Consider the following 52,027-nt stretch of genomic DNA (forward strand, 5'->3'; position numbering starts at 1 on the left):
GGATTAAATAAACCCTTCTTGCATAGACTAAGGTGATAGAACAATAGAAATTTAAAACCCAGGAGAAAAAGGAAGGGGGGAGAGCTTAGGGATAGAACTCAACACTTTTGACCATGCATCATACATTGCCTATAATAGGCAAATAATATGTGACCGTTGGGCTGCCATAATGGTGATTAAGTATGGTTTTAATGACAATTAAAAAGGTAGTTTTTAAATAATTAATTAAGGTGACTTAAAACATTTTAACGCCATTGAATATGTTTTATGAAGGAATAAAACTAACTAATTAAGACACATAAATGCTTTAATGGTCATATCTAACAGTCAGTTCTAATGACTCCTTTTCTCATTCATTTTATTAGCTCAAGCTCACATCTTAGTAGACACTAAGGTTTTCTCAAAATTGAGTAATATGAGATTTCTTTTGACACACTCACACACTAAAACTCTAACATTCAGGACTCGTTTGGTTCAAATGCATTGTAGCTTTGTAATAGTAACCTTTACCCCATTACCATATACGGCTTGTTTGGTTGAACTTATACATGGTAAAACAGATTGCAATAATAACATCTATTCCACATTTTTTGGTATTATCCATTCATATTTTTGAGAATAGAACTTATACCTTATTCTTCACCTTGTCATATAATTATATATTTATGCAACGTATGCATATTTATTTTCTAGTTATACCTTATGCTTCACCTTGTCATATAATCACATATTTATATAATAATATGTGCATATGGACATGCCTAAATCTTTAATTTTGGATTGATCTCTATCTTCCTTCTTCTCATCTCCCAGTCTTATGTCATTTAAGTACTCTTGCGTGATATCTGTAGTGTCTGATTTTGGGTACTGATATTTACTGACTTAATAATGTTGAGTTTCATGCCTTGGATTCTCTTTAAATTGGGGCCTGTATTGAAAGTTTTATTAACTATCTTCAACTATTTAGGGTGTAATCTATTTCTTAATGGTTAATGTCTTGTTCCTTGCGCATTGTAGATTAAATTGTTGATACTATTTCATGTTTCTCAAAGGCTTATTGAAGGATCATCCACTCCTTTTGATTTAATTATTTTAGCAAGATGATATTCTGCAATATTCCATCTTATTTTTCCATTTGGTTATAAATGTTTTAATATAGCAAAATTTTTATTGAGGTGGAACCTTGTTGCACCTAATGAAAAATGATGTTTGGACCTTAAAAGTGATAATGGTTACTATGTATTGAAGAATAGCGTAGGAGGGAGATGTCGAGAGACTGTTTAAACTTGTATATTATTGATAGAGAGTCCATGTTTTGTACAGGACACTACGCTCTTCTCAGGATCACAAGAGAGATCAATTACAATAATTAGAAATTAATGTAGTGAGAGAGAATTAGATCTACTTGTGATTTGTGGCTAGAGATCTATCAACTGAATAAGGTAAAATAAAAGATATGATAATGACGAGCAAGAGGAGATTTGGGCTACGATTTCTAACACTCCCCCTCAAGCTGGAGTATAGATATCTAACATTTCTAACTTACCTTAGAGCCCTTCGAACCGTACTCTAGCAAGAGGTTTGGTCATGATGTCCAAAATCTAGTTTGATGAGCGGATGTAGGATAGTTCCATTAAGCCTTCTTCCACTTTCTCTTTGAATAAATGCCTGTCAATTTCTATGTGCTTAGTCCTATCATGATAGACAGGATTTTCAGTCATTTCAATACTAGATTTATTGTCACACCACAAGTGCATAGGTCTTTCATAAGGAATTTTAAGCTCTTTCAAGGGTCTGATAATCCAAATTCCTTCACAGACACCTAGTGCTACTGCTCTTGGCTCTACTTCAGCACTGCTTCGAGACACAACAGCTTTTTTTTTCCTTCTCCATGTAACCAAATTTCCCCAAACATAGGAGTAATATCCGGTGGTAGATTTCCTATTCTCTATAGACCTGCCATGATCTGCATCAGTATAAATCTCTATACCTCTTGTTCTATTTTTGGCAAAGAAAATGCCTTCTCGGGGTCGAGTTTTAAGTATCTTAGGATTCAAAGTATTACTTCCAGATGTTCTTCCTGAAGGTGGTGCATGAATTGACTAACAATCCCGACTGTATAGCTGATGTCTCGTCGAGGTAGGTCAAGTATATCAATTTTCCCACAAGCCTTTTGTATCTTTCTGAGTTCATAAGAGTTCCTTCTGGTTTAATTTCCAAATTACATGTTGTTTCCATAGGTGCCTCATCTGGATTGGCTCCAAGGAGTCTAGTTTCTTGTAAGAGATTTAGAGTGTACTTTTGTTGTGACATATTAATTCCATTTTTTGTTTTTGCCACCTCCATCCTGAGGAAATATCTTATTTGCCTGAGGTCTTTGACTTGAAACTTCCTAGCTAGTGCCTTTTTTTAGTTGGGTTATGGAGGTCTCATCATTTCTGATGATCACAATGTCGTCAACATATACAATGAGGATAGTGACCTTGTTGTTGTTATGTCATGTGAACACTGTATGGTTAGCTTGACCTTGTGAGTAGCCATTTTTCTTTAGGGCTTTGGCAAATATATCGAACCACGCTTTGGGTGATTGTTTGAGTCCATACAGGGACTTCTTTAGTTTGCAAACCTTAGTGGTATTATCTGGCTTTCGTACTCTATTCGGAATTTTCATGTACACTTCTTCTTTTAAGTTATCGTTTAAGAATGTATCTTTCACATCCAAATGGTGTAAGGGTCAATCTAGATTAGTTGCAATTGAAAGTATGACATTAATAGTGTTGAACTTGGCCACTGTTGCAAAAGTTTCCTAATAGTCTATGCCATTGGTTTGGGTGTATCCTTTTGTGACTAGGCTTGCCTTGTATTTGTTTAGACTCCTATCTGGATTGAATTTAGGTTTGAAGACTCATCTGTATCCAACCACCTTCTTTCCTTGGGTTAGAGATATGATGTTCTAGGTTTTATTGTCTTTTAAGGCCTTTAGCTCCTCTTCTATGGCTTTCTTCCAGTTTGGATCCATCACAACTTGTTGGAAGGTCTTTGGTGTCTTTATCTGTGAACTGTTAACCACAAAGCTTTGCATTCTAGAAGAAAGGTTAGCATAAGAAACATATTTTTGTATAGGGTATTGGGTGCAGGACCTTACCCCTTTTTTGAGAGTAATAGGCCAGCCTCATTGTTCAAGGTCTGTCATCGAGTTGGAATCATGGTTATGCCTTGGAGTGAGTGAGACTCTATTTTCAGCACTTTCTTCCATATTTTGTTCATGGTTTTGTCAGTTCTCAATGTCGTTTTCCCTTAAGGAGTGTGTTCTATGCTGGTTGTGTCAGGTTCACTTGTTTCAGGTCTATTAGATGAGTTTTCAGGTGCATTTTCTTGTGTTTCAAGTGTTTTGGTTCTGCTAGGAGTGTCTTTAGATCTAGTAGGTGTAATTTCAGGATTTTGAGATCCAGTATTGGTGTTTTCAGGTGTATTTGCAGCCATGGCAGGTTTATCTTCAGGTCTGATTGGTAGGTTTTCCAGTGTGCATTCTTGTATATTGTTGTTTGAGGCTGAATTAGTCATTCTTCAGCACCATAGTCTTCCCCCTGAATGTGTAATTAGGATAATAGATGTCTTCTTCATAGAAGACATCTTTGGAGATGTGGAGCTTTTTAGTGATAGGACAGTAGCACTTATACCCTTTTTGGGTGGAAGAGCATCCTAAAAAAAAATGCATTTTTCAGCTCTTGGACTTAGGGTGTGTTTGGGTGACACCCCAAACCATGGTTTGGGGAATAATCTACCCAAACACCCCCTCCAAAAACCAAAACCATGGTTTTGAAAAAAGCAAAAATTTTTTGCTTTTGGAGAAAAAAGGGAGAGTGTGAGGGCCTATATGATATGTATCTTGTTATTTTTTTTATAAACATATTTTTTATAAATATATTTAATCTTATATTTTATAAATATATATACACATTAATTATTTATTAATTATATTATCTTATGCATTATTAATTATGTTGGTAAAAAACATATTATTAACAATTTTATTCCTTCAAATTAAAATATATCATAAAATCTATTTTTTCTGTAATTATCATATTAACTTATGTCTTTTTTTTAGTAATTTGTATATATAAAAAGTGCTTCTGATAACAACTATCCAAACACTCTCACTTCTCAGAATCACTTTTTTACAAAATCTATTCTTCACAGAATCTATTTTCTCCAAAATCTATTCTCTAGAATCACTTTTTCAAACCACGGTTTGGTTTCATCCAAACACACCCTTAGGGGGTGTTTGGCAAATGGGGCAAAAGTGCTTTTGGGCCCCAAACCTCGGTTTAGAGAAGCTGATTGCCAAACACCCCTTTTTTTTTTTTTAAAACCAAGGTTTCTGCCAAAACCTTGGTTTTGGCCAGCAAAACCAAGGTTTCTGGTGAAGCAAAAAATTGTAGCTTCTCAGAATGCAAACACTCATCGAAGACTGCCCTGGCGACTGCGCACTCTCTCTTCTCACTTCGCCATTTCGCAAGTCGCGACTGCCTCTGCTGCAATGCTCGTGGCTACATCTCCTCGCCGTCGCCGTCTTTCTCCTCTGTCCGTATCTTGCTAATATGAAAGCTTGAAGGGTACTGCCGCCTCTTCGTTCGCCGATAACGTCTCCGCCACCGGTTCCGCCATCCATCGTCAGGAATGGATAATAGCCACACCTAGACCTATCATACCTGTGGCAACGTGGGTCTAGCTGATGGTTCCGATGGCTTCTTCTACTGCCTTCGATGTGGGTCTCAGGCTGACGACATAGTTGACACCGGTGTGGCCGATGAGGACTTCGTCAACAAGGGAGAAGACGCCAGCGGCAGCATCTACTTAGCCAGTCACCGCCGCCAGCATTCGCATGCGATCATGAAGTCTCTGGGGTTGGAAGACGAAGCTCCTCAATGTCAAGGAAATCGTTCTGAGGGTGGTTTTAAGGTAGAAAGAGATTCAGATTATGGTTTCCAATTTAATGAGGCTGGTTTCTCGGTTCCAGGCGATTTTGGGGGTTCAAATACCGTGAGGGTTCTGAGTTTTGATGATTATTACACTGAGATAAGGATGCGTTATGTGATGGGGTTGCAGATTATGGTCTAGCTTCAATGTGAAGCATTGGTAAAGGAGTTCAAGGTGAACCCTTTGATATATTATGAAATATATCTTATATGTAATTATCATTTAAATTTATGTCCTTTTTAGTAATTTTTACATATAAAAAAGCACTTCTGACAACAACTATCCAAACACTCTCACTTTATCATAATCACTTTTTCAGAAAAGCTATTCTTTCAAAATCTATTCTCTCCAGAATCTATTCTCTAGAAGCTATTCTCTAAACCATGGTTTGAGGTTATCCAAACACCCCCTTAGTTTCCCCTCATTGTTGTTGTAGCCAAATACGACACAACCAAAGACCTTTTATGGCAGGTTGTTAGGGTATGTGAGGATAAGTTTCACAAAGTTTCTGTATAGGGGAGGTATATTTAAGAGTTTTAGAAGGCATCCGATTTATGAGGTAAGTTGCTTTCAGGGTAGCATCCCCTCGGAAAATATTCAGAACATTTTTGTCCAATATTATGGCTCTAGTTACCTCTAAGAGATGTCGGTTTTTCCTTTCAACCACCCCATTTTGTTGAGGAGTGTATACACAGGAAGTTTGTTGATGAATTCACTACTGCTCAAGCAATTTTGTGAAAGAATCGCTCATATATTCTCAGGCATTATACTTCTAAGCATTTTAATAGTTGTTTGGAACTGATTCTTAACAAGTGTATGGAATTTTTTAAAGGTCTGATTTTTCTTTTAGTAAATAAACCCATGTTACCCTTGTATGGTCATCAATAAAAGTGACAAATCATCTGGCATTTGAAAGAGCCTTAGTTTTAGCCAGTCCCATATATCACTATAAATTAGAGTAAATGGTAAAGTTGATTTGTAAGTTTGTTTGGGATAAATGGCCTTTGTTTTGCAAATTGGCAAGTGTCACAATGAAAAAGAGTAGAATTTTTATTAACTAGATTTGGAAACAAATGTTTCATATAATTGAAAGTAGCATGCCCTAATCTTTGGTGCCATAACATAATATCTTTATTTACAGAAGTCAATCTAACCATAGCTTGTCTCGCTAAGTTTTTTGTTCCCTTGAAATAGTAGTCCATCCACTCCTTAGCTATGCCAATCTTCCTCCTTGAGGTCAGATCCTAAATCACACGCTTATCATCATTAAAAGAGACTTGGCATTTATATCCTTTAGTTAGTTTGCTAACAGAAACTAAACTATAAGTGAGTTCAGGTTCATAAAGCACATTATGAATCACTAATTGATTAGATAGCTCAACAGACCCAATTCCACACACAGGAGCATAAATTCCATTTGCTACCTTGACCTTAAGATCTTCATGACAGTACTTAAGGGTTTTAAACAAACTTTTGTTACTAGACATATGATCAGTAGCACTGGAGTCAATAATCCAGACATCATCACTAGTTTCAATAGCATTAAGGGCAATTATGGAGTTACTTGATTTTATGAAATTTATGTTAGGTGTATTGGTCTATTTCTTGAGTATTCGATTTAGGAGTTTTAGCTCCTCTTTGTTGAGGGTGTCTCCATCCTCTTCCCAGCTTTTTGCATGGTAACTTGTCCTAGCTGTTTGCTGTTTACCTTTTTGGTTTGGTGGTTTACCATACAATTTTCAGCAGATATCTTTAGTGTGCCCTCTTTTATTGTAGCGGTCACACCACATTCCATTCTTCTTGTTGGTTTGTATGGAAGAGTTGGGTCCTTTCATGGCAAGTGCAGAAGCTTTATTGTGGATGGACACGCCTTTGGTGAGTTGTTCTAGCTTTCTTCGCACTTCACCATGTTGAATATCTCAAAGAGAGATGGCAAAGGTTTAATACCTATTATTCTGCCTTTGACTTCTTCAAACTCATCACTCAGTCCTAGGAGGAATACATATCTCCTCTCTCTTTCGACTAGTTGCTTGTAGTATTGTGTGTCTGCTACACACTTCCAGGAATGGACTTCAAAGAGGTCCAATTGCTGCCAAATACGGATTAGTGAACTATAAAATTGAATGATAGTCATTTTACCTTGTTTGAGATCACTAAGTTGTTTCTTTAGTTGAAACAGGGCTACAATATTGTCCATAAAAGAGTAAGTTTGTTCGGCAGCATCCCAGATCTCTTTTGCTATCCTTGCGAGGAGATATCCCTCAGTAATTTCAAGAGTCACTGAGTCACATAGCCATAACATCACCTAGTTTTCTGCAAACCAAGTTTCGAAGGTAGGATCCTTGCAAGTGGTTGAACCACCTTATCATTAATATATTTCTCTTTTCGCCTCCCTCTGAGATACATGAGTACGCTCTGTCGCCACTATAGGTAGTTGCTACCGTTCATTTTGTGTACCATAACCATACTCTGGTTTTTGGTTACGGAAGCAAAGTCTGCAAGTGCCATGGTGGACAACGTGAGTGGACTGGTTGTTGAGGCTAAGGTTTTCAAGTTGCTCGACTAGGCCTGACTTGATGAGTCATCCATCAAGGCCATCAGTCTAGTACCTATATTCCCTTGGTTTCGTTCTAGTGAACCAAATAGAGGTGGAAACTTGCTATAGTCCATTTTATTAGCACTCTGATACCATATTGAAGAATAGAGTAGGAGGGAGATGTTGAGAGACTGTATAAACTTGTATATTATTGATAGGGAGTCGAGGTTTTATACAGAACACTAGGCTCTTCTCAGGATCACAAGAGAGATCAATTACAATAATCAGAAATTAATGTAGTGAGAGAAAATCAGATCTGCCTGTGATTTGTGGCTAGAGATCTGTGAACTAAATAAGGTAAACTAAAAGACATGATAATAACGTGCAAGAGTAGCTTTGGGCTATGATTTCTATCACTATGAGTCTTTTATTAAATTGTTCTGTGCTTGCTTCATAGAGTGACTGATTCTTTAATAAGTTTTTATAAATATTGATTACTTTATTTTATATTTTCTTCATGGGTATATCGTCTTAATGGGTATTTTGACTCTTTCTTTTGCTATCAGCATCACTGCATCTGTTACAAGCAGTACGGAAGCAATAAAATCCAAAACAGTTGTCGTGATGGAAAATGAGAAGATTTGGTTGCAATTGAATCAATTTCCTCGAAAGGTTTTCATTTTGTGTTACTCACTGATGTTAAACTTTACTCCTTATCATGTTATAAGTAGGCTTTGGTCATTTGTTCCTTATAATTCTTTTGAAGGTCCCTATTATGATTGTAATGAAAGCTATGGAGATGGAGAGTGATCAGGAGGTTGTACAAATGCTCGGAAGAGATCCCCGTTATAGTTCACTACTTTTACCGTCTATTGAGGTAATGGTACAAGATTATGATTCCATAAAAAAAGCATACTTGTGCACTTAGTGAAGGGGAAAAAAAAAACTCAGGTGTTGCATGCTACTTTACTCATCTATAAATGTGTGTTTCGATAGTCTTTATTTGCTTAGACCTGTTATATTATTTTATTGGCTCCATTATTGAGCTCTGGAATATTTTCCACCATTATTAGGAATGTGCAAAAAATGGTGTATATACTAAAGAGCAAGCGCTGGAGATTTTCTCAATATAAGATGTCTTGGAGCTGACCATATTTTTGTTTTGTTGAAAAAAGTTTTGGTGAGTTCAGTGTCAAGAACTCAACAGGACTAAGTAGACCATATACTCTAAACCATTATTTTGTTAAATTATCTTCCCATTATTTGGACCTGAAGAACCTTGGCCCTATGTGAGCAATGAAACCAATATTGGTATTTTGGTTCATCATCACTTGAAGCTTTATGGAGTACAAATGTTTTGATCATTGTATTATTATAGTGATGGAGAATTCTTCAGCATTATTTTTTTAAAAAATTCCATTGTATTTGCTTTATAGTGACGAATGAAAGTGTATATGAGTGATCAATTGGCATTAGGCTGTCTTCGGGATCAGTTGACATTGATTTAACATAAAACAAATCTGTACCCCTCAATATTTGATTATAAGAAGAGAGTACCATTGTTTTAGCTTTTGAATTCAACGTAATACTCATAAAAATCTTGTATTTTGAATCTTACAGGTATTAAATAACAGTAACTACGTAATCAAGTAGTTGATAACCTCGATATTGATAAGTAAATAATATTTTATTTTATTTTGTTTTTTTTGGTTTTAATGATGATTGAAAAAGGTGTTAGATTTATGTTATTTTTGTTGTAAGATATTTATGATAAGAAGCTTCAACATAAGGGTGAATTTTGTAGGAAAAGCATCTAATAAGAAGTTATGTTTTGGTGTAAGATGATCTCGATCAAGACGAGTGTCAATTGGCACCTCCTTATGTGCATGCATGTAACAAATTCTAGTTTGGCCTTAGAATTAAGTCGTTCATTTTGTCAGTTAAATGTTTTTTTTTTTTTGGGAAGACAACCCAAAATAACCACTGAGTGTAGCAAGCTAAGGGAAGCATTAAATGCAACCACATTTTATTTTATAACAATTGAAGGGATAAAGTAATGGCATTGAAGAGACATGGATTTCTATTCCTCCTTTCATATATTACTACCTTCGGTTCTTAACATAAGAGCTAGATAACTAATTTGCAAATATTAAAAAAATTAGTTAAGTTAATTATTTATAATAAATTGGTGTTGTCTTTCTTAAAATATCCTTGTTAATTGTATGCATTAGAATGAAAATCCTTAACATGTGTAATCACTATGGGGAAAAATGAATAAATATGGGAGACAAAGTGGATTGAGTTTTTTTATTTGGGACCAAATTGAATCTCCAACTGACTCTTATATTTAGGATTAGAGATAGTATCTTCTTTTCCTTTTTTATACACCTGTGTTGCCAAGAAATTGTTAGATGCACACTTGTCAGGTGGTGTACTTAAAATTCTAGTGTAATAAGAGTTGCCAATTTTTATCTGTATAACTCTTCTAGTGTTTTTATTTTTGATTAAGGTGCAATTGTGTCCTATAAGTTTTCACTCAGGAGCGTTGGGCATCCAAAACTTTTTTGGATGCAAATTTACCTCAAAAGTTTAGAGTCGTAACAATATTGCACCCTACCATAAAAAAACTAATATTGACTGTTAAAATAGTGACTTTGACCATTAGCATTTTAAACCTTAAGGGGCAATGTTGCTATGATTTTAAACTTACGAGGATAAATTTGCACTCAAAAATAGTTTAGGGTGCCCAGTGTTCCTGAGTGAAAACTTCCAAGACAAATTTTCACCTTAACCCTTTTTATTTTTATACATATATGATTAACATGTTTTTGTTATTAACCTGATGTTTGTATTTCTTTGTTCAGGTCAAGAAGTCCATGTTTGCAAGTGATTCATTTGAAAGGGTTAGTGAATCTCTGTGTGTGTGTGGGGGTCTCAACACGGCCACACAAACAGATAATAGAATTGTTTAATTGATGTATTTATGCAATTGATAATATCGTATGATAAATTTGACACTTTTTTTGTGATGTCAATTCGGAACATTTTATATAGGAAGGCAGAGCTTACTCTGTCCTGAGAGATGTATTTCTTGCAAATGTGCCGGTAAGTTGATTTCAGTCAATTGAGGGTTCTTATACTTGGTGATTATTGTTGAGACTGATCTAAGCTGCTTCTGTTTTTCCCCCATCAGGCGCATCAAAATAATTTTATGCCAAAATGTGTATATGTTGCTGTTATGATCAGACGCATGATGGATGCCATTCTAAATAAGGATACCACGGATGACAAGGTAATATCTTTCTTAATATGTGAGACTGTATAAAGGCAATACAGAAAAGGTTCTGTTTTACATGATACAAGAGTAGGGAGAGCCTAGTCGTGCTTCATGAATGAAATGTGCTTTAATGAAGAAGGCAGACTTTTTTAAGGGTTACAATAAAAATTATTTATGTGCCTTTACTTGATTGCTTAGTATTGCGTTGAAATGGTCATAGACATGGTATATGAGCCCCTATTACCCATCTGTCAGGAGTTTGATGCTTGCCACTCTCCCATGCTCCATAATTAATTTGATATTTTTGCACTGGGTATGGCCAACCTGTTTCGTGTCCATCTTTCAAGCCTAAATGGCTTTTGCCAAGGAGGTTTAAATATTACAAGGTCCATAGGGTTGGACCTTGTCCACAACGAGAAAATGACTTTCGTGTATTGGAGATTATGATAAATTTATTTATTGGCATTCAACAAACAGTTGAAGTAGTCATTGACAGACAATATCGAAAATATTCTGGAATATTTCTATTAATATGAGCATTGAGCTTATGAAATCAAGTAAATAAGAAGATTATCAGGGAATAAGTGCCCAGTGGCTAAAAATTTAACTTGGGGAAAAGAAACAGGAGGGATGATGATATGTAGGTCTGTAATTATTATCAGGATTATGCCAGATTTGGTATTCTTTGCATCTTGTTGATACTCATATTTATAATATTTTTTCCCCCAAAACATACTCTAACAACTGAAGCCAATGCAACCTCACTTTCCATTTAAACTAATGCATTCAGCTTGCATGATCAAATGAATCACACAATTTATTAGTCATTTCAAGAGCATCCCAAAAATATAATGTCCCCTTTCGCTGTGTGTGTGGGGGCAAGTTCTATGTGCTATATCTATTAACTGTGTCGTTTAATTTATTCTAAAGGATTATGTGGGGAACAAGCGGCTGGAGTTATCAGGCCAATTAGTATCTCTTCTTTTTGAGGTAGCATCTAATTTTATTTTTGCACCTGTTTGTTTGGAGATACTTTGCACGATTGTCATTGCACTAATTGTTATGCTTTTGATTGTTTTTAGGATCTCTTTAAGACGATGATAAGTGAAGTTAAGATGAGCGTTGATAAATTCTTGGAGAAGAATAACAAGACAAACCGCTTTGACTTTTCTCATGTGAGCCCTCTTTAATATCTATGATTGAGCATTATCAAATGCAAAATGTAATCTATGCAATGCTAATCGAATTCATTTCTCAAGGGGTTCATCTTTTGGTTGCCTAAATGTATTTACTGTTGCATATAAGATCTAATAATAATGAAATAAAATTATATTTTTAAGAAAAGATTCAAAACTAGATGAATGAATTGGAAATAAAAATGTCACCGCAACTGTTATTCATTTGTGATTTTTATTGAAGTTTATCATGTGATATATATCACAACTATTAGAATCTTAAAATCTTTATTCAGGAATTGTTTTACACCTTGTCTGTTCACCTTGATCTCATGGTTGTCTTGATTTCTGCCTGCATTTCGCCCCTCATATGTGTATTATAGTATGTTACTAGAGACTTTATCACAACTGGGCTGGAAAGGACTCTCTCGACTGGTAATTTTGACATCAAAAGGTTCAAGATGCACAGAAAAGGGATGACCTAGGTTTATTACGTTCTTAACAATTTTACTTTCCATCATCTTCATATATATATATATATATATTATTGGAAATAAGATCACAGAAGGGGTTTATGTCTTGGCGAGAGCTTGGGTGCTGGGGATAGGGTCGCTTTATCATTTCTTGGCTCTAGGCCCTTAATTCAATTACACATTCTGACTGATGAGATTTCTCTATTTATAGGTGCTAGCTAGGTTATCATTTATAGGGACCATGGGGCATGTGACAAGGATCTCTCCGCAGTTTGAGAAATCCAGGAAAGTAAGTGGACCTAGAGCTTTACAGCCTAGCCCGGTAAGCCACATTTTTTCGGGTATTATGTGCCATTGGACAAACTTCTGACCTTTAAAATATCTTTTCTACCTTCTGATTCACGCCCTCCATTTTTGTTCTATTCCTTTCAATACAGTGGGGAATGCTTTGTCCCTATGATACTCCAGAAGGCGAGGCCTGTAGATTGGTGGAAAACCTGGCTTTGATGACTCATGTTACTACTGATGAAGAGGAGGGCCCCCCAATTTCTCTGGTATGTTTTTTCTAATGTAATTCCTGATCTTTTTACTACCTCCAGTCTTAATTATAAGACATTGTTTGTAGACTATAAACGAGATCTTATAATTAGGACTAGAGGTAATGTTATTTTTACATATAAATTCTTATATTTTTAATTTGTAGTCTTTATTATTTTTGTGAAGAAATTTTAATATTGTAATTGTGTCATCTAGAGTGTGGGATATGTATGCCCTTCTATTTGTTTGGTTGTTTGAAATTTGTTTCTATGTCAAGGTGCCTCCTTAGGTGTGCATGCAAGAGTATAGGCAGCTGGCACATTGTTTCTTAATTTGTGTGCTATAATTTCTGGAGCTTAATTATATCTGTGGCAGTGCTATTCTTTGGGTGTTGAAGACTTGGAACTACTCTCCGGGGAAGAGTTTCACACGCCAAATTCATTTCTTATTATTTTTAATGGGCTGATACTTGGCAAGCATCGGAGGCCACAGGTATCATAATTTCTGTGGAAGTTCTCTCCTTAGATAAAGCAGAAAAGGCACATGTGTTTGCACTAGTATTCATGTGAAGTTATTATTGACATAATCATCATCATCATTATTTTTCCCCTCTCTTTTCAAGCGTTTTGCTACTGCAATGAGAAAGTTGAGGAGGACTGGAAAAATTGGCGAGTTTGTAAGTGTTTTTGTCAATGAAAAGCAGGTAAATACTTCTAATTATAGTTTTTTTATATGTTTCTCTTCTGTTTCTGCCATTTTCTGGTGTCTTGGTTCATTTTCTTTTGTCTGTAAATTCTACTTTGATTTAACTGTTTCTGTTATCTTAGGGGCATCTAAGTGGGTAAAGAATCTTGAGTTGGTAGTGTTTACTCATTATGGGAGTATTTCAAATGAGTCTCACATTCTGAACTTAATTTCCAATCAGGCCCAAGACAATCTGAAATTTTATTTCACTCTTCTTGACCCAAAATGAAATTAAGGTTGAAGTAAAAATGACCATGTTGGTCCTAAAAATTTTAACAACCTCATAGGCAAGTTTGCAATTGAAAAATATGCATTTTAAATAGGTAAGTTTGCAAGTGAAAAATATGCATTTTAACAAGAAAGAAAAAAGGTAAATAAAAACTGTACATATGAAAATTTACAACTCCCAATTTTCATTACAAAATGTGACCATGAAAGATTTGAAAGATTCACAATTCTTATACGCAAGTTTGCAAGTCAAAATATGCAAATTTTCATATAAACACTTATAAATTTTGCATATTCACATCTTGTAATGAGAAATGAGCTGTAGATTTTCATATGCACAGTTGTTATTTAGCTATTTTTTATTGGTGAAATGTGTACTTCCACTTGCAAAACTTACTTATGATTACTTGTGAATTTTTCATGTTCATCTTATTATTGTGAAAATTGGGAGTTGGAAAATTCCATATTTGCAGTTGTTATTTAGATGCTTTTTGTTGTTAAAATGCATTTTGGTTCAACGTGACTGAAATGAAGTTTCATATTGTTTTGGGCCTGATTGGAAATTAAATTGAGACTTTGGAACTTGTGTGAAATTCTCCCTTTAAATATCTTATAAAGCATCCTATACTACTCAATGTAGGAAGGACCATTCCACTTGATACTATAAGACTTACTGTTGTCCTTTTTTTTTTTTTTGGGGCTCTCTAATACGAGACTCCATCAAACTCTAACACTTATCTTTGCACAAGTGATCTGCTTCTTAAGAGGTACTTTGGTTTAAATATCTTAATTTCGTTTGAGAATATACCTTTTAGCTTCACAATATCATCCATCCATCCATCCATCTATCTTTCTATTTAATAAAGTGGTAACGTTGATGTGGATAAACACGCCTTAGTTCACATGTGTTATTCGATGAAACAAGTGAATACTTACAGGGAAGGAACACCGATTACTAATGATACAAAAACAAATCACAACACGTAAAAAGTCGAAGAGGAGAATAAAACATGCTAAATCACACACGCGTGTACAGAGGTAGAGTGTGTGCACGTACGTGTATGCAAGATTTATTATGTTTGTGGGCCTAAATAATCTCCATTAGTTGACACTGTTAAAAACTCATTTTAGCTTATTGCTGGTTCTCATTGCTTCATTATTACCCTACACATCTCTCTTGCTTTATATGCAGTTTTGTTTCATTTCCCAATTTTCTTCAGTGACACTGTTTTGTACAAGATACTTTACTAGTTGATATAAGTGAAAAACTGATATGATTGTAATTTATCTTTTTAGCGGTATGTTTACTTGGCTTCAGATGGCGGTAGAGTTTGTCGTCCACTTTTCATTGCTGACAAGGGCATATCCAGAGTCAAAGAGCATCATATGAAGGAGTTAATGGTTAGTTTGGTTAAAGCATTTATTGTGGGAAGAAAGGAAGCTGCTCATATGAATTCAAATTTCATGCTTTTTCCGAACGGAGTGTGCACATTTGATGATTTTTAACGTGATGGCTTGATTGAGTATCTTGATGTTAATGAGGAAAACAATGCCCTGGTTTGTTTTTCTCTCACTACTTGTTGCTTCTTTTAGTCATAAACTCTTGTTACTATTTACTAATGAAAGTGAATCTTGCCGCCTCCTTTCTAAAGATTGCTTTATACGAAGGAGATGCTACAGCAGAAACTACTCATATTGAAATTGAGCCTTTTACCATCTTAGGGGTTATTGCAGGGCTTATTCCCTATCCTCATCATAATCAGTCACCCCGAAACACTTATCAGGTTTCCTCATCTTTCGTTGCTCTTGTTTCCTCTTTCTCTCTTATAAACTCATTATATGCTTGTTGTCTCATATCATGAAATTCATTCTTTGTGGATAACTGTAGTGTGCAATGGGAAAACAAGCTATGGGGAATATAGCTTACAATCAGGTAAAATTGTTTTTCTTGCTTCCATGGAACAATTGTAAAAATTTGGAGCTTTTTTTCAAAACATAATTTAACTAGTTTTCAATGGATTTGTTTTTTATGCAAGTAAATATGTATGTTTGCGCAAGTGTGCAGGTCCATGTCCACATGGATCAAGATTTGAAATCCTCATGATTTTGTGAATTGATCTGAAACAGACAATATACTCTTTTCTTTGATACGAATCTGATGCTTTTACAGGTAAGGGGGATCCTTATTCATATTGTCATGCCATGGGAGAATTTGCAACAGTACTCCCAAAACTAAGGAGAGCGTATTATCCCCGGGATTTAACTTATTTGCCAATAGATTCAATAAATAAAATAAATAGTAAAACACACTTCTAATGGATTCGAGTAATCAAATTGTCAGAACAGTAAAGGGGTATTCATAGTAAACAATATGTCATGGGCAGTTTTGTCGATTTTTGTTAAAAATATGCCTACATTTGTGGTTATAGATAGTGTCTAATGGCGCTTGTTTTGATGTCATAGGAATTATTCCCAAAAATGAGTATCTTACATTGCCCCTTCTATGAGTAATCTTGGCTTGTAAGTTGGACAAGACGTTGTTCTTTGCTACTTTGATTAAAATGCAGTCATGGGAATGGAGGCTGTGAGGATTTCACTCTAGATCACTTGATTGTAGAGATATAGGTAATGTCAAAAGCTAGTCATCCAAAATACATATGCTATTATGTGCTGGCCCAGTCATGAGTTTTATTTCCATTAAATGTATGGTGGTCATTGATTTTTGGCCATGCATTTACTTACACATGTTAAGGGCGTGACTTTTTTTTTGGGGGGGGGTGTAGAAAGTTAAATGGACTAAATTAGTAGCAAATGAAGGATAAAAGATCCCCTTAGCAAGCTAAAAGGGATCAAATATGAAGGACGCAATGTTAGACATCGTAGCCAATTACTCCTGACTGTTGAGAGTATTTTCCTAATTCAATGCTCCTGATTCCTAGGCACAGACCATGGGATCCTGATTTTATTCTGCATTAATGTTCCTTTATCATATTCGATTCTTCCAAGCCCTGCGCTCTATATAAACACTGGGTTACCAATCAAAATATACATCAAGCACTATGCACTATATTTCTACTGTCTCTACCTTCTGTTCTGCACTATTTGATGCGCAATAGCATAGTTTTTGTTTTATTTGCATATTATGTTATGTTGTAGGATAGTTGTTGGAAATGAGGGCGGAAGAGGGACAAAGGAGGTGAATATATTTGGCCTGCAAAACTCCACATGCAAGTTTCATGCTTGTGAATGCCTTTGGCTTGCGTTGAAATTTCCGCATGTTGCTAGCCTAGTTTCCTTAGAAGTTGACCTTTATGGCGCATGATAGATCTATTAAACCCATCTTCTCTACAACTTGAACAAAAAAAGGTGCTAACACCTTTTTTGTTTTTGGAGTTCCTAATATGCCCCATGCATTAAAAGACATCTTTACTATTAACTGCGTCAAATGCGTCTTGTAGATGTAGCTCTTCGAGTCATGCCATTCTCATGTTGCCTTTGCCTTTGAATTTCTCATCTATGGATGTCTTGCACCTTGCACCCTTCTTGGGTGGTGGTTGTACAAGACCCACCACTTTCTTGGGTGGCAAAAACAACTTGTGCTCTGTCATACTTTGCTTGAGTGGAACCCCATTTTGAGCTGTTAGGCTTCTTCTTGATCTTATAAGGCTTTTCTTGCCTTCTTGGCTTGTCTTTACAAGAATATCTCTAGCATCCTTGTAGGAGATTGGGCTTCATGCGTGGTCTGAGGTTTAAATAAGTGAAGAGGCCTTGTATAATCTTCTTGTATAGCTGAAATGTATGCTTTCAATAAATACTCTTCGAGAAACTGAAGCTTGTAGGCAATCAATATCATTGTTAAATTCTGTTTTACACCAATGTTGTCGAAGACGCAACATATTCCTTTCTGCCATGTATCCTTGCAATTGTGTTGACATTATGAAGACCATCTCGCTCAAAAAGTTTTGACTGTGTTCAATTTCTCCTACTGGCATCTAACATTGTTGAGCCATTCCTCCATTACCTTTGCGTTGCTCTTGTGGGTGCCAAGACTTGAGTGTTTCTGATACCACCTTTGTAGAATGTTTATGGGGAATGAGAGATAGTGGGAGAAAGGAGGAGAATGAGAGAGAAAGATAGAGTAGGGGGGAAAAGAGAGAATAAGGAGTGATAGAGTGGGATGTGAGAGAGAGAAGGGAAAGCTTTACATTCACAAGTTTTATTACAACATATCGAATCCCCCTTATTTATAGGCCTAATTAATGACTTGTTAACTAGTTCTAATTCTTTCCTTTTTGTTAGAATATCATATCATGTCACTCTTGCAAAAACTGACATGCTTAGTGTATTTTATTAACTGAATTTTCTTTGGATATTATGTTACTCTTGTAGCTTTGCCGGATGGACACCTTGTTGTACCAACTGGTTTATCCTCAACGGCCTTTGCTGACTACCAGGACCATTGAACTGGTTGATATATCGTTTCTCTGTGTTCCTCAAATAAAGTGTTGGGGTGAATCCTTAATTCTTTCAGGTTGGGTATTATAAGCTTGGAGCCGGTCAGAATGCCACAGTGGCTGTTATGAGCTATAGTGGCTATGACATAGAGGATGCAATTGTCATGAACAAGGCATCTCTTGATCCTAGGTTTGGCCGTTGCATTGTTATGAAAAAGTAAATAATTTAATTTGGTGATTTTACACTTCATCTTGTTGGGCAATGTTTTGCTGTATTTCTTTAACCGTTTATCTAAGGTGATCAAGACATGGTATTTCCTTATGTATAGGTACACTGCTGTTAATCAAAAGTATGATAATAACACATCAGATAGGATACTTAGGCATGATAGAACTGCAGATAATGCGGCGCGTATGCAGGTAACATGCTTTAATAGAAATCACTCTTCTATTGATTTTATTGTGTACTGATTTGTTTGAAATGTACTAAGGTTATACTGCCCATAACTTATTCATATATTGTGATTCAAGAACTGTTTTGGTAACCAAATTTCTAGGGGGAAACTGTTTTGTGAACTACCAAGACAAACTTTTTATTCATAGGGGCTTTTGTCAAGTTAGATTTGGCTTCCACATGTTCTATACGTCCTGTGAGTCGATGCTTATTCAGAAGTTCAAATAATCCAGAGCATTATTGACTTCTAGGATGAACCTTTGATGAGACTGATGAGTGGTCATAGGAAAGAGGAGGTTAAATATATCTTCCTGTGACTAAACGCATTAATGCTTGTTGATAGGTTGATGGGCTAGGAGGTAAGAAGAATGTACAAATTTATTATTATCTGTTGAGCTTACTAGATATATAGTAGCGTCCCTAGGAGCTAAGTTATTTTCAATAAACTCAATTTGGGGGGGAAAAAAAACAAAAGTTAGTAATCCTGCACTCCTACTGAAATTTGTGAGGATGTGTCAAGAATACTTAGATGAGCAAACGTGAAATTCAGTTATTGCAGCTTTGATTTTGGACATTATCTTTTTCTTATTACTTAGGTGTACCTCAATGATTCTGTTTTCTGATTTTTCTTTTGATAAAATCCTGATGAATTTTAACATGCTTAATTTTGCTACGAGGAACCCAGCTTTTCATAATGTCTCAATCTTGTGCAATGAATCCATGGGAGCATTAATAGCCTTACTCCCGAATACATAATTTTTGTGTATTTTCTTGGGACGCTCCCTCTTTTCTGCATTGAGCTACTGTGCATGTAAAAGTACTTTAAAGCTCCCAATTTTGAATTTAAAAAATTCCTTACCCAATACTTTCTTTAGGTGAATGACTTCATTACATAATATCCTCTTTGTAAACAACCAGAATAGTGCCTTCTAATACCTTGAGGAAAAGGGATGTGATGTGCTTCCCTTTGTGTAAAACCAAGCCTTAATAATTCCTCCAAAGCACGCTCTTATGGATTGCTTTAGTCCATGTAATATTTTGTAATCTGTGCACAGAGTTATTATTGAATTTGTTAAGCCCAGAGGGATGTCCATGTAAATTTCCTCTTCAAGATACCCAATGAGCAACGTTATAATTCTGAAGGAACTTCTCTATCTGCCAAAATTACCATCCAAACCATCTTGGATGAACATCTTTGCTTGCTCTGGGAAAAGTGGTGCCTTTTGACGAGGATTATCTCATTTTAAAGCAAATCAGATACAGGTGGCGATTTCTTTTAGAACACTCACTACTTGGCTAGTTTTGCTAAATCAATTTCCAAAGCATTTTGGATATGTTTGGGAATTTGGAGGGGAGCGGAGAGGAAGGGAGGGAATGGAAAGGGAAGGAAGGGGATATGTTTGGTTGGTTGTATTTGTATTCGGGCATCGTGTTCTTATACGGTGCAATACAACTGACCTTGTCTTTTCCAATTTTCCTGAACAATCAAATAATGCAAATGAATATGGTCTGCGCTCAGCTGTCTCGTTCGCTGTGTTCCCATCCATAAGTGCACAGAGATCAGTTGTTGTATCTCCTGATTATTTAAAAGGTGATTTAAGTTAAGCTTCTATCTGACTGTAACCAAACACTGTTGAGTCTTCACCTTGCTACTTATCTTCTAGCCTGAACCTCTCGTACGGCAAGTGGTTCCTACCATTGGGCTTTTCCTGTCATGGACTTTGCTATAATAAATTTGCTAGCAATTATTATTTGCCCACAAATTCAAGCATGTTTCTGAGGCTTTTTAATTCTTTCTTTGCTGTGGCATAATTGTGATTTGTGAGAGAGATATTGATATGTTGTCATTTTTATAGTACTGTAGATATCTTTTTTTTTTGGTTTTGTTTTTTGCCAAGACAACTCATGATTGATTGAATTAGACCATAAATCTATTGTCCACATAAACTATCTATGTTGATTTAAATATTTTCCTGTGTTGTTGGATATTTTCCTATTCTCCTTAGATACTTGATGATGATGGGCTTGCTGTACCTGGGGAAATTATAAGGCCAAATGACATATTGTGGAAATCCTCCACGATTTTAGGAGATACCGAATCAGGCTTAATACCTAGATTTGGTATTATAGGATTTTCAATGTAAATATTTCATTTTGATCTGATTGTTTATTTCCCGATCAGCTCCCTCAAATCTCCGCCTATCATTAATCGGCCAAACCCTCTCTCTTGTTGTATAAATCTCAGCCTCAATATGTGAATAATATACAGTTGAATTGGATTACCTCATTGTTCTTCATGGTATCAGAGCAACCGAAGAGCACACCGTCTGCTTCATCCAATTCTTCTTCCTCTAATACGGAGTTGAACCTTCGTTTAGGCCCATCGCGTTCAATGTTGTTTGGACTTGAGGGTTCTTCAAATTCGAATAGGTCTTCATGACTTGCCTCAACAAGTCTGGAGACTTCGTCTGTGATGATCATCCCTGAGAAGCTCACCGGCGACAATTACAAAGAGTGGGCCCAATCAATAACTCTGGCTCTCGACGGCAGAAGCAAACTCGGCTACATCACCGGTAACAAGAAGGCACCACCATCGACGGACACAAAGGAATTTCAGCAATGGAAGTCCAAAAACTCAATGGTCTCCTCATGGTTGGTAAACACAATGACAACATCGATCAAGAAGAGCTTCATGTTTCTTCCCTCCGCACGTGATATATGGGAAGCTGTACGTGAGTCCTATAGAGAAACAGGAAACATCTCACAAATCTTTGACATTAAGTCTCGGCTCTGGCAGGTAAAACAGAATGACAAATCTTTAAATGATTACTATCTCAAAAAAACCTCGCTTTGGCAGGAATTAGACTCCCTTACGAGAAAAGTCCACCATTGTCATGCAGATGCTGCGACAGACCATAAAGAAAAAGAGACAAAACGGCTATTTAAGCTCCTTATGGGGCTTAACTCAACTTATGATGATATCCAGGCCCGCATCTTTAGTCAATAGCCTTTACCATCAGTCCGTGTAGCCTTTGCTATGCTACGGAAGGAAGAGTCTAAGTGCAAAACAATGTTACGAGAGGAGTCTATCCCTCGAATTGATGCCTTTGAACTCTCTACTCTTGCTGTTCGCTCAACTGAGCCACACAACCATAGAGGTCGTCTTGTGTGTGACCATTGCAAGAAACAGGGCCATACTAAGGACACCTGTTGGGATCTTCATGGTAAGCCTCCTGATTGGAAGCCAAAGAAAGGCCGAGGCCGTGGTTACGTTGCTGAAAAGAATGAAGGTGCAACCACATCACAGGGTTCTACTTCTCAAAGTGATCCGTTAAACAAAATCCTTGAGATGCTCACTACACTTCAAAATACCCAGCAGCCCCATAAGCAACCAGTTGCTACAGTTGTCAAACGTGGTAATTTCCTAACGGCCCTTACTACTATTAAGAATAAATGCACAGGAAATTGTTGGATTATTGACTCCGGTGCATCTGATCATATGACTGATGACAGAACCTTATTCTCATGCTATGAGCCTACTACTAAGCGACTTACAGTTAAAATTGCTGATGACTCTGATTCTGTTGTGGCTGGTATTGGTACCATTAGAGTTTCCGCTGCACTTACTCTTCATTATGTTTTGCATGTACCAAACCTTAAATGCAATCTCCTATCTGTGAGCCAATTGGCTAGAGAAGAATGTTGCCATGTTAACTTCTTTCCCACTTACTGTTTATTTCAAGATCTACTGACAGGGACGACGATTGGCGTGCGAATGAGTTTAATGGTCTCTATTACCTAGATGAAAGTGAAGTAAGACGTGTCCAATCTTGTAATAAAGTGTCTCTCCTTAGGACTAGTGAGTTGGAGTTATGGCACAAATGGTTAGGTCTTCCAAATTTTAATTATATTGTCTCAAATGTTTCCTTCCATTTGCTCTAATAAAAATTCTTCTGAGTTTTATTGTGGTTCATGTGAAAGCGCTAAACATCATAGAACTACTTTCTCTCGTATCCTGTATCAAGAATCCAAACCGTTTACCACTATTCACAGCGACTTATGGGGTCCATCACGTACTCCAAATCGAACAAAATCACAATGGTTTATCACTTTTATTGATGACCACACACGAGTGAGCTGGGTCTACTTAATGAAAGAGAAAACTGAGGTCCCACAAATTTTTATCAATTTTTATAACATGATTCAGACCCAATTTCAAACAAAAATCCACATCCTTCACACTGATAATGGCACAGAATATTTCAACCACACACTCTCTGTGTTCCTCACCTCTTATGGCATTATCCATAAAAGCACATGTCCTAATAGCCCTCAACAAAACAGTATTGCTGAGAGAAAAAATCTTCACATCCTTGAAACTGCCAGGGTAATTATGTTCAGTAGCCATGTCCCCAAATACTTTTGGGATGATGCCATCCTCACTTCTACCTTCCTGATAAATCATATGCCTAGTAAGCCACTGTCATACAAAACCCCTAGTCAGGTCCTTCACCAACACTACAACTTTCCATACCTTGAAAACACTCTTCCCCTCAAAGTTTTTGGGTGCACTTCCTATGTTCACCTCCATCACACTAATAAACTTGATTCCAAAGCCATCCGGTGTATTTTTCTTGGGTATTCTTCCTCTCAAAAAGGGTACAAATGCTATGATCCTGTCTCCAAACGACTCTTTGTTACCTGTAACGTCACGTTTCATGAGAACGAACCCTATTACACATCATCTATGATTCAAGGGGAGAGTGAGAATGAATCTCAGACATGTGAAACAGCGGTACCTATACTAACGAATGACCTATTTATTGAATTTGATCCTGAACCTAACCTTGACCACATAGATGATAAGGGAAAGCCTAATCCGGGGTAAGACACAAACCAACAGGTTAAGACCTATACACAGAAACCAAGAATAGGTAATGAACCACAGGCTCCTAGTATTTGTCAAGAGTTAGATCTGACAGCAGGTCTAGAAAGGGAACAAGCTATACGAAATGATCCCAACCAGACTATAGAAGACCTTGATCTTCCAATTGTAGTAAGGAAAAAGCCTCGTACTCGACACCCTATAGAAAATTTTGTCTCATATAAGGCTCTCTTTTCAAAATATCATACCTTTGTATCTCATCTTGACAATGTTAGGGTACCAAACAATATTGATAAAGCCATGGCCTCACCTGAGTAGAGACAAGCAGTTGTAGATGAGATGGAAGCACTTAAAAGAAATGGTACATGGGAAGTGGTAGATCTTCCTAAGGGAAAAAAACCAGTTAGGTGCAAGTGGGTGTTCACTCCAAAATATAAAGCAGATGGGAGCCTAGATAAGTACAAGGCGAGGTTAGTTGCGAAGGGATTTTCATAGGTCTATGGGATGGACTATACAAAGACGTTTGCTTCTGTTGCAAAACTTAACATAGTCAGGATCCTGTTATCTTTGGCAGCTAACTTAGATTGGCCTCTGCATCAATTAGATGTGAAGAATGCCTTCCTGAATGGAGAACTCAAGGAAGAGGTGTACATGAAATTGCCTCCAGGGTTCCCAGGAAAAAGTTCTACCCAGGTTTGCAAATTAAAGAGGTCATTGTATGGGTTAAAGCAATCCCCACTAGCTTGGTTTGAGAGGTTCACACGAGTCCTCAAAAAATAAGGCTACAATCAAGGGCAGAGTGATCATACAATGTTCTTCAAACATCAAAGAGATAAGATAACTGTTTTAGCAGTCTATGTTGATGACATAGTCCTCACAAGGGATGATGACACAGAAATAGAACAGATCAAGGCAGCCTTGGCTTAGGAATTTCAAATCAAAGACCTTGGAGAAATGAAGTACTTTCTTGGTATAGAAGTGGCTTGTTCAAAAAAAGGGATTTATATCTCGCAAAGAAAATATATCCTGGATCTCCTGATGGAGACAAGAATGTTGGACCAAGTGATACTCCCATATGAACTGATAAGATTAGTGATGAAGAGGACCTGGGTAAGACTGTAGATACAGGGAGATATCAACGGATGGTGGGAAAACTCATATATCTTTTTCACACTTGACCTGACATTGCATTTGCGGTCAGTGTGGTCAGTCAACAGTCTCATGATCCCAAGCAGAAACATCTCAATGAAGTATACAGAATTCTTCGATATCTAAAGGGTTCTCCAGGTCGTGGACTGCTATTCAAAAAATCTGATTGACAGGATATTGAAATTTTTACTGATGCAGACTGGGCTGGAGATCAAGAGGACAGGAAATCCACATCAGGGTACTGCACATATGTTTGGGTTAATCTTGTCACTTGGAGGAGCAAGAAACAGAGTGTAGTTGCCAGAAGCAGTGTAGAAGCAGAGTTTAGAGTAGTTGTTCTTGGTATTTGTGAGGGAATATGGCTGAAAAGGGTTCTTGAAGAATTGAAGAAAAATCTAAATCTACCTATCAAACTTTATTCAGACAATATGGCAGCCATCAATATCTCACACAACCCAGTCCAACACGATCAGACTAAGCATGTGGAGATAGACCGACACTTCATCAAAGAAAAGATAGACGATAGCATCATTTTCCTAAAGTATGTGCCCTCAAAAAAGCAAACCACGGATGTCCTCACAAAGGGACTAGCAAGAGATAAGTTTGAGCATTTCGTCAGCAAGCTGGACATGATAGACATCTATGGTCCATCTTGAGGGGGAGTGTGGAAATCCCCCACGATTTTAGGAGATACCGAATCAGGCTTAATACCTAGATTTGGTATTATAGGATTTTTAATGTAAATATTTCATTTTGATCTGATTGTTTTTTCCCCGATCAGCTCCCTCAAATCTCGGCCTATCATTAATCGGCCAAACCCTCTCTCTTGTTGTATAAATCTCAGCCTCAATATGTGAATAATATACAGTTGAATCGGATTACCTCATTGTTCTTCACATATATATCAATAGACAATCCCCTATCAATACGAAGACTGAAATGAAAGGATCTACTGCAAATTTTCCTGATAGGTTAGTCTTTGAACTTTGGGTGGAAATTTTGGTGCCAAGGGGACTTCTATTAGAGTCATGCTGCATGATGTAATATCCAATATTTTTTTTTTTCAGTTTCCTCACTGCTAGCGCATATCAGCCTAGTATACAAACATTCAAAGGTCCTGAAGGAGAATCTTGTATAGTGGACAGAGTGGTTCTGTGCTCTGATAAGGATAACAACATGTGCATCAAATTTTTGGTTTGTCATACTCATAGGCCAGAGGTAAATAGTTTTAGGTTTTGTCGTGGAGAGTTTTACTTATTTTGAATTTTCTTATTGACTTCTTTCTTTATTTTTGTTGCTTTAGCTTGGTGACAAATTTAGCAGCAGACATAGTCAAAAAGGTGTTTGTGGAACAATTGTTCAGCAAGAAGACTTTCCATTTTCTGAGCATGGCATTTGTCCTGATCTGATTATGAATCCTCATGGATTTCCTAGGTAATATGATTCATCTATCAATCATATTCTTCAATATGGCATGTGGGAAGCTGGGTAAAAACTTGTCCAATTTCTTTTGACATATCAAGTTATTTGCCATATGGTTGTAAATGAGGGAGATCTGACGTGAGTAGTAAATATTTGATTATTTGGGCATCATATTTAATTTAGAATAAGGGTTTTCCTATTTTAGAGTTTATTTGTATTTGGATATATTGAAATAAGGCATTATATTGGGATCAGTAATGATGTTCTGTTTTTACTCTCTTAATCCCATCCTATTTTCCTTTCCCATCTTTTGCATCATAGTGTCATAATAAAAAGTTTAAACTTATCTTTCTATAAGTACTCCTCCGGTCCTTAATATAAGACCCATTTAACTAATTTGATTAGATTAAGGAAGTTAGGTAAATTAGTTAATCATAAAAAAAGTGACACATTTTTCCTAAAACACCATAATCATCTTTCTTAATACCCCATTCTCCCTCTTCTACTTGATTATGGTTGAGGGAGTATCCATAGGGGTAATTTAGAGAAAATTAATAAATATAAGAAATGGGTCTTATATTTAGGACCAAAACCAACTCAAGAATTGAGTCCTATATTAAGGACTGGAGGAGTATGTTGGAAGGCTACTTTATGGATGCATGATTGTTTTCCCTGCCAGTCCATTTCTATATTACCTTGGATAGAGAAAGAGGAAAAACTAAAGATTTCACACTGTACTTTTGATCGAAACATTGACAGCTAAAATATTTTAGGGCAAGCTATTTGCCTATTTGTGGGTGGCTATTTATGTGATGTAGGCTTTTACTTTTCTATGGATAATTTCTTGGTTTATTGTAAATACCTTTGTGAATTCTAGTAGGTTTAGATTCTCAATCATTTTAGCCAAAATTTATCCTAACAACATGCTAAATATGATGTGTGCGCGTGTATATATATATATATATATATATGGATAGGTGTTCAGATTGCTTGGTCAAGCATGCATAACCCAGTAGATTGTGGGGGGTTTCAGACTCCTGGTAAAACAATGATACTTGAGACTAGTTATGAATTTTTTTGGGGGGGGGAGATGGTGGGGGTGGGGTTGATGAAAGTGCTTTTTAGTTTGGCATAAGTCCAAGATGGAGTGTGTTGAATTGATTGGTACTATACAAGCAAGTGCCATAGCTCCCTCTTATGGGTCGTTATTTTATTTCCAGCTTTTAGTTTTTCTTTCTAGTTGCATTGTTTAACATTGAGCCATCTCTTATTTTTTCCATCAATACCATATTGTCCTTAGGTAAGAAATTTTTTTTTGTAATATTGTTGCTATTTCTTTATTGATCTCACCTTTTTTATGGTATTAGTTGTATGACAGTTGGAAAGATGATAGAGCTACTTGGGGGAAAGGCAGGGGTTTCGTGTGGTAGATTCCATCATGGAAGTGCTTTTGGAGAAAGAAGTGGCCATGCTGACAAGGTTGAAATTGTAAGGTATCTTACTTGTCTATGGTGTAGTCTTTATCATGTATCGACACTTGTATTCTCAATGTTTATTACTCTATGGCAGTGAAACTCTTGTGAAGCATGGGTTCAACTACAGTGGGAAAGACTTCATTTATTCAGGTTTTCCCTTTGGCATCTCCTAGAGTTATCATCTATGCAATAAGTTTTCTATGACAATATTTTTGCTTTTTGTTTAATGAAACAGCTTGTATACAAAGAACACTGATATCAGGTTAGATTCATAGATGTATGATAAAAGTTGACGTATGAATATGATAAGATCTAATTGCATTGTTTGTTCTTGCAGGGTATTTAGTTGGAGTGGATGCTTATGTTATTGTATAGATATTACTAGCATAAATGTAATTACTATAATCTGTATCATCAGTATAGGGTTGAGTATTATTACGTTAGGATATTGTTCTGCCATTATGAGTCATTAATAGTGGGACTCATTTCTCCCTATCTATGCACACCCATTTCCTGATCTTGAATATACCCAAGAAATCCATGTAATCTTTTGTATTTCTTTATATGTTATCAAAGCAATAAATTTTATTTTAGTTTATTTTATTTTATTTTTAATGATTGAGCATTCTGTATCCTTTCTACTCTTCCGGTGACACGGTTGACAGATTGAGGGTTTGAGTTCGAGCATGGGAAAGTATGTTGATATGTGATTTGTAAATAAGGACTTAGGGTATTAAGTTATTTCATTTAGAAATTTTTTAATGTTTATAATATTTAATCGATATTCAAATTAGATATTTAAGGATTTAAGTTGGATATTCAATTAGGATTAGGATGACCCATAACTTGTAAATACGAGTAGTGATCAATATTTTCTCATATGTTTTGATTTCTCAAATTATTTAGTCAACCTTGTCTTGTTTTCCTATTCTCTTTCTATGCTTCTCTCTCTTTCACCCTTCTTCTACAATCACCCTATCAGTGGTACCAGAGCCAATTAACTCTTGACCTGTATGCCTGAAACTTGTTCTCCGAAGAGCAATTTGAAGAATGGGTTCAAGTTATTAAAGAAGAACTGAGGGAACTCAGACCCTTACCTACTATGATTTGGGCTCTGTCTAACCAATAGGGCCTCTGTCTAAACGAATAGAGATGCTCACTCAGGATATAGCATCTGGCAACGATGGGAGCGTTAATGGTCACTGTCGACCAAAGCGACCATGACCATAAGGTAGGGAGTATCGACCGCCCACTTGATTCACTAAAGTGGATTTTCCCTATTTCTAGCGCTCTGACATAAAGTACAATGGATATTTAGATGAGGTACTGGAGGAGTCAAAAGTTATGGCATCCACCTGGATGAAAAAGCATACCTTTGGCACCAAGTGCTAGCATAGGACAAGGAGGGTTCACAAAGCAAGTTCGAATTTTGCAACCACAAACAGTGCTGTAGGTGTGAAGAATAGCAAAAATAATGAATTTCAAATCCCACTTTTTGCTTATTCAGATGAATCGTTGCTGGACATTAGGAAAAGTTGGGAAGAAGATGCAGATTTGAGGGGATTAATTTCACAAAATATTCTTGGGATGGATGATTTTTAAGGAAACATTGCAGATTAGCAGCTGGGAAATTCCCAAATGGTGTAGCGGAAAATACTGGAGTGGCTTCATGCTATCCCTCAGGGCGGGCATCGGGTATTCATGCTACTTATCAAAGGGTGAAGTCATTAATTTGGTGGAAAAATTTATTTACAGATGGTAAAGATTTTATTCAGCATTGTGATCCACGTGCAAGGTCCAAATTCTTGCAGCCTTTTCCCATACCTAATAGAGTGGGAAAGTATCGCTGTGGACTTTATCAAAGGGTTACCTAAGTCCTATGGAAAATATACGGTTTGGGCGATTATAGACAAGTTAAGTAAATAAGCATACTTTGTACCACTCTTCCATCCCTTTTCTGGTCTTTTTTGTTTTAACAATTTTTGGACACCAAACACCAAAAATATAATACCTTACTCTAGGAACCTCTGTTGGCAATATTTTACTAATTATGAGCCACCAAGGACTTATTCAGTAGCTTGAAAAACTAGACTTCTAAGAATTTCTTTTAAAAACTCAAGGTACCAACGGAATGGAATTCTCTGAAAAATCAAAAATCCAAGGATTAATTTTATCAAAACTAACTCGGTGGTTCAAACACTATTAATTCCTGTTTGCAAAAACTTTTGATAACAAAATAGATCCGGATTCTTCCTCTTTCCTATTGCCCAACACATTCTTAATATAATTTGAAGAACCCATTTCTTACCATGTCAAGACTTAGAACCTCTAGCATAGGCATACAAATCATTCAGGCGCATTTCATACATTTGCCCTATGAATATATATATCTATCAATTTTAGGTATTAAGTTGATGTTTAAAAACTTATTTGCCTTGTATGTGTTGGGAGAAGCCTAAGGATTGGTGCAAATGGCTTGCCTTGTTGAATGGGGGTATAATGCCGCCTCAACAAGGATAATTCCTTATGAGTTGTATAGTCATAAGTCACAAGTGCGTGTCCTTTATTTGCCAAGAAATGCCTTTGTGAGCGTGAGAAAAGACTTTATTGATTGCTAAATATAACCTACATAGGGCTATGAATAGGATGAAGCAAAAAGCGAATTTGCATCGAACAACTGGGGAGTTTCAAGTGGGACAATGGGTTTTTCTCAAGTTCAAACCGCGCAGACAGATTTCTGCTGCATCTAGGAGCTCTCAAATATTGGCTCCTGGACATTTTGGACCTTATAGAATTTTGCAATGGGTAGGGCTAGTTGCATACAAATTGGTGCTGCCACTTGATTCAAGGATACAATCCACCTTTCACATCTCCTTGCTGAAGTTGTCATAATCTAACTGTTAAGCAACGCACTCTCCCATTGATTGGCCTACTTCACCTTAACACTTGGAACTCAAGAAGATTTTGAATAAGAGAATGGGGAGGAAAAGACGCAGAATTATTTCAGTAGTCTTGGTCCAATGGAAGAGCCTTCCGGATGAGGAACTATATCGATTGCAACAACACTTGTCATTTCACATCATGGACCCTTAAGGGCAAGAACTCTTCACAGAGGGGTATTGATATGTGATTTGCGAATAAGTAATTAGGGTAGCTAAGTTATTTTATTCAGTGTATTAGAATAATTTATTATGATTTGGATAGAATATTATATTAAGATTTAGATAGAATATTTTATTCATATTGAAATTATATATTTAAGGATTTGAGTTAGATATTTAATTAGGATTGAGATTATCCATGACTTATAAACATGAGCAGTGGTGAGTCTTTCCTCATATGTTTTAAATTATCGAATTATTTAGTAATTCTAGTTTCTTTTTTCCTATTCTCTTTTTGTTCTTCTCTCTTTTTCACCCTTCTTATGCAATCACCCTATCATATGTTCCTCAAGAAAATCCTTATATGGCTTAAAGCAAAGTCCTCATGCTTGGATTGACAATTTAAGTATTGTGGTTCAAAATTTGATAGGAGTCAAAAGTAAGTGACCATTTTGTGTTCTATTAGAGAACAAATGCTATCATGATTCTCCTAATTGTGGGTGTTGATGAGATTGTGATTATGGGTAGTAATACCTCGGGAATTTTATCACTCAAATCCTTCCTTCACTTTTTCCAGACAAAAGATTTGGGTTCGCTAAAGTACTTATTAGGAATTGAGGTTTTGAGGAGTAAGAAAGGCATTGACTCAGGAAATATGTTCCTGACATTTTGAAGGAAATAGGAAAGGGAGGAGTTGCACCATGCATCACGTTGTGGCCCCTGATCCACTACTTGATGCTGATAAGAGCAAACTGTTTGAAGCTCTTGAGAAATATTGGAGACTAATTGGGAATTGAACTATTTCATGGCTAGTCATCCTTGTATCACTTACTTAGTCAATGTGCTCAATTAATTCATGGCATCGCCAACTGCTAATTAGTCAGAAGCTTTGGAGTATGTCTTTTATCACCTAAAGGGAATCTCAAGTCGAGTACAAGAATCAGGATCACATAGACATTTAGTGTCCTCGTGGGGGCAAATTTGGGGTCCTAGAGGAGCAAGGAGCAAGATGTGGTATCAGAGTTGAGCACAGAATCAAAGTATGGACGTATGGCACAATCTGTGTGGTAGATAGTGTGGGTGTATCAATTATTGAAGGAGGTTGGTCTCAAGACCTTGTTACAAGTGAAGCCATGATGTGATAGTTAAGCTGCCTTACACATATGACATGGCCTCCAACTCTGTGTTTCATGAACTTGCAAAGTACATTGAGATTGGTTGTCACCTTCTTAGGGATAAGATTAAGTAGATTTTTATTTCTACAGGACGTGAAAATTGGGAATAATTGGGTGATCTATTTACAAAAGCCCTCAATGGGGCTAAGGTTGATTACCTTTATAGCAAGTAGGGCATGATTAATAGCTATACTCCAACTCGAGGGGGAGTGTAGAGATATTATTAGCATTAACGAAAGTAGTATAATACATATCATTAGTATAGGATCAGATATTATTACATTAGGATATTATTCTATGTCACTTTGAGTCATTAATAGTAAGACTTGTCTCTCCCGTATATGTACCCGTTTCCTAACCATGAATATAGACAAAAATTCATATAATCTTTTCTATTTTTCTATAGTCATTGAGGGTGCTTTTGCCTTGACATTTGTTATTTTGTGGCTTCTTGTTGGTGTTTTTAGATGGTTTCTTAAGGAAATGTTCATGTTTAATACAGAGAGATTGAAAAGCTTTAAGGCAAAAAATAATTTTTTTTATTATTTCTTTATTCTTTTTGGCTAACTGTGTTAAAATGAAAATATCATTGTGTGAATCCATAAAGTTGGAGGCCTTATTTCAGCAATTTAAACTGCCTTTGGCTAATTGTTTGAGTATCCTGATTCACCTTTTTACTCTTCAGGTATTGCGGGTTGCCCGTTGCAAGCATATCTTTTTACGGGGCCAATTTACTACCAGAAATTAAAACACATGGTGGGTGTGAAATTCTAAAATAAGATTGTCTATCTTTTTCACTTCTTATGCCTACTTTCAAGACTTTGATTATAGAAATGTTTGTATTTTGTTTATGTTCAATCTTGTGCGAGTGGATAATGCATTTCTTCTAACGATCGAGTTGTGTTGCTTGAAAGGTTATTTGATAAGAGTAGTCTTTACTTTGGCACTCCAGGGATGCTCTGCTTACTAGCAAATGATGTTCTGTTCACATGCTCATGGCTCATCAACTATCATATTTGTCCACCTTTTTTTTTCCGCTCAAATCATATTTGTCCGCCTTACATTGAAAGAGGGCCACACAAATTTCATTTATCCTGTCAGGAAAATAAAGGCACGAGATGCTGATATTTTTTCTAAGACTACTTTTGTTTGTTAAATCTATGTGGAATTGTATCTAGATTCACATCCCTTGTAGACGCAACATTCATAAGCGATTGCAAACACTTGGTCCTTGGCATCTCTTCCAGTTATTCAGAATTTCACATAACTATTCTTTGTAGGTGTCATGCTTCTATTGGGAAAAGCAAGCTAATTGTTCATTTACCAGATAGCTTATTTTTTTCCTTTTGACTTTTCAAATATTCAAGATGAAATTAATGCTCCTATTTTAGTTTAATATACTGATACTATTATTTTTATATTAGAAGAAAATTTTATATTTGATATCAAGTAACTTAATAGACCTTCGCTGACAGTTTATTTATCTTAAGATAGCATTTTACATGAGAAATCATTTTATTTTTTGTTTACAAAGTAATATTGTAACCTTCAATTTATGAATATTTCCTCTTATGACTTCACATTTCCTTGCATTCCATATGAATAAAATTTGCTGGGATTTTAAAAGCAAGGTCTCTGGTGATGTTCAGGTGCTTGGTAAAATGCATGCTCGAGGAAATGGTCCACGTGCAATAATGACTAGACAACCTACAGAAGGGAGGGCTAGAAATGGAGGTTCTGATTCTATCCTTTTTGTTGAATTGTTGAGTTTATAGTTTACAAGAAAAGGATACCACGAGATGATAAGCAAGAAGCACTTGATGACATCGCTCAAATTCAATGATAAAAGAAGAAATACTTGGATATATATGAGGCGTTCATAGAGGCGGCTCAACAACGACAATTTTGCTAGGAGAGCCATTCTGAACTTAAATGCCTAAGCAACGTAAGCTTAAAGGGCTGAGCAATCTTAATTCAAGGCTTTCTAAGTTTCTGCATAGACCGAAACTCCTACTCTTTATATCTTTGGCAATAATTAAAACTTACAAAAAGCAACCCTGTCTATTTCTTAAAGCTTTTGCCCGGATCCAGACCACGTGAAGGTAGCCCTCCCGTGTCTTTTTTAGTGAATCATCCTATCTGAAAGTGATACTTGATCCGGAATATAACATGCGTATAGTGGCTAGGGTGAAGATAATGAAGATACCAAAATAATAGCATTGTTATGTGGTAGCCTGACTTGCGTCTACTTATAATTAATCCCCCTTCAGGTCTGCGGGTTGGAGAAATGGAACGTGATTGTTTGATTGCTTCTGGTGCTAGTATGTTGATTTATGAGAGGCTTATGTTATCTAGTGATCCTTTTGAAGTTCAGGTGACTCCTGTACTTTGTTATTGTATGCATACATTTTGACATATTGCATTGTCTTTTTTTTAATTTTTTTTTTGGTGGCATTTCATTTTTTTTAATCATCCCAATATAGATGCAATTCTTAAACTTTTTCATAATTGTTCTAAAATAGTAATTGCTTGCAGCAATGCCGTCAATTCACATTTTTGTGTGATGAACAACCTTGCTTTCATAAATAGCAAACAATAAATCCCATAAGGTTTTGCTCCTCTAATCCTATTTATAAGTCACTTTCAGTATGTTTCATACAAACCGATAAAAACTTTAAAACTATATTAATCCTCCATTAAAATATAACAATTTTTTAACTTTACCACTATTAATATATACACCTTTGAAAAAAATAACTATCTACAATATAATAAATGAAGGACAAAATGGTAAATTCATTCAAAAAATTTAATGAAGTGAGTTATAAATAGGATTAAGGAAAACCTTCTCTTCCTGTCTTATAATTAGGACCAAAGGAGTATCTTACAAACCAATCGGTCAATGATGTATTATTTCTTGTAATTGTTATATATTTGTGGGTTAAAAATATATTTGCTTTTGACATTTGTGCTTATACTGCTAATAAACCTAATAGGTACTACCTCCAGTCCTTAATATAAGACCCTGTTTGAATTTTATTTTGGTGTTAAATATAAGACCCTAATCTACTTTGTCTCTCATATTTATACATTTTTTTCCAAAGTAGCCCTTCTAACAATAATAGTTCTAGTCAATACACTTGATTAGTAAAGATATTTTAGGAAATACAACACATATTTAGGACAAATAACTAACTCAACTTATTTCCTTAATCTCCTCAGATTAGTCAACTGGCTCTTATAATTAGGACCGGAGGTAGTAGTATTTATGCAACGTAGAGAAGCTTGATTAATACCCAAAGAAAAAGGGAAAGCCTGTGTGTTAAATGCAGCCTATCTTATGTTTTCTTGGGCAGTTTCAATTTAATTTAGCTATTGGCCTGACTTAATTTTAATTTCACAAACTTTGGTTGATTATATTATGGGAGTTTCCGAGATTGCTCTTATCCATTGCACCATCTTAAGGGCGTCAGGCTCTTTCTGATTAGCTTGGAATTTCAAATCTCAATAAAATAAAAAAAAAGCGAAAGTCCATTCATTATAACCTTTTCTAATTGATTTGAATGATTGTAGTTTATATCCAATTTGTCTGATGATATCTATCTTTTGACACAGGTCTGTAGGAAGTGAGGCTTGTTAGGGTATTATCACCATAAGCTGAAAACTGGAATTTGTTCATTTTGTAAAAATGGAGATAATATTTCTACCATGAAACTACCGTATGCTTGCAAGCTCTTGATCCAGGTTTGTTTTCTGCTTCCCCACAAGAATATCAGCAGTTTTGAATCTTCTGCAAATCCTCAAATGCTTAAATCAATCAGTTCAGATCTACCCCATCCCCACAATATATATATATATATATATATATATATATATATTTATATAGAGTACATTAAAAGTGGTCATGCACATCTATAATTCTTTTTTGTTAATTTCATTATGCTATTTGGTAGTAGACACTAGCTCCGAATTTCTTATAAATAGGCATGGAGGTAATTTCATCTTATTTTTCGTTGTTAACTCATTCGTTTCTCAAATATTCAGGAGCCCCAATCAATGAATATTGCACCTCCCTTGAAACTGGCAGAGGCATAAAGGAGTGAAGACCATAGATTCTCTCCTCCCCCCCCCCCCCGGCTTTATTTAGGCGTGCTTAAATACTCTAGCAACTTCACGTTTTTGGGTCTCTTGATGTGAAGCACATACTCTTCTGCCACACACTTTTATATGCAACTGGAGATTCTTGGATATAAACGAAAGGAGAGATTCCATTGGCTAGTCGTAAGGTGATGAGCTGCTTCTTGCTTTGTAAATTAAAATGTAAAAGATAGCCATTCCATCGAAAATTGAAGATGGAAGTATAAAGAAAAAAATATCATTTTATCCCAAATTAAGGGCTTTAAATTTTGAAATTATCTTCAAGAATGTAATGACATAAGTAATAGTATGAAATACCATATTCTATGTATATATGTGATATAAATTTAAGTCTTTTCAGTATGAAACTGTAATTTTAAATATAGTTGATTTGAAGTCTTCAATTGTGGACCTTTGTTCCTTTTGTTTGATGTCTGGATTGAACTTGAGTTTCTGGGTAAAAAAATTATTGGGTTTCTGTTGACTTGTGTAGTCTTTTGTAAACCTTTTGTTATCTAAAAAAAATTGAAGAGGGATGAGGAAAGTCTCATCTAAATAAACTCTTCATTTATTATCTCACTTCATCATACATCACCTCTTCTCATGTTGTTCCCAGTCCAAGAGGAAGAACTCAAACCAAGTACCTCCTCTATTCCAGAAGTCTACGATGTCCTCTTAGCTCTCCCTTGAAACCAGTCACATTAACATGATGAGTTGCTTATATGGGACCTACGTTAATGGCAAGTTTTGCCTCCCTTGATGATAATGGCTGTGTTCAATTGGATTGGTCGGAAAGTGCACCATAGCTCGCAAAGCATAGAATTGATGGTTCAATTCGGATTCTTGCCCAGACCGTTTGAAGAATTTGTATCACAAAGATAGTTTGGGATTCAATCCCTTTTCAGAGTGATTCCTTTTTGTGTTTGGCGTTTCTTTTAGCCCTCTCATGTTTTTTTTTTTAATTTCTCATGCATCTGAATGCCGAAGATGGGGATGACTTAGGTGTTACGAAAATTTTGCAGTAATAGAACAATTTAAACTTAATCAATATAGAGTAGAATGAAGAAGATATCGCCTATTGTTTGAAGGAAGAGTAAGAAAAGATGTACACAGAAATCTATATTCATTCGTTCTACCACTTGAGCTACATTTAGCTCCTAGAACATTTTTGAGATTTTAACTATAACCCCAAGACTTAGTGGGCTCTTGATGCCACTGCATTAAAGCAACATCTATGTACTAAGGACAGTCACTTCCCTTACCAATTTGTAAGACTATATGCCTACTTAGAATCCCACAATCCTAAACAATAAGTGAAAAGTTTTTCTTTTAACAAAGTAAATGGTAAACATTAAAACTCAATAAATTTTCTAGAGAATGTTGGCAATGAATAAGTACTTGAGAATAATTTTTTTTTGTATCTCTTCTTCTCTTGTTCTATTATTTTTCACTTAATGCAACTTTTTCTATTTGTAATGCAGCTCTGAAGTTTTCTGTTAGGCATAAAGAGTTTTTCCTGTTGAAACTTGTGTCTGTAGTAGTTAGGGCATTAAATGAAACTTCATGTTGAAATTTGACTTTGATGTAGTCGACGAGATTTAATGCTTCTGACAAGAGTGCTTTTAGGTCTTAATCTTCTCATAAGATCTCAAAACTTTCTTTGATCTCATGCAAAGAGTGCTATATTATATTCTAAAGATATTTTTGACAAGACACTCACTTAACAATTTGTAAGACTATTTTCAAGTATGGAGAAAAGATTACTCAAAAAGAAACCCATTGAACTTTCAGCAAACTGAAGTTACTTAGAGGAAATCATAACGTGAAGAGTGAAGAGTGGCTCGGATAGGATTAGAGTTACTTTTTATTTGCATTGAACTTAAAATATATTCGAGTCAGATGTTTATAATATAGTTTTAGAATTTTGGAACAACTCAAATATAAAAAGTGTCTCGGATAGGATTAGAATCATTTTTTATTTGCATTGAACTTATGAGTTAGATGTTCAAAATATAGTTTTAGAATTTTGGAGCAACTCAAATATAAAGAGAGTTAAGTTTGACTTTTGACGAACTTAGAGTTGACTTGAGTCAAATACTTAAGATGTAAGATACTATGTTCAGATAGAACTTGGGGCCTTTTTGACTTATCAAACTTAAAACCTATGCGAGTTGGTAGGCATAGATTCAAAATAAACCTACTTGAATTTCCTCTGCCACAGACTATTTTACACCGGCGACTATCAAGAATACTCAACATTCGTAAAAAGAAACATTTGAAACTCCGAACCGACTCCAATCAAACGCAACTTTTGGGACATTTTAATCAAATTGAGAGATGAAAAAACATTTTTATCAAATTGAGAGAGGAAAAAAACATTTTTATGTTATCTTATAGATTTATCAATATATTTCTTATCATCAGAACATTTTTATGTTATCTTGTAGATTTATCAATATATTTCTCATCATCAGAACATTGGGCGTAATAGTTCTTCCCTGTTGTTTGCCAGCTTACTTCCTCGCTTCCTCAGCTGCCTTTCGTCGGCTCCTCTTCCGCCACTGCTGAGCAGCTCCTTCCTGAATGAAGCATCGGCATCAGATTGCTCTGATTCACCACCGTTTCGTCTCATAGGATTGACAACGAACTTGGAAGTGGCTCCAGATAAATCAATATGCATTATTAGCGCTTTCCTTTATGGTTGATTAAAAAGGTCCAGAACCAATGCACTACTCGTCCATGAAGGAGGAAGAAAGAGTGATTTTGTGTTGGGGAAAGAGGAGGATCTGTGAAAAATTTGTGTTGGCGGTGGCTGAGTCTAAGGAAAAAGATGAGGGAGGAAGAAGACTAACAATGAGAGACAAGAGAGCGAAAATGAATGGGATCCACTTCAAGAAAATAACAGACGTTTGGGCAAACTAATAAGAGTGGGAAAATTGCTTCGTTTTACAAAGTTTGTGTGCTCTTTTGTATCCTTCAAAACTTTATGATGCCTTACATTTATAGTGGAAAACTATATTGTTAAAATTACACCTTAATTCTTATTTAAAATTCCATTAATTGCAACTTTTATCATTTATTGGATGTAATGTATAGAATTGAACATGGATAAATTTGAAAAAAGAATTTTAGATAAAATTAATAAATTTATTTTCCACTCCTCAATTTTAATAAAATGATTAGAGGTGCCTTATAATACGGAGGCATAAAAATACTCAATTATTTTTTATACTGATAAAAACACTCAATTATAATTTCAATACTTTGATTTTTTTAGGAACACGTTTTTGACTTGCTCCACTAACTGAAGAAATTAAGTTGAGTCTCTCTCTCTCTGTTTTTTTTTTTTTAAATTAAATTCGTATGGGAATGATGCTTCTCCCTGCTTCACTATTTGTCGCGACTAATATAGTCTTGTAATATTTTGGGCTTAAAACAATATATAAGCACTTAATTAAATTACACGATTCGTAATTTAATTAAGTGCATGCGAGAGAAATTTAAATATGCACATAGTTGATGCATTGGCGTAACAATAATGCTGTCTTTCAAATGTATTTATAAAAATTATCTTTAATTAAGACTATCAGCTACTGACTAAAAAGATAAAAATCTCTTGTCATTAATCAGATAAATGTTAGATGGGAAGGTGCTAAATAAAATTATGCATCATTTAACTACAACTAATTATTAATTAGTGATAAATAACTCCTATAAGAACAGAGGGCAATGATTTGGATATAAGTGCTACTGTCATCAATTAACTTCAATTTCTACTAAATGTTTTTTTTTTAATACAAGTAGTAAAAGTACTACTACCGGGCTCCTATTTATAAGAGAGAGAAAAATTCTTTTCATCATATTTATTAGTTACAATATTCAATTTTTAATATGAAGGTATTATTTTACCTTTATTTATTATTATGTAGTTTTTTATTTTTTTCTTTGAAAGTATATATACTAAATAGAGTTACAGCTGGAAAGTTATTTAAGGCAACTTTAATAAGGTTTAAGTTTATTATTTTATTTTGGTAAAATATGCTGGAAATACTTTTACATAAGATCAGATAAGTATTAAATAATAAGGGTTAATATCATTATTGATATTTATAGTTTGATTAAATTTTGATTTTGATCAGTTTCAAATTATGATTCTTTTTTCATCCTTATATGTAGTTTATTCCATCCAAAATATTAGTCCTTGTAGTTGTATAAAAACTTGAATATTAGTTTGGCAATGTTAATTTCGTTGATGCTGCTAAGTATATGTATCAAAACAAAAACTCATTAAAATTATAGGGACTAAAATAAAAACTCATAAAAGTATAGGACTATAATCAAAACTTGTTAAAAGTATAAATAAGAAAGATAACTTGAATGCTTGATTAAAAACAAAGAAATCAAGTTTGAGCAGAAAAATTGATTTTCTACAATAAAATATGATTTGCAACATTTGACTTCATGTTTAGTTTTCTTACTTCTAAATAGTTTTCATCCATTGGAGGGGCTGCAATCATTTTTAGTGCATGCAAATCTTTTTCAACCATATGAAATATTTTTTTTTTTTTGGGTAAGATATGAAACATATTTTTAATTATATGCAAATGACTTTCATATTAAAGACTTTTGCAAATAATTGAGAATCTGTCTCACACAGGTAAAGAAAAGTTATGGGAATCATGGCACCAAGTCCTTCTGACCAAAAAAAAAAAAAAGAAAGAAAGATTTTTCAAATAATGACTTTTCCCCCAATTTTCCCTGAAAAAAGTAATTGGGAATTTTTTTAATTTATGTTTTTAATGAGTTTTGATTTTAATCTCTATATTTTTAATGAATTTTGGTTTTGGTTACTATATTTAATGGTATTAACAAAATTGATGTCACTATTGCAAAACTAAAATCAATGATTTGAAATTATAAGAATCAAAACCATTAGGACTAAGACAACGATTTGAAACTATAAGTATCAAAACTAAAATTTAATCAAAGTGTAAGGACTAATAATATTAACTCAAATAATAATCCAATTACTACAAATTTAAGGATCAACAGAAATGTATACACATATGCTGGCCAAAAAAAGAAAAACAAGAAGAAGAAAGAAATATGTACGCATAAGTAATTCCTCCATATGAAAAGGAAAAGAACAAGAAAGAGAATGCACGCAATTCACAAAAATCTCAAAAAGTTAAAGAATTCAAAATTCATAAAAAGAGAACAAATAAAAGAAAGTGAGCATTCTAATTAAATCTGCTAGAAATGTCAAAACTCAAATTAAAGCATGCACTTTTAACAAATTTTTAATTAGACCAAGAGGTCTTATTAGGAATTGTTGAATATTGTTAAAAGACTAAAATATCCTTTATAATTTAAAATAATATTATTCAAAAAACAAAAAAAATTAAATTGTGAAAACTTGACGTTATATAGAACTTATTTATAAAAAAATTTCATATAAGAAAATTTGGAAATACTAAGGGCAAAAAATTGACAATGCACAATATAAGATTTTATACTAAATCTAAAATATTGATAAGAAATTTATGGGAACAAGGATTTTTTTTCTTGTAATGGGAACAAGAACCTTTTAATTACTTGATTCCAACACCATTAAATTAATAATTTTTTTAGTTAAAAAATCAGTTTTGACCCAAAAAATAGTTAAAAAATAAGAATATTAATGTATTAGTTGATTTAAGCATCAAATTTGTCATTTCTTTCTTAGATGTTCTCATCATGTTATATTTTATCATCTCATTACTAACATTCGTACTAATAATTAATATAAACTTATATTAGAAATCTAAATAATTTTTTCAGTGTTTCATGGAACGGATGGAATAATATGAGCTGCTCAATATAAATTTATATACAAAAAAATCATACATCTTAGTCTTTTAACAATATATAGAGCAAGAAAGAGTGAAGCTAGTGGATTATCTGATAGCATCTCAAGAAAAAAGAAGCTAGATCATAAATCGATTGGAGCAATTGCCAATTTACTAACTTAAAGCGGTATTTTAGTCTTTTAACAATATTAAAAAATCCCTAATAAGACCCTTGGCCTAAATAGAGATTTGTTAAAAGTGTGAGCCTTTATTTGGATTTTGATATTTCAACTGAATTAAATTGAAATTCTTCCTCAAAGAAATCTTTTTAATTTAAAGAAACAGAGAATCCTATCATATATTCAATGTATATTCACACACACGCCCACGAAATAAACACATCCAAAATTTGAAGTTGAGCATTTGTTCATCAATGATTTGTGTGCATTGTATTTTTTTTCCCCCTCAAAGTTTGTTCATTGTATATATGATTCACCGAAAACGTGAGTCTTGATTTCAGTAATTGTATCACTTTCCACTCTTTCTTTTGTTTTTTTTTCCTTTTTCTTTTTCCTTTTTTGATAAAGTTTTTTCCCTTTTTCTAATTTTCAGTTTCATCCATACTTTTACGGCCAGTTTTCTTTGGTGACCTTCCACCATCCAGAAGTTTAGAATTAAATCCATTTAAACAAAAGAAATGCATATTTGACTAGCGCATTATATTTTATAGAGTTCAGGAAATAAAATGTGTATTTATGACTCATAAATAGTATGGATAGATTCTTTGTATCTTTTCTAGAAGATTATATTTATTATATCTATTTTGAATTTCAACTCCAAGTGAATATTATTCTATTAATCCTGTTTAACAAATAATGCATAAAAGTAAATAAGATTGTTTTTAAGAAATACCAAATTTTACTTCTACATTTTTTAATAAAATCACCTTAATTTGGTATATAGTTTCGCAAAATAAATGATCTTATTAGAAAGTAGATATGTCGAACAAAATAATAGAAAGTAGATCATGGTCAAATTTTTAGTTTAATTCATAATCTTTTTTATAAAATTAATTGTAATCTAATGCTTGCCACATTTATAAGAATGCACATTTCTGTGACATTTTTTTCAGAACATTAGCCAGATGTCCAGATCATAAGAAGAATAACGAATTATGCAATAATAATGTAATAACATATTCATTGAACTGCCAAATTCTCTATTAAATTAACAAATCACTTATAGTAATGATTGCCATTCTAGCTAGTTTTTTTAGAATGATTTTATAGCGTGTTTTTTATGCTAAAACATGTTTGAGTTACAAAATTAATTTAAAAATAAAAAATATATTTTAATCTCAAATAAAACAACCAAAAATTGAAAACTACGCTAGAAAATCACGAGAATTTTTTTCAAAAAAAATTAATGAAAAAGAATGATAAGGGGAAAAAAAAGGGTAATTATACCTTCAAAAACGGGCATTTCGTAGTTTGACATCTAGGCACGCAATCCCTAATGCTGAGCCCAGTCTGGCTAGGATCATGTAGTTAAAAACTTGGCTTATAAATAGTCTTCCATTGCTATAGTATTGCCATACGCCCAATACAATAGATAGAATAAATCACAGAAATAGATAGAGGGTCTTAGCGTTGAAGTGAAGAGGGCGTCAATGAAATAAAGTGTTAGACAGAGGAGGACTCCTTAGTGATTTGCAGAGAAACAAAAGTTAGTAGAATTCGGGAAAATTTTCCAACATCTCTCTTTATCTAATTTGTGAGTTTATCTCCTCTGCTGGGTCTCGATTTTTATGTATGGTTGTTTGATTACTCGTTGATTTTTATCGAACTTTTTTGTATACTTGTTGTGATTTATTTGTATTAGATATAAGGAGAAATAGAGGGAAGATATGTAGAACTGTTGGAAACGAAAATAATGTGTGATACTTTTCATGGATATTTTCTTGATGCTGGAAACCCCAAAATTCTATTATTTTGAAATTGATTTTATTTCATTGATATTTTTATGTTTTTGGTGTTTAAATCTCAATTCTTTTCTTGGATGTGTCCCTTGGGCCAACTTAAGAGATCAGATTCCAGGAGCTCTCTTTTCTAGTACTCAATCACTCAAATTTTCGCTCATTTATCTTTTAAATTGTATGGTATAACATAGCGTCGGAACCATATTTTGAGGGATTATATTGAATGCATACAAAGTTTTTTGCCAATTTCAACCAAAACACCTAGTAAAAAATTTTACATTCAAAATGCACTTTGTTCTAAATTGAATTGAAAATTTCCAATTAATAAAGACTGTTTGGAATTTCTTTTTCTTGATGTGAAAATATCTCCATTCATTCATTGGATGTGTTTTCTTGGGCCAACTTTTGAGAGGTCTCATTTTAGGAGCTCTCTTTTTTAGTACCCTATTACTCAAATTTTCACTCATTAATTCTATTTTGAATTGTGTTGTATCACATGGCCTTTAAACCATATTTTGAGGCATTACGTTGAATGCATACAAAGTTTTTCACCAATTCCAGTCAAACTAAGAGTCAAGTAAAAAATTTTACATTCAAAATACGTTCTGTTCTAAATTGGATTGAAATTTTCCAATTAATGAAGCAACCCTTTTTTATATTAATTGTGTGACGGGCTCGTGACATTGTTTTATGATTGAGCATGAAATCAACAAAAGTTTGTGAGTATGACATATGCAAGCAATGCTATTGATTTTATTCAAATGACTTATTTCAATTAATATAATTGAGTGTTTTTTTAAACTATATTAGTGATTGCAACGCATTGTAGAGTCTTCTAATCATGCTTCAAAAGTATTACATTTTCAAGCTCACTTGATGTGAAAAACAGGTGTGCATTCATAATATTCATTCTATGATGGAGCACTCAAGAAACCAGCACAATGGGGAAGAGGAAGAACTAGTTTTGTTGAATGATTCAAGTTTGCTTTCCCACCAACTTGGGAGAGACCTTTCAATGAATTGTCTAATTCGATGCTCAAGATTTGATTATGCAACACTGGCCTTGTTGAATAAGGATTTTCATTCTCTTATTAAGAGTGGACTATTATATCGTCTAAGGAGAAAGGCAAATATTGTAGAGTATTGGGTTTACTACTCATGTAGCCACCTTGAATGGGAGGCCTTTGACCCAAACAGTGGCCGCAGGATGAAGTTGCCCAAGATGCCTTTAAATGAATTCTTTCAGAGTTTAGATAAGGAGTCATTGGCTGTTGGCACAGAGCTTCTTGTTTTTGGAGGGGATGTAATGTCTCCTATCATTTACAAGTACAACATTTTAACAAACATTTGGTCCTCAGGCATGTCAATGAATACACCTAGATGCCTGTTTGCCTCTGCCAGCCACCATGAAATTGCTTTTATAGTCGGGAGGCTGTGATCCACTGGGGAATATCTTAAGCTCAGCCGAACTTTATAACTCAGAGACAGAAAAATTTGAGATTCTTCCAAGTATGAATATATAAAGCCAGGAAGTTGTGTTCTGGTTTTTTCATGGAGGGGAAGTTTTATGTAATTGGTGGGATTGGTGATGGGGGCATGATGCAACTTACTTGTGGAGAGGAGTTTAACCCAATCACAAAAACATGGAAGCTAATACCTGATATGTTGCCAAGGCGAACAGCCCCTCCTAACAAGGCACCTCCTTTAGTTGCTGTTGCAAACAACATATTATATGCTGCGGATTATGGAGAACAAGTGGTAAGAAGATATGAGAAAGAACAAAACTCATGGGTCATAGTAGGGGGACTACCTGAGCGAATGGCTACAGTAAATGGTTGGGGATTAGCCTTTAGGGCTTGTGGTGATAATCTAATTTTCATTGGTGGTGTAGGTGGAAGAATGGTTAAGGTATATTCTTGCATCCCACAGCAAGGCGAAGCACTACAGTGGAACCTACTTGCTAGTAATGACTCAAGGAACTTTGTGTTTAATTGCACAGTGATGGGGTGTTAATGATTTTCAAGGGTATTAATATGTACTCTTTTCATTTCAAGTAGATGAAAATCAACTAGTTTGCAATGATCTCTATTTTAGGTTATGAATAAATAATTTCAGAACTTTTGCATGTGTTCATGTTGTTCCTTCTATTAACTGTTTCATTTCAATTAGGATCCTTTGGGCATAATTTACTCAAATATTCTGTTGCAAAGAAATATGTGTTCGTGTTGGATGTTATTCTTGTATCTATAGAAGGGAAGATGGAGAATAGCTAAGAAGCTTGGCCAGATATAGTATGCATGCAACCATATTAATATGTTAAATGCCACCTATAGCTATGCATTGATTCCTAGCCATAAATCTCTAACTTAATTTTACTTGATTAATTCTATAACAAGTACAGGGAACCACGCCCCAAAATATAGCTATTAGAGTTGGAGGATCCAAGACGTTATAAGATCTTCTTTTTAAGGAAATCCAACTAATGTGGGACTCATAACAAAATCGTTATCATTCTGTGATATGATATTTTGCTTCAAGGCATCCAAAACGTGTCATGTCTTCTATCAGCTTAACTCTTTGGGTTTTCATATTCATGAACTCATATCATTGTGACTAAGTTGCTGCTCATAATAAAGCACGGGGTTTGATCGAGACATTTATGGATGATGATTACTGAATATTCAACAACAGTGAAACCTTTAACTATAAAAGGCGGCCAACAAACAAGAGTTCGAGATGAATACTTGTAAATGTGTCAGTTATCTCTTACACTTAGCGATAATTGGATTTAATTTTAGTATAAATAATTAATGCACTTGATCAGCATCAACTTGTACGCATACTTCGAAATCAGGCAAGAAAAATCGTTCAAACGCAGATAGCAATACACACACACATGACTAAAAAAAGGGAAAATTATATTTGAATATATTTGCCATGCAAATTGATACAGATTTGTTATGGATTTGGGACACATCTAGGCCTTTGTGATGGACTTTGTATAGAATGGTCTGTCACAAATTTTGTGGCTGCAAAAACCTTTTTGGCGGGTTGTTTGGAATGGAATTAAACTTTTCGATCGTGAAATCTGTCACATTATTATGATTAATTTTTGTCCACCACAACTAATTTAATGGCAATACATAAGCACTCGACTTGAGGATTTTAGGATAGAAGAGATTATTGCAAAATTCAGTCATTTAGTAATATTTGAGCTAGTTTAACGAAAATTTCATTCCAGCAAGTTTTCAATGATTTTTTAATAGATTTTGAAGACAATTCAACTTGATGTAATTAGCGTTGTCGTTAGTTAAATAATTCTTTAATTATAGGGTTAAGGTACTAAAATGTCCTAGAAGTATCTGTTAGAGTATAAATATCTAAGTATAACTAATTTATAATATTGGTTATATTAGTTAGATTAGTTCAGTTAGAATAAAACTGATTGAACAGCTCACGTGTAGTCCTTTTCATAATCTGTATATATATCCAAGATGAAATAATAGAAAAGTAACTTTCCCATTCTTATCACCATGTTCACTCCGTAACAGTATCCATGAAGGAGCATTCAACGCCTGGATTTTTTTTTTTTTGGCTTTAGTATGCCTTGGTGGTATAATTTTGTAGCAATTCCACCCTGAATTTGACACTCTCTGACGTTGACCATTAGTTGTCGTAGCTTTGCTGATATGGCACTCTAGGCGGCATTCAATATACCAACTCAGCTGCTGCCTAGTCAATTCAAGTTCACATCCAAAAGAAAAAATTAAATTAAATATTGAGAAAATTAATTATTTAATCTTTATATTTTGACCGAGGTTATCTCTTTGTGACTTAGTCCTTATAGTTTCAGTGAGCTTATAATTCAATCCTTATGAGTGCCACATCTTATGAAGATGATCCATGTAGATTCAATGCTGTAATTTTCTTCTTTTAGTTACTTTCTTCTTCTCCACCGTGGCACTATCTTCTTCCCCATCTCCATTTGCCGTCACCAAGGGCGCAAAGCCTCGCACTGTCACTGCCACTGTCATCTTTAATTTATTGCCACCCATCCTCAAAAACTTATCTTTTCCGGCAAAATGGCTATAGGAACAGATTGGAACTCCCAAAAACAGTTTTGCTTGATGCCAATATTTTCTTTGGGCATCATCCTTGCAAATTGAATTAATGAAGATGGTTCAAATCTTTTGAAGTTCAAAGCTTCTCTTGTTGACCGGCAAAATCATCTTCAGAGAACTGGAATTCCTGTTTACTCATTGCAATTGGAGAGGTGTGCATTGTGATGATTCAATGGTAACTTCCGTAAATCTTCATCAGCTCAATCTGTCTGGTGCTTTATCAATTGGAAAGGTTAGGGAGACGGACTTGGAGGAAGTCCCCAGCCCTACAAAAGCTCCGTCGGCTTATGATGTTTTAAAAACACAAGTAAAATTTCACCGACTTCAATAGACAACAGTATTAAAAACACATATTAATGTATGAATGTTTAGAATGAAAATTGAAAAAAGAAAAAACGTGTCACAAAATCCTAGGAAGTAAAGAATTGAAACAAAGAAGAAAAAAAAGGGCCAGTTTGTTTAAAACTAAGAAAAAAAGTAATTTTTATTGATTAAATATAAGGGAGTACGTACAAAGTTCTTGGGGTAAATTAATCCGCTTCTAACTTATTTTGATTAACTAATCAAATAAAATTATTTTGTAAGTTAAAAAAGAAAAATTAGTGAGCTTAAAAATTATAAATAATTAGCAAGCTAAGCTTGTAGTAGACATAGACTTATCAGTTTGAGGTTAATGATGTTACCTTCATTAACACTGTTAAGTATATAAAACCAAAGCTGAGAAAAATGTAAGGATGGTAATCAAAACACGTTAAAGTATAAATAAAACGGACAGCTTAAATGTGTGATTGAGGAAAAAAATTTGATTTTAAGGTAAAAAAATTGATTTTCTACCATAAAATCCGATTTCGTACGTTCATATTCATGCTTGGTTTTCTTACTTTCAAATCCTATTTCATCCATTTAAGAGTGTGCAAATATGTGCAATCATTTTCATTTTCAGTGAGTGCAAATCTTTATCAACTATATGCAACATATTTTCGATTATATACAAATTACTTTCATATTAAAGAATTTTGCTTATGGTTGAAGTCTCACATAACTAAAAAGAAGTTGTGCCCATTGAAAATAATGGCACCAGGTCCTTTTGACAAAAAAAATTTGTCAAATGATGACCTCCCCCAATTTTTCCTAAAAAGGGGAATTTCGGGATTTTTGTTATACTTTTAATGAATTTTGGCTCTGGTCTATTGTTAACAAAGCTAATGTTGTCAAATTCAGTTCCAAGTCTTTATGAAATTATAAGGACTAACAGTTTGGGTGAAAGAAGTATTGAGACAAAAATTATGATTTGAAACTGTAGAGATCAAAATTAAAATTTAATCAAACAGTAATGACTAATAACAATATTAACCAAAATAATAATAATAATTAAATTACTACAAATTTTGAAATTAAAAGAAATCTAGTAGATGTATACACATACATAATCAAGGCAAAATCCCTTAGAAAGACATTTTAATAATTCAAATTCTTATTTGGGTTATTAAATTTGTCAAATTCCTAATCAAGTCACATGAGCCAAAGAAGTATTTTAAAATTTTATAAAATAACTCTAATGCTCCTTTCAGTAGAAAGCTAAAGATCAAGATGAGAATTTCTATCATTTTTGTGTTGTGTAAGAACTTTAAATGAGAGAAACTTGACATTTATCATTGCAAAATCCGAAAATCGATCAAGAAAGTAACGATGAGTTAGTTTTTATATTAAATCTTCCTCCCTTATTGCAAGTGTGTTATAAAGATAGAATGTTGTTAACTTAGAATTGAAATGTATTAACTGTGAAATGGAATATGTTAATTTTCAAGGTTGTATTGTGATCAATTTTTATTCAAAGACTTATTACAAGTGTGTTATATAGATATAAAGCTGTTAATTGAGAACTAAAACTTGTTAACCATATAATTGAATGTGTTAATTTTTAAGGTTGTATTGTAATTAAGTTTTACTGCAAGTGTGTTATGGAGACAAAAGGTTTTTAATTTAGAATTAAAATGTGTTAATTGTAAATTGGAACATGTTAACTATCAAGGTTATATTGTGATCAAGTTTTATTTAAAATCTTATTGCAAGTGTGTTATAGAAATAAAAAGTTATTAATTTAGAATTAAAACATGTCAACGATGAAATCGAACATATTAATTTTGAAGATTATATTATGATCAAATTTTATTCAAAGACTTGTTGCAAATGTGTTGTGGAGATATAAAACTGTTAATTTAGAACTGAAACTTGTTAACTCCATAATTGAACTTCTTAATTTTTAAAGTTACATTGTAATGAAATTTTATTGAAGACTTCCTGTAAATATATTATAAAGATAAAAAGTTGTTAATTTAGAATTGAAACATGTTAATTGTAAATAAAATATACTAATTTAGAATTCTCTTTTAGTTTTCAATGAAAGTGACATTAAAGTGATTTCATAAAATTTTAAAATCCCTCCTTAAATAAAGATATAGGTTATTTAACTGTCTTTTTAGGTGGATTTTCCCTAAGTAATTTCCCCTCGAGAAAAGGAAAGGGAACACTAATTTGAAGGTGCTTATAATTTATTTTTTTTAAATTTGAATCAGGCATTTAAGTTTTTTTTGTCCTTTTCTACGGTCTTCTTTAATTTTCTACTACCAACCAAGTAAGCATAACAATGTTAAATTTTCCGTTAGTCAAGTCTGAAACATCTTTACCTTCTCTCTCCTGCAACCATAACCAAGCTCTCCTCTCTCTTTCAATCTTTCCACAAGATCATCTCCTTACTCACCTTTCTCCCTACTTGTAAATGGCTCTCCATAACACCTTCCCTTCCCTCAGTCACACTGTCACTAGGACCCTCTTCGACCATAACCAAACTCCCATGGCTAAATAGGCCACGTTTTGGATTTGGGATCAGCCACCATGTAGTGGAGAGTAGGAAGCTCCAAATCTGCATATCCACTAGTTGACTGGTTTGAGATCTGAACTCTTTCTTCAATGCTTCAAAAGCCTCTGGTACTAGAGTTTACGATTATTACTCCTCCACCCCCATCGTCTTTGATATCAAACCATGGATTTATCAATGTCAAAATTGAGTTTCACGCACACATATTCCTTCAAGAGGAAGAAAATAGAAAGACGAAAGTGTTAGGTTTGTAAGAAGAGAAGTAGTGAGTGGTTCTTTCGAGCCCTTAACACTAGAAAATGATTCCAGAAATTAACAAGTATTCATTGCAGAATCATCCATGGAGGTTAAACAGTACGAGAATCTGGGTTCGTCTAGCCGGGCAAAATTAAATCTATAGTATTAGAAAATCAACACTATAATCAAGGAGAGGTTGAAAGGAATGATGAACCATTTACAGGTAGAAAGAATGGTGAGCAAGGAGATGATCTTTTGGAATGATTGAAAGAGAGGACAGCTTGGTCAGTCAGGGAAAAGAGAGAGGAGACCAAGATGCTTCAGACTTGACTAATGGAAGATCTGGTATTATTGCTTGCTTAACAGATTTAACTTTTAACGGATTAATGAATTTAATAGTAAAAAATTAGGGCTCATTTTTCACAATGTAGCCGAACTAAGATTCAAAATTCTATAGGAAAAATGATGCTGACATTTAAAACTATAAGATGAAAATCAAAATTAGATCAGACTGAGAACCATATTAAACCCAAATAATAATTGAATTACTGCAAATTTTGAAATTAAAAGAAATGTATACACATAAGTAATTCACCCGTATGTAGAGGAAAAGGATAAAAAGGAGAAGGCAATTCACCAAAATCCCATAAAGTTAAAGAATTCTTTTCTTTTTTTTTGGTAGCAAAAAAGTTAAGGAATTTAAAATTCATAAAAAGAAAGCAAATAAAAGAAAACTCTTCAATTCAAAGAAACGGAGAATCCATTCACATATTCAATGTCTAT

General features: G+C 34.4%; 2 pseudogenes; both read left to right on the forward strand.

The window, feature by feature from the left end:
• Nucleotides 1–8,050: 8,050 nt before the first annotated feature.
• Nucleotides 8,051–36,160, forward strand: LOC114712681 (DNA-directed RNA polymerase III subunit 2-like; annotated as a pseudogene).
• Nucleotides 36,161–44,924: 8,764 nt separating this feature from the next.
• Nucleotides 44,925–46,021, forward strand: LOC114712682 (F-box/kelch-repeat protein At1g74510-like; annotated as a pseudogene).
• The last annotated feature ends 6,006 nt before the right edge of the window (nucleotides 46,022–52,027 follow it).

The sequence above is a fragment of the Neltuma alba genome, unplaced genomic scaffold (assembly GCF_004799145.2).
Source record: "Neltuma alba isolate B1F8T4 unplaced genomic scaffold, ASM479914v2 tig00011392_pilon, whole genome shotgun sequence".
In the NCBI taxonomy this organism is placed as follows: Eukaryota; Viridiplantae; Streptophyta; class Magnoliopsida; order Fabales; family Fabaceae; genus Neltuma; species Neltuma alba.